This window comes from Herpailurus yagouaroundi, unplaced genomic scaffold (assembly GCF_014898765.1).
Source record: "Herpailurus yagouaroundi ecotype Mexico unplaced genomic scaffold, PumYag 165, whole genome shotgun sequence".
In the NCBI taxonomy this organism is placed as follows: domain Eukaryota; kingdom Metazoa; phylum Chordata; class Mammalia; order Carnivora; family Felidae; genus Herpailurus; species Herpailurus yagouaroundi.
The window spans coordinates 17,516,635-17,588,723 of NW_024412406.1; the positions used below are offsets into that span (position 1 = coordinate 17,516,635).

At 37.5% G+C, this 72,089-nt stretch overlaps 2 protein-coding genes and 1 long non-coding RNA gene across 5 annotated transcripts in view; 2 read left to right on the plus strand and 1 right to left on the minus strand.

Moving 5' to 3' along the window:
* Window positions 1-12,785: 12,785 nt before the first annotated feature.
* Window positions 12,786-23,539, minus strand: LOC121038170 (uncharacterized). The gene is made up of 2 exons (XR_005794199.1): window positions 23,392-23,539; window positions 12,786-13,014 (listed from the first exon to the last, which is right to left on the minus strand). It is a non-coding gene; the product is annotated as an uncharacterized LOC121038170 (long non-coding RNA).
* A 155-nt stretch (window positions 23,540-23,694) lies between these two features.
* Window positions 23,695-54,104, plus strand: VCPIP1 (valosin containing protein interacting protein 1). Its single transcript, XM_040487680.1, has 3 exons — window positions 23,695-26,856; window positions 35,235-35,321; window positions 47,333-54,104. Exons 1-3 carry the CDS (start codon window positions 24,144-24,146, stop codon window positions 48,202-48,204), a joined length of 3,672 nt encoding a protein of 1,223 aa, XP_040343614.1. The 5' UTR covers window positions 23,695-24,143; the 3' UTR covers window positions 48,205-54,104.
* Window positions 54,105-65,760: 11,656 nt separating this feature from the next.
* Window positions 65,761-72,089, plus strand: part of MYBL1 (MYB proto-oncogene like 1) — a 44,530-nt gene continuing 38,201 nt past the window's right edge. For 2 of the 3 annotated variants that reach the window (XM_040487681.1, XM_040487682.1), the window contains exon 1: window positions 65,762-66,041. In XM_040487681.1, coding sequence (XP_040343615.1) covers window positions 66,022-66,041 — 20 coding nt within the window. In that variant the 5' untranslated portion in view covers window positions 65,762-66,021. Of the gene's footprint in view, window positions 66,042-72,089 lie in introns of all 3 variants that reach the window. The other variant, XM_040487683.1, reaches the window with a different exon arrangement.

Below are 72,089 nucleotides of genomic sequence, written 5' to 3' on the forward strand. Positions count from 1 at the left end.
AAATTGGTATGGAAGATTTCTTTACGTTTATAAAGAGATTTTGTTTTCAAAGAGAGTTAACTTTATACTCTACATAATGGGGGGCCAGCAGTACTGTTATTAAGAACATGGACTTCAGCATAGACAGGACTTCCTTTTGTTAACTGTGTGTCCTTGGCCAAGCTGATAAATCTGAGCCTATTTCTTTTTCCTTTTTTAAGTTTATTTATTTATTTTGAGAGAGAGAGAGTGGGGAGGGGCAGAGAAAGGGAGAGACAGAATCCCAAGCAGGCTTCATGCTGTCAACACAGAGCCTGATACAGGATTCAAACCCACGAACCTCGAGATCATGACCTGAGCTGAGATCAAGAGTTGGATGCTTACTCACTTAACCCACTGAGCCACCCAGGATCTCCTGGGCCTATTTCTTCATCTGTAAAACAAAGGTAATATCTCATTGGATTATAGTGATAATTAAATGAGTTCATGTATGTAAGATCCTTAGCATTTGGTAAGCACTTAGTTTTTGAAAGCTGCTATCACTACCATTACTACTACTACTTCTACTAAGACTACCATTGTATGAATAAGATAAGAGTGTTAAGTACTACTTAATATACTATTCCCCATGCTGGTAATGGAATTTTCAGATAAGGAGAATTTACAGAAGGGGTGCCTGGGTGGACCCTGCATTGGGCTCTGTGCTGACAGCACAGCACAGAGCCTGCTTGGGATTCTCGCTCTCCCTCTCTGCCGCTCCCCATGCTCATGCTCACTCTCTCTCAAAATAAGTAAATAAACTTAAAAAAATTTATTAAAAAAAAGGAATTTACAGAAGACATAAATTAGAATAGAGGAAGAATCAATGGGCACTAAAACCTAAGAATATATGTAAACATATGGGAAAAAAATACAATCTTTTTTTTATAATCTCTATCCAATTTCTATCCAATTTAGAGGGCGTTGTTACAAATATCTAATTAACATCACCAGTCTATTGGATAAGTGGTCAAAGGAGATGAAAAAGAGGTTTAACAAGTATGTTATCTAACAACCTACTTCTTGGTTAAGAAATGCAAAGTAAAACAACTTTCAGCTCTTATATACCTTTTAAAGTCTCAAATATAAATGAAATATAAAAAGTATGGGTATTAGATGGGGCGCCTGGGTGGCTCAGTTGGTAAGCATCTGACTCTTGGTTTTGGCTCAGGTCATGATCTCATGGTTTGTGAGTTTGAGCCTTGAGTCGGGCTCAGAGCTACTGGTGTGGAGCCGGTTTGGGATTCTCTCTGCCCCTCCCCTGCTCTCCCTCTCTCTCTCTCTCAAAATAAATAAATAAAATTTTAAAAATGCTTTTAAGAAAAGTATGGGTATTTGAGAAGGCATTGACCATGGAACACAACACATCTGACTTCACCTCCTACCAGGTGTGAGTGCAGATGTTAATCTCTCTGTACCTCAGTTTCCTTATCTGTCCATATGAGACAGCAATAGCATATTATAGATTCATTGTGAGTATTAGATGAAAAGACATGGGAAGCCCAGAGCATAATATGGTTCTTACCAATAGTCTCATCATCCTCATCATCATTATCTTCATCATTATTACTTCATTTGCTGATATTATTATAGGCAGAATTGGAAAGGAGTCTAGCCCTTCAGGAGATTACTCAGAGCAATGTGTAATAAGAGCCATAAAGTTCCATATACTCTTTAAATCTGTTTTTCCATTTGTGGGAAGAAATTTAAAGAGAAAAAATTACCTGTTTAGAGATGTTTATAGCAAGGCTAATTATGATCCTCAAAGCTTGGGAACAACCTAATGCCCAGAAATGGGGGAGAGTTAAGTAAACAAAGTACAATAATACAAGATACTAAGTACAAAAGGAATATACAAAAATCATAATTTTACTATGTATTAAGAACCATTTCAAAAATATAATGGAAAAATGACACATAATAATCACAACTCTAAAATACCTACAAATTGGGGCCTCTGGGTGGTTCAGTCAGTTAAGCGCCCGACTTCAACTCGGGTCATGATCTCACAGTTCGTGAGCTCCAGTCCCGTGTCGGGCTCTATGCTGACAGCTCAGAGCCTGGGGCCTGCTTTGGATTCTGTGTCTCCCTCTCAAGATCTCTACCCCTTCCCCACTCATGCTCTGTCTTTCTCTCATTCTCTCTCTCAAAAATGAATAACATTGAAAAAAAATACCTAGAAATAAAATTAATAAAAAATATTCAAACTCCATTAAAATTATGTTTTACTGAAGGACATATCATTTTTTTGAAAATGGAGAGTCATATATGGATAAGAAATCTCAGTATTTCCTAAAAGTCAATTCTCTCCATATCGATCTATAAATTAAATGTAATTTTTATCAAAATCCCAATGGAGTTTTCTTTTTTTTTAATTTTTTTTTTCAACGTTTATTTATTTTTCGGACAGAGAGAGACAGAGCATGAACGGGGGAGGGGCAGAGAGAGAGGGAGACACAGAATCGGAAATAGGCTCCAGGCTCCAAGCCATCAGCCCAGAGCCCGACGCGGGGCTCGAACTCACGGACCGCGAGATCGTGACCTGGCTGAAGTCGGACGCTTAACCGACTGCGCCACCCAGGCGCCCCCCAATGGAGTTTTTTTAATTTAAAAATTGATTCTCTAGTTTCTCTGGAAGAGTAAATGTTTGAAAATAGCTAAGAAGGTTTTGAAAAACAACTGTAACAAAATAAAAATTGGCTTATAAGACACTAAAAGAACTATAAAACTATATAGTAAACAGGGTAGTATGGTACTGATCAGAAAAAAGACAACTAGATCAATGGAATGGAACAGAGTCCAGAAAGTAATCCAGGTTCATACTTACAGGATTTCACATGTGCTCAAGGTGGCATTTCTTAACTTCTCTTTTTTTTTTCTTTTTCTCTTTTCTTTCTTTCTTTTCTTTCTTTTCTTTCTTTCTTTCTTTCTTTCTTTCTTTCTTTCTTTCTTTCTTTCTTTCTTTCCATTTGATATCTTATTGTTAAGTAATCTCTACATGCAACATGGGGTTTGAACTCACAACCCCCAAGATCAAGAGTCGCATGCTCAACTGCCTGAGCCAGCCAGGTACTCCTCAGGGTGGCATTTCAAATCAGTGGGGGAAGACGAGATAATTCAACATAAACAGCAGAAGGATAATTGGCTTAATTACCCATAAACCATGGGTGATTTAAACATCTAAATGTAAAAAAACAAAACAAAACTATTTGTAAAAAATATATATAGAAAAATGTCTTTACAAACTTTGGGTAGGAAAGAACTTCCTTACTCTGACACAAAAACCTGGAAGCCATGCTGGACTGATGAGATTGTATGATGATTAAACACTTGTAAAGAGTGATGCCTTTCCTTATGGTCATCCTTCTCTCCTTGGAATCCCCAGGGGAGCAATAGCATGGGGTGAGAGATGGGAGTTGGGAGGCAAGTGGAGGGAGTCCAGGAAGGCCACCCAGGAGTCTTTTACTATGCTTTGCTTTGATCCTGAGCATTGCTCCCTGCTCAGATAAGCACAGTATTTCTAATTTGAAATGAATTTAAATGAAATGAAAACTCTCTTGTATCTTCTGCCAAACACCAACATAACTTTCAAATAGCAAAATAGCAAAAGAGACTATAAAGTTATGAGTGACGCACAGAAAACATTCACAACCTGGGCAACAAGGGGTTATTATTCACCAAATATCAAGTGTTCTTTTAAAATAAGAAAAAGAAAATAAAAAATAGAACTGACCAAGAAAGTGAATAGGCAATTCAGTGAGAAAGGAATACATGCTGTCAATAAACAAATAAGCATGCATTCAACCTCACTGCTAATTAGAGAAATGCAAATAAAGCAAGATGGTTTTTTTACCTAGCAACAGCAGCATATAGAGGGATGGATAGGTGGTGTGAACAGTCAGCAGAAAGGAGGGTTCAAAATAATTATGAAACATATCATCATGCTAATTCTAAAATATGTCATTGGCAAAATATTCTTCCCTATGGAGACAGGCCACTCACACTGTCTGTGTGTCAGCAGGCCCATATCAGAACAGCAAAAATGTAGAAGAGTGATAGCATCCCATGTTAGTATATGCCCACACACTGTTGGTAGAAGCATACAGCTGTTTTGGATGGCAAATTGGAAGGACTTAATATTTTATTTATTTTTTTTAATATATGAAATTTATTGTCAAATTGGTTCCATACAACACCCAGTGTTCATCCCAAAAGATGCCCTCTTCAATACCCATCACCCACCCTCCCCTTCCTCCCACCCCCCATCAGCCCTCAGTTTGTTCTCAGTTTTTAAGAGTCTCTTATGCTTTGGCTCTCTCCCACTCTAACCTCTCTTTTTTTTTTTTCCTTCCCCTCCCCCATGGGTTCCTGTTAAGTTTCTCAGGATCAATATTTTAAATCTGTATTTCCTTTGACCCAATAATTCCACTTTTTGAATCTAGAGTACTGAAATATCCCTAATATGTCTAAAGATATAAGTACAAAAAATTCACATAAACTTTGTAAAGGGGACAATTTGGGACACAACCCTAAGTACTAATCACTAGGGGGGTGGTAAATAAATTATGGTACATAGCAGAATTTTCCGGAATGGTTGGCAGACTGGACTAGATAACTCCTCAGATCTCTTACAATTTTCCAATTTTATGACCTTTAGGTTTTTGAGGACAGTTCCAAAAGAGGGGCTTCAAAAATAATTAAACCAATGACATCATTAACAGAATAACCATGCACTCCCCTAAGATAATCATTTAGAAGAGGAAATTAGTATTTTAAAATGTCTGACTGTGATATAATTGTATAGTTAGAGGCGTTGTAAAGATAGTACAGAGTTCCCACATACCTTTATCCAGTTTTTCCTAATGTCAACATTTTACATAACAATGGTATTGTTGTCAATAATGTTCATGCACTCACAACCTGTTGAATCAACAAAGCCAAAAGAACTAGTGATCTAATTCTATTTACTGCAAGTAATAAGACTCTGCTCCATTGGCAACAGAGGCTAATTATAGCAAAGAAACCAAAGTCGTCCTTCTCAGAGAGACTGACATTGAGGTGAAGAAAACATGTAGTTTGGTCACTGCTGCTTCTGTGCATCCTCAGAGTGGAACCAAACGTGGCTTTTATTAATGCTACCTCCAGTTCAACTATTTTTAATTTTCTAATTTCTGAAGTGAAAAAGGCTGAGGTTAGCAAACTGAAGCATTATCTTAATTGCTTTTAAAAACATCTGAGAAACTGCTATTTTCAGATTCTGTTAATTTAATAACAGTAGGCAAATCACAGTGAGTAAGCAGGTCAAGAACCTGAGAAGACTGAATGATAAAATTAAAACCTTAAGCACAAGCACTCTTACTTAACAGCTTGCATTATGCGTGCCAAGTGTGGTGAGTGTTGATGGTTCACCAAATGTTTTGTATGCCAGACACTTCAAAGAACATTCCAGAGAGATGGTCTGACTTACTGGAAGTTTGAAGGCTCAAACCCCATATTTTATCCTGCTTTATAAAAATGGTTTTTATTATGAAATATTAGGCATTTTACAGGATTAACTAATCCAGTTTCTACAACAGGTCAATAATAGAAATTTTAAAAAAGGAAAAAAAGAAAAAAAAAAAAAAAGAACAAAGCAGTGCCGTGGATGAAGAGACTTAAAAGATTTAACAACCAAATGCATTGTGCAGATCTTATTTAGATTCTGATTTGAACAAACCAACTATAAACAGACATTTTTGAGACATCAGAGAAATTTTGTAATGGAATTGGCATTAGATGTTAGCAATAAATTGTTAATTTTGTGAATATGGCTTTGTGGTTTGTAAGAAACTGTTCATATTTTGGAGGTGGTTCCTTAATGTATGAAGGGACAAAATTATATATTTAGAATCTGCTTTTAAATAGTTCAGCAAAGGGGGGAACCTGGGTGTCTCAGTTGGTTAAGTGTCCGACTCTTGATTTCAGCTCAGGTCATGATCTCACGGCTCATGAGTTTGAGCCCCACGTGCGGCTCTGTGCTGACAGCACAGAGCCTGCCTGGGATTCTCTCTCTCCCTCTTTCTCTCTGCCCCTCCACCCCTGCTTGCACACACTCTCATTTTTCTCTCAAAATAAACAAATAAACAAACAAATAAACTTAAAAAAAAAAAAGTTCAGCAAAGGAAGAAAAAAAGTAACAGATGAAGTAAATGTCAGCAAACTTAACAATCATTAAGTAATTCCCAAGGTAATGGGATGGGAATTAATTGTATTTATTTATTTATTTATTTATTTATTTATTTATTTATTTAGAGAGCGCGTGCACAAGTGGGGTAGGGGCAGAGAGAAAGGGAGAGAGAGAGAATTCCAAGCAGGCTCCACACTGTCAGTGCAGAGTCCAGTGCGGGACTCGAACTCACAAATTGTGAGATCATGACCTGAGCAGAAATCAAGAGCCAGATGCTTAATAGACGGAGCCACCCAGGCACCCTTGTACTTTTTTTAAATGAAAGTTTAAAATTTTCAAATCAAAAGTTCTCACAAGATACCCACAAAATTTAAATTGGGGGTGGAGTTAGTTATAACTCTAGACCTTCCAGACCTGTGAAAAGTCTATGATGGTCATCACAAACTGCACAAATGATCCTTTACAGATGAAGTTAAAATCTGTTTCATTTGCCGTTGTGGTTTTAGCAAACTCTCTGACAAGAATGAAACACCCTTTGAGCTCACCAAAAACCCCCATTTGCTAAAGTTGCTGTGAATGGGATCCCTGCTTCTTCTCTTGATCTCCTGTAGTCATTTCTACCTTCTGGCTAGAGTTACATTTAAAATCATAAATCTAGTCACCTCATTCTCTGCTTAAAACCCTTCAATGGATTCTAGTTTCTGGAATAAAATCAAAAGCTCTAACGTGGCTCATACAGCCTTATGTGAGCTAGCCTGTGTCTCTCCTAAGACCTCTGGGCTACGCACTGATCCCTCCTCACTGGCTTCTTTCAGCTCTTCACTACCAAGTTCTGTTCTGCCCCACGACCTTCCCAGACCCGGTCACCCCTCTTGGAACATCCTCCCCCAGCACATCTTCACAGGACACGCCCCCTCCATTTTCTCTCTTCTAGAAACAGTTCTTTTCTCTTTTAGCATTTTTCACAATTTATTTGGTTTTATTTATTTCATGTCTGTTTTCCCACTCTTCATGTGTATTCTGTTTATCATAATACAGCCAACAATATTCAATTTTTAGTGAATCAGTTAAGAAACATTTCTTCCCAAGCTTCTAGTCCCAGAACTACAGGAATATGGAAATTTAGTTTTGAAATATTAGTGAGAGGGAATTTGGTGAATATTATCCAAAAAAATTGGCTTAAACTTCAGAGGAATTATGGTTGAGGGACTGGGGGAGGGGGTGGGGGTAGGGTAGGAATGGTGGTGGGCATTAGAGGGGAGAAATATCAGAGTGTAGCAAGCATCAGAGTGTAGCAAATGATGATCAGGCTGCAGAGCAGCCTTACAAAAGGGAAATGTCAAGGTCACTGTGATTTTTGATGGGTTTGGATTCATAAACTTCCATTTCCCTGTGATGCTTTTTCTGTTCAGTCAGGGCCCTGATTTCCATCCCAGTTCTCTGCGATGAAACACTAACAAGGGTGGGATTAGAGGTGGGATGCAGACAACAGACCAGGGTCTCACTCCTATGCCAGGGAGCGAAAGTTGGTGGAATACACACAAACATGTACAGATCCACAATCACAAGATTTTAGCAAATTTCTTTAAAAATTGAGAGCTCAAGGGGGTACCTGGGTGGCTCAGTTAAGCATCTTGATTTTGATTTTGACTCTTGATTTCGGCTGAGGTCATGACCTCATGATTTGTGAGTTCCAGCCCCATATCAGGCTCTGTGCTGACACTGAGGAGCCTGCTTGGGATTCTCTCTCTCCCCCTCTCCCCCACTCATGCTCACTCTCTCTGTCAAAATAAATAAGTAAAAACAAAATTTTTAAATAAAAATTGAGAGTTCAAGCATCCAAAATTTGAATAAGACAGTTAACAAATCTAAGCCAGTGGACTTCTATGTGACTGTACAGCATATGATTATTTAAAAAATGTTAACACTATTTAGTGCTGATAATGTGCCAGGCACTATTGCAAGGGGTTTACAGCTATTGGCTCATTTAAAAAGTACATATTCTTTCTCAGGTTCTATGGAAAAGTTGTAAAAGTGATCATGTACTGATCACAAAGCAAGCCTCAACAAATAATGAAAATTCAATATCTTTACATCTAATCATATGTAGTAAAAGCACAGAAACATGTAAGACAGCAGGTTCCCTGACAAGGGTAAGGAGAGGCAGAGAAGGAGAGAAGGGGATGGGTGAAGCAGGGAAATATTAGCTCTAATGTTTTATTTGAGACGAAGAAAGGAAAGAAGGAAGGAGGGAAAGAAGAAATGATTGAAGGAAGAGGAAGGGAAATTTCTCTTAAGTGGTCCAAAAATAATCTGCATATGTAATACAGAGAGACAAGGATACGCAAGTGTGGCAAAATATTGACATTTGGTAAACGGTGAAAGGTGTGTGGGAACACTTTGTAGTATTTTTTCTATTTTTCTAAAAGTCTGAAATTAAGTTATAATTTCAAAGATTTTATAACAATTATAGTAATGTCAATTTATGGGTAAAGGAGTATCACATTATCTTTTTTTAAGTTTATTTATTTATTTTGAGAGTGAGAGAGAGCGAGAGAGCAAGTGGGGAGGGGCAGAGAGAGAAAGAGAATCCTAAGCAGGCTCCGCACTGTCAGCACAGAGCCCTACTTGGGGCTCAAGCCCACGAAACCATGAGATCATGACCTGAGCCAAAACCAAGAGTTGGACATTTAACTGACTGAGCCACCCAGGCATCCCCATGGAAAGACATTTTGATTAAATGTGATAGATGTTAGAAAATATTAGGCAGAGGAATGAAGTGGTAAATTGTAGTGATTTTATAGAATCACTCCACTTTGGTTATTCTATGGAGACTAGAAACTAGTGGGGTGCCTGGGTGGCTCAGTTGCTTGGGCGTCTGACTTCGGCTCAGGTCATGATCTCATGGTTCATAGGTTCAGGCCCTGCATCAGGCTCTCTGCTACCAGCACAGAGCCTGCTTGGGATCCTGTCACTCTCTCTCTCTTTCTCTCTCTCAAAATAAATAAATAAACTTGAAAAAAAAAAAAAAGAAAATAGACAACTAAGTAAAAGCAGGAAAACCAATTAGGAGGTTATTGCAGTATTCCAGATAACAAATAATAATAATGGTAATGTGGTGAGAGCATCTGGGATTTTTTTGTTTTTGCTTTTTTTTAGAGACAGAGTGAGTGGGGAGGGACAGAGAGAGGGAGAGACAGAATCCCAAGCAGACTGTGCACTGTCAGCGCAGAGCCTGACTCAGGGCTTGAACTCACGAACCGTGAGTGACCTGAGCTGAAATCAAGAGTTGGAGGCGTAACCGACTGAGCCACCCAGGTGCCCCACATTATCTTTTTTACCTTTTAAGTATTTAATAATTAAAAGAGAAAAAGAAAACAATTAAAATCAAGCATAGCAAATTGTCTGTAAGAGGAACCCCTGATGTCAGAAGAGACAAGTCTGTCGTTCCCCCACAGAACACTGCCTTTGAGTGACCTGAAATAGGGAGTTGTCAGGGGGCTCTGCGAGCAGAAGGGGCTGAGGGCTTGGTCCCCACTCTCCTCTGCAGCTGCTGGCCCTATGCAGGGAACAACCTGCCTGACTCTTCAGCCCTGGCTCCACATCCTGTTTATCTACATTTGGCAGTTTTTCTCTATGACGGGATAAATAGATTAATAAACATTAAGACACACCTAAAATTGTTGACCCATCATTCAATTTCTGTGCATGTATGCCAATGATGTTGTTACTATTTATAGGATGCTCACTGTAAACAAAGCACGGCCCTGGATATAGTAGAAAAGTATAAAAATAAATACAAGATGTAGCCAAATGCTCACTCCAAACCCACAACGTGACAGAGAAAGGAAAGGCACGGGTGCCTACATGTGCCAGAGGTTATACCTTCATTTTTGCTGCCTCACTTAATTTCCATACCAATTCCGTGAAATAGATTTTATTATTCCTATTTTATGCATAAGAACGTTGAGAGAAGTCATTAAATAGCCCAAATTACACAAGCACTAAGTAACAAAGTTTAGGCCTGTCCGATTCCAAAGTCCATGCTCTTTCCACATCACCATGTTTATAAAAGTCACAGAAACATACATACTGTAAAATTTCACTTACTCAACAGTCTTGGGGATGAGTCATGCTGGATGGATGAGTAAGTAAAAGGCCATTCTCTAGGCAACACCGTTCAAAGCCTTCTAAGGTTAGAGCAGAGAACACTGTAGAAGCCTCTGGGGAAGAGGATTTTCTTCCTTGCATTTCTTTTCTGTCTTGGGCTTCTGGCATTTGAAGCCCAGGACACCTGATGTCTGACATGTAGCTCCTGCAGAAGATGCCCGAAAATTCTTTTTTCCTTTTGGCTCTCTCAAAGTACAAATGAGACAGACTGGCAATTCAGAAATAATTTTAGGACGTACAACAGGAGAACAAAACAAGAAATATTTACAGAAAATACAACTAGTGTATAAACAGTTGAATTTCCAAAGCACAGTTTTCTGATACAGATTGGGTTGGGCACCCACTCAGTCCTGAAAATTACAACACTGTCCCTTGGTCCCGAAGGGTGGTGTGGCTCTACAGGTCTGTTTCTCATCTCCTTTCTCAGTGTTTTGCTATCTCCTGGTCAGTCACCTTTCAGTATTTATCTTGTCCTTAGTCCTAGAAATGGGTCTAATAATTCATTCTATTCCTTCCATATATAACCACCCTGAATTTTAAGTTCCTCACCTTTATAATAAAAGGGAATACAAATAAATATCTGAGATCAAATGGAGAGATCATGTAGGTATGTGGTACATAATGAACACTCCTAAGTAATTTTTCTTCTCTTCCCCATCTCTGCACATGTGCATCATCATCATCCTGACAATAATAGCTGATGGTTGAGCATTTACTATGTCACAGGCACTGTTCTAAGCATTTTTCATGTCAATTAGTTTAATCCTCACCACAATCTTATGAGGTAGCTACAATGACCACTTCATTTTAATGAAAACACTTTCATTTAAAAGCTGGGACTCAGTCTAACCAGTTGAGTTCCAGAACTAGGACTAACTACCGCACTACACCACACACAAGGGACTCCTGTGTTGAAAGTTAGCCATATGGACCTTCAGATCCCTCCCCTCACTTTGCCTACAAGTTGACGCCAGAGCAAGAAGAAATAGAATACAGGGGACATAAAAAAGAGCCTACAAGTGTATCCACTCATATATAGTGATATAATTTACGAATAAAGGTGCAGCAACTTTATAATCATGGGTACTGTTTGAATTCTTAGACCAGGCATTTAAGACTTCCAAAATCAACTTAAAAAACATGTGTAAAGGTAGATTCATTTGGGGAGAAACATTACCAAGCATAAGTAACTTTGGAAAGGAAGGAATTTCATGTAGGAGGAAGTTGTGTTTTTTTTTTTTTTAAGTTTTTATTTATTTATTTTGAGAGAGACAGAGAAAGAGTGAGTGGAGGAGGGGCAGAGAGAAAAGGAGAGAGAATCCCAAGCAGGCTCTGCCCTGTCAGCGCAGAGCCCAACACAGGGTTTGAATTCACAAACCATGAGATCATGACCCTACCCGAAATCAAGAGTCAGGCGTCCAACCGACTGAGTCATCCAGGCACCCCAGGCAGAAGTTTTCTGCTTGTTGTTTATTTCAATGTCAGTTAAACTACATTAAAACAATTGCTTATCAGCAAATAGTGAATATTTTCCCATATCATTAGGATAGTGATTAAGAACAAGGGTTAAGAGCAGACATGGGTTGAATTCCAACAATACTACTTCACTAGCTGTTTGAACTGTTTTCTCTTCTATGAATGGGAGTGATACCTATCACCTAGGGATATTGTGAGACTTAAGACAATACAATTAAGGCGACTGGTACAGTGCCAGATTTGTAACAAGTACTCAATAAGGTAGTTTTCTTTTTATAACATCACTATAATGGCTAATGAGTATTCCATCTTATGGCTGTGCCAGGGTCCATTTAACCAGTCCCACACTGTTAAAAATCTGGAACATCTTCGATACTATTAATAAACAACAGCAAAATTTTCCCATACATTTCTGGTTATTTCTTTAGGATTAAATCTTACAAGTGATTTAGTCAATCAAAGAATATCCACATTGTAAACTTGTGACACACATTATCATATTATCAACCAGTATATAGTTTTACCAAGTTATTCAGAAATAATTTTAGTTCAGGGCACCTGGGTGGCTCAGTCGGTTGAGCGTCCAACTTCAGCTCAGGTCACGATCTCGCGATCCGTGAGTTTGAGCCCCGCGTCGGGCTGATGGCTCAGAGCCTGGAGCCTGCTTCCGATTCTGTGTCTCCCTCTCTCTGCCCCTCCCTCGTTCATGCTCTGTCTGTCTCTCAAAAATAAATAAACGTTAAAAAAAAATTTTAAAGAAATAATTTTAGTTCAAATATATATTGAAGGGACTTAATCAACTCTTGCCAACAACAGACATTTAAAAGAAATATCCTAATTTTATGGGTCTCCCCAAATCTCATGTTGTTATTTATTAGATGTTTCAATTTCTTTTGTTAAATTATAAAGGTCCTAGGCTCCATAAATTAAAGTATGAGACTGGCAGAAAAATAACTGAGATAGGCAAACGTTTTAATGTAGCATGTTACAGATGGGGTATTTCAAGCCATTCATGAGGGGGTGAGTTTTTCCAATGGTTTTCAAAGTACACCCTTTGGGGAGGGTGGAAAAGGGGGTAAGTACTGCTGGCAAGTTGGAATAATTCTCATTCGTTCCCATTTCAATCACATTGGTCTGTTTTACATATTGAACTTATTGGTAAATTGATCTGGAGGATTCTGGACCTGAAAACAAAACCAAAAACATATTTAATGCAAGGTTTTGGGACAACCGGTATTTTGCAATATAAAATAAGTAAATAAAATCATTTGAATCTTTCCCTCACATCCTATGCAAAAATACATGTCAGCTGGACTAAAACACTAAATGGAAAACACCTCCATAATTACCAGAGAATATGGGAGAGCATTAACTCCTTTTTAAGCATACTGATGAAAGTAGAGGCCATAATGAGGGGCACTATTTCTCTGTGTTGGTTTTTCCTAAAAATATGTGCCTCTGACAGATTCAAATGTTTTTGTGGCTAACAAAGTGCAGAAATGCTACATATCAATAATACTGCCAGGGTGGCTTAGGGTATTAACATCCCTGTTATCTCTATCAGCACACCCAGATTACCCCAAAATGTACACTGTAAACAAAATAATGTCCAAAATGAAAAATGTAATACATTCTAGTATCTTAAGCTGCTAGCAGACTCTTGCCATTAAACCCTTCCTCTCCCTAGACATTTTGGAGGCATCACTGCTTTTTCTCTGGAGTCACAGTATCATCAGCATAGAATGGCTCTGAAAGTCCTCAGTAGAAAAACTAACTTTATTTACTCATTGTTTACTAAACTTACTTCACTGTAGAAGCCTCCACTCAACATGATACCCATTAATATCCATAGAATTTGTGGACACACTTAGCAAATGCCAGGCTGAAAATTAATATATGAATGGGAAAATGCTAGGCAAGAGGTGTCATGAAAGACACTCTGTCCATTTATTGCTATTTTACCAATGTCCAAATTGAGGCACTCTCCAATGTTGTGATCTGCTGACACCTAGTGCTGATGCTTTAATTTAGTACATGCATACATAATCTTCAATAATTTCCTGTCCACCTAAATAAAAACCCCTGCTTGCAGACTGCCTTGGATTTATATTCTTGTACATCATAATTATAACACACTTATATACTGGAATATTATGCAAGGATTTATGTAAATAATCTAAAGGACTAAGAAAGTATGTCACCTTGTACTTTTGCTCTTCTCTTACCCATTCACATATGTCTTATGAGACTATACATATAAAAAAATGTAATGCTTATTCTGACTCTTTATGTCATACCCACGAAAGGAACTGAATTAGACCATGTTTAGGAGATAGAGCCGGAAGGTTCAGACAGAGAGATCAGGCCATTCTACAAAAACTCAAGAATGTTACCGGGATGAGGATAAAGTGTTTCTTTCAGTAAACCCTTGAACTTTACTTTCTTTTACCCCCAAAGTACCCTTTGAGTTCTAAGTAAAGGGAAAAGAAAAGGAAGAAGGAAAAGTAATAAAACTGCAGTGATAAGTATTCTCCTGCTGCACAGACATTGGTTATTTGGTCCAGCCATTTAAAATTAATGTTAGTTTGAATTGCAAGCTGTTAGGCTTACGAAGATTAAGATGCAACTTCTGATCTTTATTAACTGTGTCTCTGTATGTTTACTTTAATAATGTCAATGCAAATGACACCTGTTTGTACAAATACACTGTATTAATATCTTCCAGGTTTCCTGCCGCTAGTTTGAGAAGATTAGATCACATATTTCAATAAAAATTCTAGTGCTACAAAATCCTGGAATGCCAATTTTGAGGATCACCTGATAACTGTAAAGTGGTCACTCATAAGATAGGGTTAGTATTTTTGAGTATTTGACATTCTCTTTTTTTTAAGTAAGCTCTATACCCAACATGGGGTGTGAACTCCGGACCTCAAGATCAAGAGTCACATGCTCTACCAACTGAGCCAATCAGGCATCCCCCCTTTAAGTATGACATCTTAGTTAAGTAGTATCAAATCTGAGTATTGCTGGAAACCATAAAGCAATTCCTTACTGTGGGAGGGGCTCCTGGGTGGCTCAATTGGTTGGGTGTCCGACTTTGGCTTAGGTCAAGATCTCGCCGTCCATGGGGTTGAGCTCCATGTCATGGAGCTGTTAGCTCAGAGCCTGGAGAGGTGTTAGTCTGAGCTGTTAGCTCACAGCCTGGAGCCTGCTTCAGATTGTCTCCCTCTCTCTCTGCCCCTCCCCCACTCTCACTCTGTCTCTCTCTCAAAAATAAAATAAAAACATAAAAAAAATTCCTTACAGTGTATTTGCTAGTTCACTTACAGCTACTAAGTTCAGAATATATGAGAGTGTGTGTGTTTGTGTGTGCACACATGCATGCATGCTTTGTGCAATTTCTGTTTCTAACTGAATGTAGCACTGGCAGTTAAAGGCCTAGTTCTTTTGAGTTTGGCAAGTCTAGGCTACCGTGTGACATGTGATGACCTAACTCTATCAAAATTACCGTGAAATCTTTATCTATATGTTTTGTCATGATGTTCTTTGGTTTTTACCTGATACAAACAAAATCCTAAACTCTACATGAATTCAGGCATTCAAAACTTCATGTTTTAAGGTGCTCATTTAGGAAATCATAAATATTGTTTTCGATTAGTATCAAAATTACAACACAAAAATTTTTAAAAGTTTTTAGAGAATTTGTGGATTTTCAATGAATGCATGCTTCGATCTCAGGCTGAGAAACACTACCATGGATGACAGCCATTCATTCATTCAACAATATTTATTGAGGCTACTGTGTGCCTGGCACAGGGAATCTAACAATCAACAAACTGCCTGCCCTTATGAACAGCCTTACAGTCTAATGCGGAAGAAGGACAATAGACAAGTAACTATATAATTTCAGATAGTGATTAGTGCTATAAAGTGAGCAGGATAAGGAAATGGAGAGAGAAAAGGACAGAGGTTGGCAGGAATGGCATCTTGCTGGAGCTGACATTTGAGCAGACACCTAAAATGATTACCTGGGAAAAATTTTCCAATCAGAAGAAGAGCAAGTGCAAAGGCCCTGAGACAGGAATGTATTGGAGTGTTTGAGGACTAACAAGGTGGTCAGTGTGCCAAAGCATCCAGCCAAGGAAATGTCTGAAGTACCCAGGCGCCAGATCACAAAGGGTCCTATGATGTTGTAGTAATGACTTTGGTGGTTCCTAAGGAAAAAATGGGATTGCAGAAGGCATGCTTTAGATAGACTAGAGGTGGAACTTCTGTCCCTGGAACTCAGCCCTTTTTTTTTCTTTTACTTTTCATTTTTATTTATTTATTTATTTTAATTTTTTTTCAACGTTTTTTATTTATTTTTGGGACAGAGAGAGACAGAGCATGAACGGGCGAGGGGCAGAGAGAGAGGGAGACACAGAATCGGAAACAGGCTCCAGGCTCTGAGCCATCAGCCCAGAGCCCTACGCAGGGCTCGAACTCACGGACCGCGAGATCGTGACCTGGCTGAAGTCGGACGCTTAACCGACTGCGCCACCCAGGTGCCCCTCTTTTACTTTTTAAAATCAACTTTATTGAGGTATAATTTACACACACAAATGCACCCCTTTTAAGAATTCAGTTGGATGAGTTTTGGCAAATGTATATATCCATATCCTCATCACCATAATCAAAATAAAGAATATTTCCATCATCCTAAAAAAGCTCCCTTGTTCCCTTTTTCAGTCTGCATCCCTTGACCCAGCACCAGAACCAGGAACTCCCTGGAATCTGGGGAATCATTATTTTTAATGAAGACTTAGAGCTGTAAGGACCTAGATCTGTGCTGACAATTGAGAGCCACTAGCCACATGTGGTTACTTAAATTTAATTAAAATTGAATAAAGTTGGGGCACCTGGGTGGCGCAGTCGGTTAAGCGTCCGACTTCAGCCAGGTCACGATCTCGCGGTCCGTGAGTTCGAGCCCCGCGTAGGGCTCTGGGCTGATGGCTCAGAGCCTGGAGCCTGTTTCCGATTCTGTGTCTCCCTCTCTCTCTGCCCCTCCCCCGTTCATGCTCTGTCTCTCTCTGTCCCAAAAAAATAAATAAACGTTGAAAAAAAAAATTTAAAATTGAATAAAGTTAACAATTCAGTTTCTGGGCGCCTGGGTGGCTCAGTCATTAAGCATCTGACTTCAGCTCAGGTCATGATCTCATGGTTCGTGAGCACAAGCCCCACATCTGGTGAGCATGTGCCCACGCTGCAGGTGAGCTAACGCTCCACTGGGTGTGTTCCAATTTTTTCTCTCTCTCTCCCCCCCCCCCCCCCCGGGATTTTCTCTTTCTCTGCCCCTTGCTCACTTGTGCATGCTCTCTCTCTCAAAAACAAAACAAAACAAAACAACAACAACAACAACAAAAACCCAATTCAGTTCCTAAGTTGTACTAGCCACATTTCAAGGGCTACGCTAGTGGCTGCCATATTGGACAGGACAGGCATAGGACTTTTCCATCATTGCAGATAGTTCTATTTGGCAACGCACAGTTGTTACCCAGGTGGAATCTGACCTTTGCCACGTGAAAGTAGGCTAAGCATCCTGAAAACTGAGTAAACCATACAAGTCACATTACCTAGTTTTATGTTACTATCTGTGTTTATTACCTTTATCACCAAATAATTTTAAAAGCCCACGTATGGGCCAGAGTGTTGAAGGAGGAGAAGTGTTCACTGGGATGGCATAACAACAGTAATTATGAGGTTGTTTACTACATAGAAATTCTTCCTCCTTTATAAGTTTAAAGGAGGTCCTATTTTTTTTTTACGTTTATTTATTTATTTTGAGAGAGAGAGCAAGCGAGGCAGGGCAGAGAGAGAGGGGAGAGAAAGAATCTAAACCAGGCTCTGAACCATCAGCACAGATCCATGGGCTCAGAACATGACCCGAGCTGAAACCAAGTATCAGACACTTAACCGACTGAGCTACCCAGGCACCCCAGGATCCTACTTTTATTAAGGGAAAGGGTGATTTCTTTTATAACTCATAAGGCACCATTTTAAGTAAAATTAAATCTTAAAATCATGGTCTTACTAAATTACATTTTTTTTTCTTTTTTGAAAGGGGGGGGTTCAAAGCAAATATGCTGAAATATTAACATATGTTCAACCTGGTAGTCGGTGCATGAGTATTTTTATATAATTTTTCTGTACACTTAAAATGTTTGAAATATTTTAAAAGAAAAAAATGTAGGCTTTCATTTTAAATGTTGGACAAGAATATTTAATGTTATCAAAATTGTTCATGATTTGATTAAACAATTCAGGTTAAAAGTAGTTTACCACACTAGTACAGCATAATGGTCAGTATGACAGAAGACTCATTATAGTAAACATAATGATTAAGCATACAGGCTCTGGAGCCAGACTGCTTGGGTTTTAATCCTAAGTATGCCACTTACTAGCAATGAAACACTGAACAAATTAAATAACCTCTCTGTGCCTCAGTCCTCATCAGTAAAATAAAAATAATAATAATAGTACCTGGCTCAAAAAATATTATAAGGATTAAGTAAATATATGTAAAGACCCTGGCACATAATAGATCCCTAATTAGTGTTAATTTAATAGCTACTATTATGGTGATGATAACGATGATACAATTTTGGTTTCCTAATACTTTTAGAAAAAAGTAAATTGAACAGTCCATTAAAAATGTTAATTGTAGGGGCGCCTGGGTGGCGCAGTCGGTTAAGCGTCCGACTTCAGCCAGGTCACGATCTCGTGGTCCGTGAGTTCGAGCCCCGCGTCGGGCTCTGGGCTGATGGCTCAGAGCCTGGAGCCTGTTTCCGATTCTGTGTCTCCCACTCTCTGCCCCTCCCCCGTTCATGCTCTGTCTGTCTCTGTCCCAAAAATAAATAAACGTTGAAAAAGAAAAAAAAATGTTAATTGTAACCTTCTAATTGATAAGACTAATTTTAATTTTTTTACTTATTTTCTAAACATTCTATGTAAATTCCTGTTGTACTTAAAACAACAGAAACCAAAGTCTGGGTTTTAAGTCCTTCCCCAGATATGACCCAGAGTCTGATAAACACTAATTTCCCATGTATGATCCTTGGACCAGCAGTATCAGCAATACCAAAGAACTTGGTAGAAATGCAAATTCTCAGGCTCCATCCCAAATGCACTCATTCTGGGGTGGAGCCCAGCAACCCACTGTTACATTCGATTCTGATGATCACTAAAGTTTGAAAACTATAGTGCTAAAGCATAACCTTTAACTCTACTTGACCTCTTTCACCTTTACATAATAAGAAATACTGCCAATCATTCTTCTTCAAATACTCTCTGCAAATACTCTCTGCAACTCTTGTTCACAAAGTCCTTCTTCCACCCTTTGAAATACCTTTCATGAGCCTTTTGAGAATATCTCCTCTCTGTCGCCAGTTACTGCCTGACACAGAAAACGCAAATGCTTTCTGGAGCCAAGCAGGTAATATGTCTCAAGGGACCTGGTATATGACCTTAGAGAGAGAACTGCTGGCCACTGCACAAAGATGTTCACATTAAAAAAAAAAAAAAAAAAAGTTAAACTGCTGCTGGCCAAACAAAAACACATGTAAGCCAAGTTTGGCCACTGGCCACCAGTTTGCACTCACTTCTTGGCTAATTCTCTCTCAAATCACTAAGCAGCTGTGATGTAGTGGAAAGAGTGAGTACTAAACATGGAAGAAAACCTTGATTTGAAGCCCAGCTCTGCTACTTGCTAGCTGGGTGGTAATAATGATGATGATAATGTTAACCTTCCAGAGTTAAACCTATCTCACAGGACTGTTTTAAAGACTAAGATAATATTCTGAAAAACACTCCCCCTACAACAAGCCCTCAATTTTTCATAGCATTTGTGATATTTATTTTCTTATACTGTTTTGATTGATTACATACTTTATTCTACCTATATTTATGAACAATTGAGTTTAGCCTATTTCTTCTATTAGACTTGGAGTTCCTCGGCATCAGGGATGGCATTCTGCATCCTTTCAAGTTCTCACGATACCTACTTCAGTAATTAAGTCTCTCTCACATATCCACCCTCAGCTTCAACAAAAGCTGATGACTCAAAGTCTGATTATCTGGAGTAGAGATCTGGAGGAACACAGTCAACTCTTAGTACAGATGTATATTTCATATAAGAAAGTATGTGGCTGACTTATAACAATCCCCAAAGTTATGATTCCCTTCCTTTTCCAATATAAAAGAAAAACAATAATGGTTATGCTCTTGTTAAGCGGATGCCTCTTGCTTTTACATTTACTAGGTTTATTAAAAGCAATATAGGAATTTTAGGGGCGCCTGGGTGGCTCAGTTGATTAAGTGTCCAACATTGGCTCAGGTCACGATCTCACAGTTTGTGAGTTCAAGCCCTGCATCAGGCTCTCTGTTGTCAGTGCAGGGCCCACTTTGAATCCTGTCTTCCTCTCTCTCCACCTCTCCTTCTCAAAAATAAATACACATTGAAGAAAAAAAAAAAAAAGTAATACAGGAATTTTAGAAGTGCCATACTAGAAATTTACGGGGAAAAAGAGGGTTTCAGTTTTAACTGCATTTTGTCAATTCAGATAGAGGTGATGCTGGGGTAATGGTGATAGAAGAGGTATATATCAGAGCAGCTAACATTAGGGGCTCAGCTCATTTTCCCGTAGGGAATACTGAGATGAGAATAAGAACTATTAGTGGGGCACCTGGTGGCTCAGTCGGTTAAGCATCTGACTTTGGCTCAGGTCATGATCTCACGGTGTATGAGTCTGAGCCCTGCATCAGGCTCTCTGCTGTCTGCTTCAGATTCTGTCTCCCTCTCCCTCTGCCCCTCCCCTGCCACATTCTCTCTCTCTCTGTCAAAAATAAATAAACTTTAAAAAAAGAAAAACTATTAGAAATCTCATCAAGATCTTTTAAAAGTTATTAGGCAATTAAGATCACGGATTTGGGGAAGAAGAGGAAGGAAGCATGTATATCTCACATAAGCAAGTTAGAAGCTTGCTGCACTCCTATGGCCTTATAAGAAACAGCATGTCATATTTTGTCCTAACAAAATTTTCTTACTTTACAGGTACCCATGCCTTCTAAATGCCTGTAAAAAAATAATTCACATATTGAACGTGGCATGGTTAATGCCCCTTTATTTGTTAGCCTTCTTACTTTCTGAACTTTGCATCTATAGACTCATTAAGTGACTTGAAGGTTAAATGACCCAATTTAATTCTAGAATTGATCGAAAACTTAACTCCTTTCCCTCCTCCTATGAACTGTGCTTTATATCAGGGTATTTTATTTTTTTCCTTTCAAAAGTATCATTCTTATAATTAGAACTATAGTAACAAATGGGTTTAAATGTCAGATTTAGTTTTGGAAGAGTATTTCTAACTAATCAAAGTTCCACATGGGGAAATGAACATTGGATGAGTCAAATGGATTGTGCTTGACAAACCAGCAAAAGGCTACCCATTTTTTCAGTAAGGTGGGAAGTGGTTATTTTGTCAAGTGTGATTTAGAATGACATATTCAAATGTGATTTAAAAAATCTATTTCACTATTCATATGTATTATCAGTAAAGAAAATTTAGCTTGGTGATGTCAAAACATAAAAGTGCATGCCCATGTGCACACTGCTGTCATTTTTCATGTGTTTTGAGGCTTTCATAATTCAATTCTTTGGATTCTGTATGACGAAAATAAAATTTCACTGAAGGTGTAACTTCTCAGTAACAGTAGACAATAATTTCCACCTACTAGGCATATTCAATTTCTCAACTTAAAAACACTCAATTAAAAACCAGTTCCAAGACCATGTATGTAGTTACCACCAAACTATTGTCAGAATAGAAATAAACAACTTTTTCTGCATGAATTAAGAAAAACTTTATTTAAAAAAATTATTTTTTCAATGTTTATTTAATTTTGAGAGACAGAGAGTGAGAGTGTGAGTAGGGAAAGGGCAGAGAGAGAGGGAGACACAGAATTCAAAGCAGGCTCCAGGCTCTGAGCTGTCAGCACATAGTCAGACACAGGGCTTGAACCCACGAATCATGAGATCATTACCAGAGCCAAAGTCGGACGCCCAACCGATTGAGCCACCCAGGAGCCCCAAAAAACTTTATTGAAAATTATCCCTTTCAAGATAAGTAACATTACCTATCTTGTATTACGGTAACATCATTTGCGCTGTGGGCCAGGAGAATTGGATAAGAGAATAATGTTTAAATAATTTCTCTTTCAAACATGTCATTTCTTTTGAAGAAAACTGTAGACAATAATTAAGGTGGAAGTCAGTAGTAATACCTTTTAGGAGTGTCTCACAGATGGTTCATTTCAAAGCATCAAATTCTATTTACCCAAAAAACCTAGTAAGGTAAACAATTCCCTTAGCAGCTACAGAAGACTCAAATGGCCTCATGGACTGCACTGATGTATCTATTTTGTCCCAGACGTTTCAGAAATTTTGAGATAGTTCACTTATCTAAGGTTTCAAAAAGCAAGACTTTCCAGAATAAGTGAAAGGGGCTCACTGTACAATAATAATTAAAACAATACTAGCTTTCAATTAACATATCAATGTGTTGTGCATGAAGAGGCAATTTCCAAGCACACAATAAAATAAAGCTCTGTTGCCTCCTTAAGGGTAAACATCCTTATCACTCCTTCCCCCTAAGAGATCCAGAGGCCTAACAAAAGGTGTGAGCTTAACAGCTCTTTTCTTTTGTAGAAAATAGTATAAAAAACACTCTCTGGGTCTGAGATACACTGGTGGTTTGACCTTGGACGAGTCACTTAATTCCTAGTCTGTTTCCATAACTGTAAATGGAGTCGACAATACCTGGTATCGTATTACAGGATTGGTGCCAGAATGAAATGATATATGTGAACGTATTATGTAAACTATAAAGCAACAGTAACCGGAAGTTAGTTATTATTTTATATAATACTGGCCTAAACTTTCCTGCTATGTCCCGTCTGCAATATGGGTACATATCTAGATCTGAATGCCTAACCGTCGCTTGCTGGCTGTGTGAACCTAAGGAAGTCACTTCCTTTTGGGCATGTTTTCTAACAAGGTTTTTATGAAGAGCAAATATAATGTGTACGTAAAGATTGAGGCAGAAATATATTAAGAACTTAATAAATGATAGCTATTATTAGTTTTGAAGAGAGGATCGTAAGTAAATTATATCTAATTAAAAGCCTTTGCATGTATATACAACTCTACACGCATCCAAAGTACTGTTATTTGTTCTGTAAACTGCAAAGACGTACAAGGAACTAGGAAACAAATGGCGCCTCAGTGACCCTCAATACAGAAGGGGAATAAGGCAGAGAAGGGGACTTAGGCGCCTCAGTAGCTTGCAATAGCGGTAGGAATGAGAGGAGAAGTATGGCAGAAAAAAAGACCTTAAGAAATACTCCGAGAATCAATTCATTGTTTACCCCCCGCCCCCCTCCCTTCTCTCTTACGACCTCCGGCCTAGATTAGGCCATTTCATTCAACTTCCCAGCCCGCTATGCCGCTGGACATTTATTTACTGTACCTTCTTCACTGAGAGCCTTTCAATTCCCCTCCCCTTCTATGAGTCGTGAACTTCAGACCCTCGGCTTCCAACACCCATTCCCTTTAATTCTGTTTTTTACCAAGCTTCCCTGTATCCTTCTCTCCGCCTAAGGGGGAAGTGAGGCTGAACGCACCGCAGGGCATCCTAGGAAATGTGGTCTCTCATTCTCTTTTGCTTGAGCCCCAGAGTGAGGAAGACGACAAAGAAGATCCAGTTAAAACTACAACTCCCGGCAAGCAACACGAATGACGATCTCCTTTCTGCCCCCCCTTCCTATTGCCTTCCTCTTCCTCCTCTCCGCCGGTGCTGAACCGCATGGCCTCACGGTATTGTAGTTCTTTGCGGATCCAAAATCCTAGCATTCAATGGCCCGGAGAGAGGCTGCAAGACTCTAATTCCCAGAGGGCAGAGCGGTAGCTGCGCCTGCGCACTCCCAGTGAGGGCGTGTATGTCTGTGTGTCTGAGGGAGAGAGAGAGCGAGAGTGAGTGAGTGTGAGTGCTGGGTAGGGTGGTGGCCGTTACGTTCGGGGCAACGGCTACGGCAGTGGAGAAGTAAGAAGAGAAACAACGTCCGGCGCTTCCGCCTTCGCTTAGGAGGAGGAGGAGCTGGTAGGGAAAGGAAAGTGATTCGTCCTGGGCCTGGACTAGACAGAGTCGGGCCGGTGGGTGTCTGGGCTATGAGCCTTTGAGGGTCGCTTGGGACGCGGAGCGAGACACGAGAGCCGAGAGGTATGTCTCAGCCGCCCCCGCCGCCTCCGCTGCCGCCGCCACCTCCTCCCCCTGAGGCTCCGCAGACTCCGCCGTCCCTGGCGGCGGCGGCGGCGGCGGCTCCTTCGGGGGGGCTCTCGAAACGGAGAGACCGGAGAATCCTCTCTGGGAGCTGCCCGGATCCGAAGTGCCAGGCGCGTCTGTTCTTCCCGGCCTCCGGTTCTGTCAGCATCGAGTGTACCGAGTGCGGACAGCGGCACGAGCAGCAACAGCTGCTGGGGGTGGAGGAGGTGACCGACCCGGACGTAGTGCTACACAACCTGCTGCGGAACGCGCTGCTTGGGGTGACAGGGGCACCCAAGAAGAACACGGAACTGGTAAAGGTGATGGGCCTTTCTAACTACCACTGCAAATTGTTGTCGCCCATATTAGCTCGCTATGGAATGGATAAACAGACAGGCAGGGCTAAGCTTCTCCGGGACATGAACCAGGGCGAACTGTTCGATTGCGCTTTGCTAGGTGACCGCGCCTTCCTCATCGAACCAGAGCATGTTAACACAGTGGGCTATGGCAAGGACCGCTCCGGAAGCCTCCTGTATTTGCATGACACACTTGAGGACATCAAGCGGGCCAATAAAAGCCAGGAATGCCTCATTCCAGTTCATGTGGACGGGGATGGACACTGCTTGGTGCATGCTGTGTCCCGTGCTCTAGTAGGCCGGGAGCTCTTCTGGCATGCCTTGAGAGAGAATCTTAAACAGCACTTTCAGCAGCACCTGGCCCAATATCAAGCCCTGTTCCATGACTTCATTGATGCCGCTGAATGGGAGGATATTATCAATGAGTGTGACCCTCTGTTTGTACCACCTGAGGGTGTTCCCTTGGGCCTGAGGAACATCCACATATTTGGCCTTGCCAATGTATTACATCGCCCTATTATTCTGCTAGATTCTCTCAGTGGCATGAGAAGCTCTGGTGATTATTCAGCCACCTTTCTGCCTGGGCTCATCCCTGCAGAGAAGTGCACAGGGAGAGATGGTCATTTGAACAAACCAATCTGTATTGCATGGAGTAGCTCTGGTAGAAACCATTATATCCCCTTGGTAGGCATAAAAGGGGCTGCTTTGCCCAAATTGCCTATGAATTTGTTGCCTAAAGCGTGGGGTGTGCCTCAGGACCTTATTAAAAAGTACATTAAACTTGAGGAGGATGGTGGTTGTGTTATTGGAGGAGACAGAAGTTTGCAGGATAAATACTTACTTAGGCTTGTGGCTGCTATGGAAGAAGTCTTTATGGACAAACACGGTATCCATCCTAGTTTGGTTGCTGATGTCCATCAGTATTTCTACAGGAGGACTGGGGTGATAGGAGTTCAGCCTGAAGAAGTTACAGCAGCTGCTAAAAAAGCAGTAATGGATAATCGCCTTCACAAATGTTTGCTCTGTGGTGCCCTTTCTGAACTTCATGTTCCTCCAGAGTGGTTGGCTCCAGGAGGGAAACTGTATAACCTGGCAAAAAGTACTCATGGACAGCTGAGGCCTGACAAAAATTATAGCTTTCCCTTGAACAATTTAGTTTGCTCATATGATTCAGTGAAAGATGTTCTGGTACCAGACTATGGATTGAGTAACCTGACAGCCTGTAATTGGTGCCATGGCACATCTGTGCGAAGGGTCAGAGGAGATGGGTCTATTGTGTATTTGGATGGGGACAGAACTAATTCTAGGTCCACTGGTGGCAAATGTGGTTGTGGATTCAAACATTTTTGGGATGGTAAAGAGTATGACAATCTACCAGAAGCTTTTCCTATTACTTTGGAATGGGGTGGAAGAGTGGTCAGAGAAACAGTATATTGGTTCCAGTATGAAAGTGATTCATCTTTGAATAGTAATGTTTATGATGTTGCAATGAAACTTGTTACCAAGCACTTTCCAGGTGAATTTGGGAGTGAAATCCTAGTTCAGAAAGTTGTCCATACTATACTGCATCAGACTGCCAAAAAGAATCCCGATGATTATACTCCTGTAAATATAGATGGTGCTCACGCCCAAAGAGTTGGAGATGTACAAGGACAAGAGTCAGAGTCTCAGCTCCCAACTAAAATTATTCTTACTGGACAGAAAACAAAAACTTTGCACAAGGAGGAGTTAAACATGAGTAAAACTGAAAGAACTATTCAACAGAATATTACGGAACAGGCTGCTGTAATGCAGAAACGGAAAACAGAGAAGTTAAAACAAGAACAAAAAGGGCAACCCAGGACTGTTTCTCCTAGTACCATTCGTGATGGTCCGTCCTCTGCACCTGCTACCCCTACCAAGGCTCCATATTCACCAACAACTTCAAAGGAAAAGAAGATCCGAATAACAACTAATGATGGACGACAGTCCATGGTTACACTTAAATCTTCAACAACCTTTTTTGAACTTCAAGAAAGCATAGCCAGAGAATTTAACATTCCTCCATATTTACAGTGTATTCGATATGGCTTTCCTCCTAAAGAGTTAATGCCACCCCAGGCAGGAATGGAAAAGGAGCCGGTTCCTTTACAGCATGGTGACAGAATTACAATAGAGATTCTAAAAAGTAAAGCGGAAGGTGGTCAGTCTGCTGCAGCACACTCTGCCCACACTGTGAAACAAGAAGAGATTGCTGTTACTGGTAAACTATCCAAGGAACTTCAGGAGCAAGCTGACAAAGAAATGTACTCCTTGTGTCTTTTAGCAACATTAATGGGTAAGATCATTTTAACTCAGATGGTATTTCTTAATTGTGAATATTTTTCTGTTGTCTTCATGAAAAACAATCTGTGATCATTACAAAAACGATTTGATTATATAAATATTTTAGGAAGAGATTATTTTCTTCCTCCTAAATAGATGGATGTTAGCATGATTCTCCATTGAGTAAGCATTAGGACAACTAAGAAAGTGAAAGTAGTCCATTAACTGTCACCAGATTATTTAAATATAACTTATTCTCATATTTTTTTAATAGCTTATAATGTAGCTATTTAAAGTCTTTTAAAATATTTTCCCCCCAGGGCTGTATTGAGCCTGGTCACTTTGTCCCTTTTCATTTATTTTAAAATTTTCTTTTCCTGCATGTCATGTGATTTCAGGACTTCCTGTTTGATGAATTGCAGTTTCTGGTGTTTATATTCTCACCGCACTCCCACCTAATAGTCTCTGTCCTCCATTTCCTGTTCTTCCTTTCCTAGTTCATCACATTTTTATTTGTACATTAGGATTTGTGTTTAAGTAATTTCCTTGCTCAGTGACTCTTTGCTTTCAAACATATTGTACTATTATAACTCCTGAGAAATACAAGAAACAGAGGTGGATGTTAATGTGTTTCTTAAGAAGCATTTCTTTTTAATAATTCAGCATAAATTAAAAATATCAACCAAATATGTAAACTAAAGCTTTAGATGATTTGGGATATGATCCAATGGTGCACTTTTTACATTGTTTTTATTTGCTTACTCTTTGTTTTTAAATCACTGTTAATATGCTTTACTAAGGCTTAAAGTAGAGTTAAAATTTATATTACATATTAGAAGAGCCTTATTTTTGCTGAGATTAGAGTTTTTAACTAGAAAAGTGATCTGGGTTTTGATTCTGTTTTCTAAGAGTACTAAGTATCAGTGAGTTGGGCCTTGACCTACCAAAATAAAGATTATTCCTGGCTTGTTAAATTTGGGGGCCTAGAAGTTAATAGGAGATCTAAAAGCCCTGTACACATTAATAACTTGATATTGATATTGTAGATTTTATTTTGGCAGACATAGCCATCAAATCGGGGGATATGTCAAGAAATGTACTAGGCACTGTGTGTATTTCTATCTCTTAGAGTTTTTAGTTTCTTAGAGACTGCATGAAATATAGGAAAGATTGTGTGATCTTTGGAGTCCGAAAGACCTCGAATTTGAATCTTGGCTCCACTACTTATTAACTTAGTGATTCAGGCAAGCTGCTTAACTCCCCGATACTTCAGTTGCCTCTTTACAAAATGCCTTTTGTGGTTGATACACAGGGCAACAGTAAAATCCTCCTAGAACTGTGAAAATCAAATAACATCAGCAAAGAATGGATAAAATTAGATACATGCAGAAGGTAGTTTAAAAACTGGCAATCTCCCAGGTCAAAAACAGGAAAAGAAAAGATCTTCCTCAGTAGAAGATGAACTCTTGAGGATGTGGCTCATTTCTTTTCTAACCTTGGATGCTCAGTACCTAGTATAGTGCCCAGCAGGTTGTAGGCACTCTGAATGTTTTTGATTGGATTAAATAGATGACATTAACATGTCTAAAGAAAGGCTGTGTCAGCAGAAATGGAATGGATGGTCAGCATTGAACATTGAAAAAGAGTTGAAAAGCAGAATTTGGCACTGTTTATACACTACTGTACAAAGGGAAAAGATACATCATCTGGGGTTCATGAAAATTCTAGTAACTAGAAAGATAATCTCTAGGGGCTGGAATATTTGATCAGTCCTCACCATGGCCTGGCTGAAAGAACTGTATCCGTTTAGGGATTCTGTATTCATCAAGTATTCTGATCATTCATTTAACTTCCTAAGTATTGATGTACCGGTGAGAGCATACCTGTAGTCTTCACTTAGAAGACTGTGTTCTCCATTGTAGATAAATAAATTGGCAAGGGTGAGATTATGATCAGTACTGTAAAAGTCTGATTAGCATAATAATATATTTTATAATGAAAATTAGTAAAATGTAGTTCTGGTTTATAATTGGTCACTTTTTGAGTTTAGTTTGAGGTTTCTCAACCTGAATATCTGAGTACTAGACTGTTGACTGCAATGAGTTCAGTAAGGTAGTGTCTTCTTGTTATGATCTCTTTCCTCTTTACCTCCAACATTTATGTTGCTTCCCTTCTCAATACACAAATCTCTTTAAATCTTCTATTCCCAACACAAATTTGAGCATAAAAAGAGTGTTTTGCTGATTTCATAGTGTAGCACTTGAGAGACTTTCTGCTGTAGTGTACTAAGACACTGCGTGGCCTGTATTAGTCCCTGTATTAAACATTAGTTTTTTTTACCTCTAATTTTCTTATAACTGTATTTGAATTATGCAGAAGACATTCTTAATAAAAACTGATGTGTTGGTAAAAATGTCAGTTTGGGGATAGTTATATATACACACAACCTTATGTAAAGAGTGCTGGAGAACTATTGATGTTTAGTTTGGAGAGGACTGGAAAATGGAAAATGACAGGGCTTATTTATAAAATTGCAAATTTCAAAATGCAGAAATTACTTTGTGAATTACCAGATGTGAACTGAGCTGTTATGAAAAGTTATGAAAATAGTTCATCAAGCATTATGCTGTTTGAATTGTTGCCTCCTTCTCGTTTAGGTGTAGGCTTAAATACCACCTTAGAGAGGCTTTCTCCTGACTACCTTTTCTAAGGGTTTGAGAGACCTTTGCTAACCACTCTAAGTAGGCCCCCTCTCTCATGGTACCCAGTTCATTTCTCTTATAGCACCTATTACAGGTTTCCATTATCTTATTTGTTGGTTTACTTATTCATTTGCTTACCCCACCGTATTTATTATAAACTACTCAAAGGCAGAGATAGTAGTCTATACATGAATTTATACTATCATACTTTGAAGATTAAGTTAAACATTGATTCTGTTCCTTTCTGCGCTTAGCTACTTTGATATTTTTTATTTTCCTTCATATTTTTCAGTTATAAGATATTTTTAAAAATTCAAAGAATTTAAGTGTGTATAAAGTAAAATATGATAGTTGCCTGTAACATTTTTACTCCCCAGAGACTGTGTGTGTGTGTGTGTGTGTGTGTGTGTGTGTGTGTGTGATAAATACATGATTTAATGCTAATGATGCTGCTAAAAGTTGTATGGGCTGGATATACTTCAGGGATTCAGTATAAGGATAAAAACAGGCATGCCTTTCTTAGAAATGGTTTTGACTACTGATAAAGTAGATACATTTTTAGATGGGAGGATCTGCAAGAAGGGTGGAGTGATGGCAATGGTTCTTTCAGCTAGTGAATACCCTTAGGAGTATTTCTAGTAGAAACAGTTCCATGTTCCTAGTTTAAATTTACATTTTGGCCAGTTTATTTTATGGTCATAGATATGGGAGTTCAGAGTTAATGTTTAGTACCTTTGGGCATCTTTAAAAATATAAAGGGGGGGCATTTAAAAATATATTTCATTTCATTACTCAGCCATAAAAAAAGAACGAGATCGGGGCACCTGGGTGGCTCAGTTGACTAAGCGTCCGACTTCGGCTCAGGTCACGATCTCACAGCCCGTGAGTTCGAGCCCCGCGTCAGGCTCTGGGCTGATGGCTCAGAGCCTGGAGCCTGCTTCCGATTCTGTGTCTCCCTCTCTCTCTGCCCCTCCCCCGTTCATGCTCTGTCTCTCTCTGTCTCAAAAATAAATAAACGTTAAAAAAAAAAAAAATTAAAAAAAAAAAAAGAACGAGATCTTGCCATTTGCAACAATATGGATGGACCTAGAGGGTATTATGCTAAGTAAAATAAGACAGAGTAAGACAAATACTATATTATTTTACATGTATGCAGAATCTAAAAAACAAAACAAAAAAGCAGAAACAGACCCATAAATACAGAAAACAAACTGATGGTTGTGGGGATGGGAAGTGGGCCAAATGGGTGAAGGGGCATGGGAGGTACAGTCTTCTAGTTGCAGAATGAAAAAGTCATGGGGATGAAAGTTAAAGCCTAGGGACTATAGTCAGCGGTATTGTAATAGTGTATGGTGGTAGCTACACTTATGTTGAGTGTAGCATAACCTATAGAGTTGTCAAATCACGGTGTTATACACCTGAAACTAATGTAACATTGTGTGTCAATTATGCCTCAATAAAAACACATAAATAAATTTCATATAGGTGTTAGATTTTAAAATTTGCTCACTTTATACATTGCAAAGTAGAAACTTCAAATTGCCTTTTTAAAAATCTAGTTAGAAAATTAGAATGACGGGGGTGCCTGTGTGGCTCAGTCTGTTGAGCGTCTGACTCTTTATTTCAACTCAGGTCATGATCCTGGGGTTGTAGGATTGAACCCCACATTGTTTAGTGTGGAGCCTGCTTGGGGTTCTCTCTCTCTGTCCCTCTGCCCCTCTTCCCCAAATAAAAAAAAGATTGGAATGATGAGCTTAAAGCCCACTTTTAACCCTATGATTTTATTAGTAGTAAAAGTTAGAAAAATGAAAAATTTTAAAATGTTTCATTTTAACATGCTTTTTAAAAATTAAATATTGCTTCTTAAGGAGGAAAAAAGTCAGATAAACCAAAAGAAAAACCATCTGTAATATCACTGCCATATATAACTTAGATAGGAGAACTGAAGATTTTTAGGAGGAAGACAAAGTTTGGACAGAGATTATTGATGGTGATACAGACTTTTTTCTACATTTATACATACACACAATATGTTGAATATAAATATTTTACTGTTCACTGTGGAGAAACAAATGAATTATAAAGTAAAATTGGGGCACCTGGGTGGCTCAGTTGGTTAAGCATCCGGCTCTTCGGACTTCAGATAAGGTCATGATCTCACAGTTTGTGAGTTCGAGCCCCACATTGGGCTCTGCACTGACAGCATGGAGCCTGCTTGGGATTCTCTCTCTGTCCCTCTTTCTCTGCCCCTCCCTTGCTTGTGTGCTCTGTTTCTCTTTCTCTTAAAATAAATAAGTTAAAAAAAATTTTTTAATAAAATAAAAGTAAAATTAATTGAGGACTAACAATATGAATTAATACAATATTTGTTCAATGTTTTACCAAGCTTTTCCTATTCTCCAAGAGTTTGCTTTCTAATGAAATGGTAGAAAAATAATTCTTTCCCTTTTTTGTAAGATTACTCTTAGTAACTTTCAAATAGACAATACAGTATTAACTATAGTCACCATGTTGTACTTTACATTCCCATGACTTATTTATTTGATAACTGGAAGTTTGTACCTAAAAGTCTTTTCCTTTGTTTTTGCTGTGATTTTTTTTTTATCAGATTCATGAAGAGGTATAGATGGTTCCATTAGTTATATTTTATCAGTATTGACACTGAAGAACAGTTATCATGGTGCTGCTTCAGTTAAGTTTTTCTGAACTTATTTGAGGCAGTGTTAAAAGGAAAAACATCATTTATACTGTTCATTCATGTACATTCATTCAATGAATGTTAAGAATGATACTGTCTACCTAGCACCGTGCCAGGCCCTGGAAATAGAAAGTCAGATAGACCAGTGACCTTTTCCTGACTTTGAAAGGCTAGTCTAGAAGGGGAAACAGAAAAATACACTAAATTACCCTGTAGTGTGATGAGGGCTGTGGTACTCATATGCATAGGAGTAGCAAGGAAGGTACCTACCTATCCACCACTCTGAAGAATGCTAGAGAAAGTGACACCTAAATTGAGTTTTAAAGAATATATAGCCATTATTGGCCACTGGGAACCAGAGAGCATTTTGGTGGTGTTGCTTTGTAAAACTCAAGTTAGGGTATGATGTGAGATGTGGGATAGGAGAGAATGCAAGGATTACTCTTATCTGCCATGAAAAAGGAGCTTGGACTTTACCTTATGTTTTTTGGGGAGCCATTAAAGGTGCAACTCTGAAGGTATTATGGAGGAGGTATTTGAGAACAAGATTGGAGGGGAAACCAGTTAAGGAGATGGTGGCCTGAACCAGGGCAATTGTAGAATTGATGGAGACAAATGCAGTGGAGAGCCGTATGATGCTAATGGGGCTCTTGTGCAGAATGTCACAATCCATTTTTCCTGACCTCTAATTTCTTTTTTTGGTTCTATTGCCAACAAATGGAAGTATCTGTATACCAAAGGAAATAATTTGCCTACTTTTTCCTCCTAACCAGTTGTTGATGCCATGGATTTCTGTAAGAAAAGACTGCGGATAGTTCTGTCAAATTTGTAGTAACACAATTTGACCTCTGGTAGAGGTTTAATATCAATGGAAAGGGTAGGTCTAAGCTTTGGAATGATACACAGGATTCAAATCCTGGCTCTGCCACTTACTAGCTGTTTGATCTTGGGAGAATTGCTTAAACTCTGAGCTTGTTTCTTTTTCTGTAAAATAGGACTTAGTTGTGATGAGAAAATGAAACTGTAAAGTTCCAGCTCAAAGCTGGGTAGATAATAGAGGTTTTGATTTATTTATCCTTCCCTTAAGCAACAGAGCATGCATACTCAGTGGGGCCACATATTGCTCTCAAAGGGGGTGAATTTGGTTCTTGGGAGATGGAGAGAGTAAAAAAAACTTTAATGAATACAATTCTGATGTAGTACATAGACAAACAGTATATCTGTATATCTGTAGTATTCAAATGTAATGAGGGAGGCAGCATAGGAATATAGTGTCTTAAAAGGGTCCTTAGGAACAATTAAAAAAAAAGAAGGATCCTTAGAGGGACAGAATGAAAACAAGATTAATAACCACTCCAATAGAGTTCTAATTGGTGAGAGTTCCAGAATAGTTAAGGAATAGGAATAGTTAAGTTATGTAAAGCACTAAGAAATGTCATTTTTTTTTTACTAGTATTTAATGGTGGTCAATTCTGAAGAGTTCCCTAATTTGAGACCTGTTCAGACTTTTAACAAAAAAACTTAAGTGCTACCATTATAATTTTTTACGTTTTCCAAATAAATTGTATTCTGATATTTTATAAAATAGTACAAAGTAATATTGATAAGTAAATGAAAGGTTATCATAGAAATAATTCATCCAAATGAAGTCTAATGATAAATTCAGCAACCAGAACTTCTACTAGAAGTTATTAACATTCTGTATTTGGGGATTTTATTAATATTAAAATTTTTAATTTGTATGCCCACCGTTAAATTTAGCCATTTTCTGGTAATACTGTATCATTAATGAATGAAGTGTTTGTGTGTAAGTAAATGTTCTATTCAACCGAAACTTTAAGTGCCTGGCCTTTTAAAATTTGCATACTTTAAACTGATGTACTGAATAACTTTAGCCAACTGCCATGCAAATTCCTATTCTTGTTTATAAATGTGGGAAGGGGTTAGAGCTCTGAGAGATTGCATGTACATAGTGATTAAGCCTCATCATCAGTAACCTCCATTCAAAACTCAGACCCAGTATAATCTTCTAGTAGGAAAAATAAAAACCTTTCTTTGTTAAGATTAACTTAAAAAATTCTGATCGTACATTATCAGATGTACATTATCAGATGAGAAAATAGTGAAAGTATAAGGAAACAAAAACAACATTCCTGTAGTTACCAGAAGTAACTATTACGTTCTTTCCATTCTTTATTACCTTTTTGAACAGTGATTATCATTCTTAACTTTTTATTTGAAACTTCTTATTGAATAGTCACTGTCAAAGGATGTTCTTGAAAAAATATTTTTGTGAAATGGTGATTTGCTTGGGGACATTTTGTGGACTTCTAAAGGTTATTCTAAATCTCTTCAACAAGTCATTTCCCCTCTAAATTTCTATTTAAAAAAGTCAACTTTGGAACAACACAATACAACATCAATTACTTATCTTCAGTCTACCTATAGACTTTTCTCCCTAGCCTCTTTCATCTATTTTTGTTTAGTTTTAACATAAATATAGAATGTTCTGTATTCTACTTGTTAAAAATAAATATCTTCCTATCACTCTCTCTGTTGGTTTAGTTCAGTGTTGAGAAATACTTTCCTTTGAGTTGGATTGAGTCTTCAGATATATTTTGTTTCATATGCCCAGTATTGACTCATGCAGTTTTAAAGACATTTTTGAATTAGTTTCTACATTTAAAAATAGGGAGAATTCACATGAAAAACCTAGCTTTCTGGCTTCTGAAAAGCCAGATGGTCTTAAAGCATTGGGCTTACACTCTGCTATGATAGCACTTGGCAGTCAGTGGCTGCCACCTTTAGATAGGTCATGGGTTTTCTAGTTTACCGCAGTCCCATCACTCCATATCATCTCCTTATGTTATACCAAGCTGCATCACTTATTTAGGAGATCTACCTTGCAATCTCTGTTCAAGGTTAATCATTAAGCAACCCTGGGTGGAATTCTTTTGTTTGTTGCTAATGCTGTTTGTTTTTATTTTACAGGAGAAGATGTATGGTCTTATGCAAAGGGGCTTCCTCACATGTTCCAGCAGGGTGGAGTGTTCTACAATATTATGAAGAAAACCATGGGTATAGTTAATATATGATTTTATTCTTAGATAATATCTCCATTTAAGCTATTATAAGATTAAGAAAGATCAGATAGTATTCTTCTAAAAGCTATTTCCAGGGCACCTGGGTGGCTCAGTTGGTTGAGCATCCGACTCTTGATTTTGGCTCAGGTCATGATCCCAGGGTCATGGGATCAAGCCTTTTGTTGAGCTATGTGACAGACGCTGAGCCTACTTAAGATTCTCTCTCTTTCTCTCTTCTCTGCCCCTCTCCCCTGCTCATGCTTGCTTTCTCTCTGAAACAAAAAAATTAAATAAAAATAAGGCTATTTCAACATTTATTTTAGGTATATATTCTTCAGCAGTCTGCCTAATTAAAGTGGATTATTCTCTTGATATGGTCAGCTATATTTTCTGCTATAATATTACAAAAAGTCTCCTATCACTTTCTTGCTCCTATTTTCTCATTAAATTATGTATATGATTCTAAGGACAAATTGTGAAATTAGAAGCAGAATTGATTGTAATGCTAGTGACTTCCAGAACCAGATAATACAGTATTTTTGTTGTTGTTGTTGTTGTTGTTGTTGTTGTTGTTGTTGTGTTTTGGCTATTCTTATTATATACCTCAGTGTTTTCTGGATTTTAAGAAATAGTTCATTTTATATATTTAACTTCTCATATTGTATATGCATTGTTTGTAAAGATATATGCAAGTATGCAACTTCAGAGTTTTAAGGTCTTAAGAGAAATGTTGGCAATGTGTGTGTGTGTGTTTGGATCTCACATGTTTTTTCAAAGATTTGATGTGAATAATTTTGGCCCCAGACTTTATCACTCTGGCTTTTCTCATTTTTCCACCTACCGGACCTCTGTAGACATTAAGTGCACAGTCACTATTTATGGATTTTATCTTTTACACACTTTTTTTCCTTCTTACAAACACAACCCAACTTGGCTGTTGTAGAAATGTTCAAACATATGTAAAAGTAGCAAGAATAATATAATGAACCCCTGTTAACCCACCACTTGTCTTCAGCAATTCTCAGTACATTTCTATTTACATCAACTGGACTATTTTAAAAGAAATCCAGACATAATATAATTTCATCTGTAAGAACTTTAGTATGTATCTCTAAAAGTAAGAACTTTCCTTAAAAAATTACAATATATTATCACATATTAAAAATATGAAAAATAATTTTTAAAAATCACCAAATATCCAGTGAGTGTTTAAATTTCCTTGATTTTTGATTGTCTCCATTTTTTTTTTTTCTTTTCTTTTATTTGAATCAGGGACCAAAGAATGGCTGGCTTCCTTCCTTTCTCCCTTGATCTTACTTCTTTCATTCCTTTCTTTCTAAGACAGGATTGTTGAAGCATATTTGCATATAATAAAATTCACCCTTTGTAGGTATTCAGTGTAATATGAATTTTGACAAACATATACAGCCCAGTAGCCACGACCACAGTCAAGATACAGAACATTTCCATCATTCCAAAAAAGTTGCCTTGTGCTCCATTCTAATGAATCCCTTACCCCTACCCCTAGCCCCTGACAACCACTGATTTTATTTCTGTCTCTTTATGTTTGCTTTTTTCATTATTGCCATATAAATGGATTAATTTAATACAACCCTTTGTGTCTGGCTTCTTTGATTTAGCACAGGGGTTGGCAAACTACTGCTTGTGGGCCATATCAGGTCTGCTGCCCGTTGTGTATAAAGTTTTATCAGAACACAGCCAAAAAGAACACAGCCATACTCACATTGTCTATGGCTGCTTTCACACTACAATGGCAGAGTTGAATAGTTGTAACAGAGACTATATAGTCTGAAAACAAAGTATTTACAGTGTTGTTCCATTATAGGAAAAATTTGCCAATTTCTGTTTAGCTTAATGCTTTTGAGATTCATCTATCTGGTTGCATATATTAGTAGTTCATTGTTTTTTATGCTGAGTAATACTCCATTGGACATGAATATGTCACATTTTTAAAAATCCATAACCAATTGAAGGACATTTGGATTATTTTCAGTTTTGGTCTACTATGGATAAGGCCACCATAAACATTTGTGAACAGGTCTTTGTGTGTGGACATATGTTTCACTTCCCTTTTGTAAATACCTATGATTGGGATTGCTGAGTCATATGGTAAGTGTATGTTTATCTTTATAAGAAGCTTCCAAACCATTTTCCAAAGTAGCGGGATCATTTTTTATTCCTACTAGCGCTGCATTGGAGTTCCAGTTGCTCTGTATCTTTCTTTACCAACACTTGGTAGTATCAGTTTTTGTTTTTAAAATGAATAGGTTTATAGTACTATCTCATAGTGGTTTTAATTTGCATTTCCGTAATATCCAATGACGTTGACCATCTTCTCATATGCTTATTTGCTTCCTACTTCTTCCTTTGCTCATTTGTTTAAAATGTTTTATTTATTTTTAAGAGAGTGTGATTAGGGTAGGGGCAGAGAGAGTGGGACAGAGGATCGGAAGTGAGCTCTGCTCTGACACCAGTGGGCCCTATGTGGGGCTCAAACTCATGAAATGTGAGATCATGACCTGAACCAAAGCCGGACGCTCAACTGACAGCCATCCAGGCACCCCATCCTTTGCTCATCTTTAAATTGGCTTGAATCTTTATTTTAAGTTGAGTTTTGAGAGTTCTTTGTATATTCTAGGCACACATCATTTATCAGGTAAGTGTTCTGCAAATATTTTCTCCCAGTTTGTAATTGGTGTTTTCATTCTCTTAACAGTATCTTTTGAAGATCAGAGATTTCAATTTTGATAACCAATTTAACAATTTTTTTCTTTCATGATTTATACTTTTTGTGCCCTATCCAAACAATCCTTACCTAATCAAAGGTCACAAAATTTTTCTTCTATGTTTTCTTCTAGGGGTTTTTATAGTTTTAGGTTTTATATTTAGGTTTATGATCTATTTCAAGTTGATTTTTTTATATGTCACAAGGTATGAGTTGAGGTTCATTTTTTTATGTATGGACATCCAATTGTGCCGGCACTGTTTGTTGAAAACAGTATGCCTTGTCCATTGAATTACTTTGGTAGCTTCATCAAAAATCAACTGACCATGGGTTATACACTTGAAAAGGGTATATGCAAAATATAGCATCAGTAAAATTATTTTTAAAAGTCAATTGACCATGTATATGTGGGTCTGTTTTTAGATACTATTTTCTGATTTGTTGATCTATATGTCTCTCCTTTAACAAATACTGTAGTCTTGATTACAGTATCATTATAGTAATTCTTGAAATCAGTTGGTATGAGTGTTCCATTTTTATTCTTTTTTTTTTCTATTTTCTAAAAGTTTTAATTTAAATTCCAGTTGACATACAGTGTAATAATTAGTTTCAGGTATACAATATAGTGATTCAACACTTCCATACAACACTTAGTGCTCATCACAACAAGTGCACTCCTTAATGCCCAAACCTATTTAACTCATCCCCCACCCACCTCCCCTCTGGTAACCATTAGTTTGTTCTCTGTAGTTAAGAGTCTGTTTCTTGATTTATCTCTCCCTTACCCCCCTTTTTTCCCCTTTGCTCATTTGTTTCTTAAATTCCACATGAGTGAAATCACATGGTATTTGTCTTTCTCTGACTTATTTTACTTAGCATAATACTTTTTAGCTCTGTCTAGGTCATTGCAAACATCTTTATTCTTTATCAAAAAATTTTTTTGGATATTTTAGGTGCTTTGCTTATCCATATAAATTTTAGAATCAACCTGTCAGTTTCTATAAAAAAAATCTGGGATTTTTACTGTGATTTGTTGACTATATAGATCAAATTGAGGATAATTGATATTTTTACATCAATTCTTCTCATTTCATGAAAACTTTGTATTTCTCCATTTATTTAAGTGCTCTTTAATTTCTGTCATCAAAATTTTGTAATTTTCAGTATACAATTCTTGGAAATCCTAAATATTTCATGTTTTGGGAATGCTTGTAAAAGATGCTTTTTAAAAATTCCAGTTTCCTTTTGTTCTTTGCTAGTGCATAGAAAATTGATTTTTATGCATTGACCTTGTATCCTGTGACTTGCTAAATTCACATATTCTAGTAGCTTTTGATCAGATTCTATGGGATTGTCTATGTAGGTTATCATATCTTTTGCAAGTAAAAAAGTTATTTTTTTTCCTTTTCAGTAAGTATGCCTTGTATTTCTTTCTCTTGCCTTATTGCACTGGCTATAAGTTCATTGTGGAATAGGAGTGGTGACAGCAGACATCCTTGCCTTGTTCCTGATCTTTGGGGGCAGGCATTAGCATTCAGCCTCTAGGTTTTTCAGGTTGAAGACATTCCTTTCAATTGGTAGTTTACTGAGAATTTATATTTTGAATGGATGTTGAATTTTATTAGGTGCTCTCTTCCTGCATCTATTGAGATGATCTTATGGTTTTTCTCTTTAGTTTATCGATAGGGTGAATTATATTGATTTTTGGATGTTGAGTCAACTTTGCGGCTGGATTCAAATCACTTATTTTGTTGAGTGTTTTGTGACTTATGTGGGTATGATGGCATGTAATTTTTTTTAATGTTTATTTATTTTGAGAGAGAGAGAGAAAGAGACAGAGAGCATAAGTTGGGGAGAGGCAGAGAGAATGGGAGAGAGATTCCCAAGCAGGCTCCACACTATCAGAGCAGAACCCAACACAGGGCTCGATCCCATGAACCGAGAGATCGTGACCTGAGCCAAAATCAAGAGAGACATTTGACCAACTGAGCCATCCAGATACCCCAGAATGTAGTTGTCTTGTAATGACCGTTTAATCAGGGTAATATTGGCTTCATAAAATAGAGTTGAGAAGTGTTTGTTTCTCTTTTGTTTTCAGGTAGATTTTGTAATAACTGATATTATTTCTTTTTTTTTCCCTTCAAATTTTTATTTAAATTCTAGTCAGTTTACGTACAGTGCAGTATTGCTTTCAGGAGTAGAATTCAATGACTTATCACTTATGTACAACACCCAGTGCTTATCATAACAAGTGCCCTCCTTAATACCCATCACTCATCTCTTTTCATTCCTCCCCCACCTTCCTCCATCAGCCCTCAGTTCTTTATTAGGAGTCTCTTACAGTTTGTTTCCCTCTCTCTTTTTTTCTCTCCCTCCCATCCTTTCATCTCTTTTGTTCCTTAAATTCCATGTATGAGTTAAATCATAATGGTATTTGTCTTTCTCTCCCTGACTTACTTCACACTCTGGCTCCATCCATGTCATTGCAAATGGCAAGATTTCATTCTTTTTTATGACTGGATAATATTCCAGTGTGTGTGTGTGTGTGTGTGTGTGTGTGTGTGTGTGTGTGTGTGTGTTTACCACATTTTCTTCATCCATTCATCAGTTGATGGACATTTGGGCTCTTTCCATAGTTTGGCTGTTGTTGATAATGCTGGTATAAACATTGGGGTGCCTGTACCCCTTTGAGTCTGTTTTTTTGTATCCTATAGATAAATACCTAGTAGTGCAATTACTGGATTGTAGGGTAGTTCTGTTTTTAACTTTTTGAGGAACCTCCATACTGTTTTCTAGAGGATATTATTTCTTTCTTAACTATTTGGTAGAATCCATCAATGAAGCCATCTGTGCTTGGAATTTTCTTTGCTGGACATTTTAAACTATGAATTTAATTTCTTTAATAGAGTCCTCTTAAGGTTATGTCTTTTTTCTTGAGTAAGCTTTGTTAGTTTTATTTTTCAATAAATCTATCCATTTCATCCAAGTTATCAATTTTATTGGCATAAAATTATTTATAATCTTCCCTTACTATCTATTTAATATCTGTACAGTCTCTAGCTCTTTCATTTTGATATAGGTAAATCTGTGCCTCTCTTGTTTTGCTGGCCAATCCAGCTAATGGTTTATCAGTTTTATTGATCTTTTCAAAGAAACAGGTTTTGGTTTCACAGGTTTTCTCTATTTTTATTTTCTAATAAAGGTAGATTTAAATTTTAAGCTATAAATTTCTCTCTTAACATCCTCCCTTCTTTTTTTAATCCTTTTCTTTTTAACTTTCCATTTTCACTTTATTCTACATCCTGAACTATATTGATACCAGCTAATAGTTTTTTTAAAAGTTAGTATTTAATTAGGATTGATTATGGTGTTTTCAGTAATTAGGGTAAGTATGCAGTGTCTTTCATGCAACTGAAAGTAACTTCCCTCAGTTTTTTGTGTGTGGGAGGGAGGAGGTGGGTGATTGTGGGGATGACTCTTGATTATTTTCTGAATACTTATATGTTTCTGGTTTGAAATTATTTTTAAACTGTTAGCTGTAATCCTAAGACAATTTAATAAAGAAAGAATAATTTTTTCAACAAATGGTGCTGGGATAACTGGATAGTTACACACAAAAGAATGAAATTTGACCTCTACCTCACACCAAATGTATCCACCACCAGAGTATAGGAAGTAAAACTGGAAAACTCTTAGAAAAAAACATAGGCCTAAAACTTCCTGACTTTGGATTTGGCAAAACCTTAGATATGACACCAAAAGTACAAGCAACGAAAGAAAAAAGTAGGAAAATAAAAAGCAAACTTTTGTGCTACAAAGGACACCATCAAGAAAGTGAAAAGACAGCCCACAGAATGGGAGAAAATTTTTGCAAATTATGTACCTGATAATAGATTTCCATCTAGAATATAAAGAACTCATCAGTAAAAAGGCAAATAACTCAATTAAAAGATGGGCAAAATCTGAATAGATGTTTCTCCAAAGAAAATATATAAACAGCCAGTAAGTACATGAACTGATGTTCGGATGCTCAGCATCATTAACCAGAGAAATGCAAATCAAAACCACAACGAGGTAGTACTTCACACTCACTAGTATGGCTATAATTAAAGAGGCAGATAATAAGAACTATTGGCAAGGAGATGTAGAGAAACTGGAACCCTCGTACTGCTGGTAGGAATGTAAAATGGTACAGTGAGTTGGGAAAACAGTCTGACAGTTCCTCAAAAGATTTAACATGGTTACAACCCAGCAATTCTACTCTTAGGTGTATAACCAAGAGAAATGAAACTTGTCCACACAAAACTTGTACACAGATGGTCATAATAACACTATTCATAACTGTCAAAAGTGGAAACAACCCAGTATTTCCATCAACTGATGAACGGATAAGTGAGATTTAGTATATTCATACAATGGAATATTATTTAGAAATAAAAAGGAATGAAGTACTGGTATGTACTATATCATGGATGAACCTTGAGAATATTATGTTACATGAAACAAGCCAGTCACAGTAGACCACACATTCTATTATTCCATTTATATGAAATGTCAAGAATAGGCACACCTAGAGAGACAAATCAGTGTTGCCTAGGGCTGGGAGTTAGGGAAAGGGGAGAAAATGAGAATGATTGCTAATGGGTTTGGGTTTCTTTTTAGTGTGATGAAAATGTTCTAAAAGTGATTGTGGTAACAGTTGCACAGCTCTGTGAATATACAAAAAACCATTCAGTTGTACACTTAAAACGGGTGAATTGTATGTGAATTATTTCTCAATAGAGCCATTATAGTTTTTTAAATGTTACCGGTGTTACTTATCCTTATTAGAAAGTAGTTTAGAGCTCTGAAGTAAGAACATCTGATAGCAAATTTTGGTTCTACCATTTACTCCCATTACTACTATTTTTAAAAAGTTTTTTTAAACTTTTTTTCTTAACTTTATTTATTAAGAGAGACAGGGAGGGAGGGAGAGAGACAGAGAGAGAGAGAGAGAGAGAGAGAGAATGAGAGAGAATGAGAATCCCAAGCAGGCTTCGCGCTGTCAGTGCATAGGGCTGGAACTCACAAACCGTGAGATCATGATCGGAGCTGAAATAAAGAGTCTGAAACTTAACCTGCCGAGCCACCCAGGTGCCCCTACCTGTGTGACTTCTAAATCTCAGTTTCTTCATTTGTAAGTGGATATTATAATCTAGAGATTGTTAGGATCAAATGAGATCCTGCACATGAAACAGCAAAGGGCCTGGCACCTAATAAATAATTAGCTAATGTTTGTTATTATTATTAGAATTTCAGCTGGCATTTGCAGAATAATTAAAATTCTTTTGACTACAGCAGCCATTTGAAATGGGTCATTGTCAGAAAATTATTTTACTGTTCAAAATACAATTCTAATATTTGTGGCAAAGTTTTACCTCTTTTTTTTTTAAATTAATTTATTTAAGTTATCTCTACACCCCACGTGGGGTTTGAACTCACGATCCTGAGATCAAGAGTCGCATGCTCCTCCAACCAAGCCAGCTAGGTGCCCCTGATCTCTCCTTTTTTTAGGACAGATTTATGTGGCAAATCATTGTTATTATCTGGTGGTCAAAGAATCAAAGTATATCAAGCCCTCCTCACCCCCAAATTTACAACCATATCCTCCAAAAATTGGAACATACTTCTCTTACTTTTTTCAAATTCACTCTAACAAATAGATGGTTATATCTACATTTGAACAGGAATATTTCCCAATTTAATTAACCAGACTGTTAATGTTCCTAGTCTTTATATTTGGATAGATATTTTAAAACTCATTTGTTTAAGGGGTGCCTGGATGGCTCAGTCGGTTGAACATCTGACTCTTGGTTTAAGTTCAGGTCATGATCTCACGGTTCGTGGGTTTGAACTCTCCATTGGGCTCCATGCTGACAGTGAGGAGACTACTTGGGATTCTTCTCTGCCTCTCTCAGCCCCTCCCTCTCTCTCTTTCTCCCTCTCTCAAAATAAATGAATTAAAAAAAAATTAAAGTTAATTTGCTTAAAGTACAGTAATTTTCCATGCAGGTCTTTATATAGAGATAAATGCAGACATGAACGAAAAATTTAGTTTTAAAACTTGTACAGGTATCTTTATAATGTGTTTGAACTTTGTGAAAATGGACATTGAAAATTGTGCTGTATACATTCTCTGTGATTTGCTTCTTTTATGCAACACTTTTTCAGATTCGTTCATGTTGATGGATTCAACTACATTCATGTTCACTGCCACATAGTATTCTATTGTGTCATTTTAATATTATTCATCTACTTTTTTGACGCATTTTGGGTTTTTTGATATAAGGAAGAATGTAGCTATAAACATTAGTATACACATTTTTGGTGTATCCAGTATGATAGAATTGTTGATATGTGATATAGGAACTTTAATACACTTTGATTCTTAAAATTCAAAGGACTATATAAGTTATATAAAATGTAAATGATTATGCTTAAAGGGGTCACAACCCTTAACATATTTGCAGTGATTTTTTAATACATTTTAAATTTTTTTAATAATATAAAGGTTTAGAAAATATAGAAATGGGAAACATCACCTATAATTTTTAAATATTTATCTTATACATATATGTTTTGGCCAGATTGTAGTTATAGTACTTAGATTTGTTTCCTGCTATTCATGCACATTTAACTATATATATGAAACATCATAGGTTTCTTATTTATGTCAGTTATTAATAGCTGGATATTACTTCCATTAGGGAGATAGACCATAATTTTCTTTTTTTTTTTTATTTTTTTTTCAACGTTTATTTATTTTTGGGACAGAGAGAGACAGAGCATGAACGGGGGAGGGGCAGAGAGAGAGGGAGACACAGAATCGGAAACAGGCTCCAGGCTCTGAGCCATCAGCCCAGAGCCCGACGCGGGGCTCGAACTCATGGACCGCAAGATCGTGACCTGGCTGAAGTCGGACGCTTAACCGACTGCGCCACCCAGGCGCCCCTGACCATAATTTTCTTAGCCATTCTCTTCTTGTTGAAAGCTTATTTAGATTGTTTCTGGTATTTTGTTATAAAAAATACTGTGATGAACATGTGTGGGGCTATGATTCTTTCCAGGGAGGGTCAAGGAAAAGCATCACAATAGCAGCCTGGAAACAATTACAAAACCTTTTTCGATCTAACAGAGGAATTAAAACTTTGACTGATTAATATTAGGCAGTCTGTGGTATATGCTTTACATGTTTTTTCACTTAATCCTCAAATCAGTGAAATGAGTAGTATGCCCATCATATATTTACCTGATTGTATTATAATGATCTGTTTGTATCTGTCTCCTAAGAATTACATTTTATTTGAATCTTCAGGGTCTGTTTTAGTTCCTGGCACATAGTGAGACTCAATAGATGTTATCTACTGAAATGAATGTTTGAAAAATTTTGCCTAGGGTCATCCCTGGACTTAACCATTCAAAATTCTCTTCTCTGCTACCTTTGTTTCTTGTGCCAAGTTTTACAGATCTTTGAGGGAGGGGATTGGTAATAAACTGACTCCAGGGTTGTGGCCTGAAAGGCACTTTTTAGACCACATCTCTGATTTTAAACTTTGTCTCTTTTTGTCAGTTATCTCTGTCAAAAATGTTCTGTCAAGAGGAAATTCTAGTTGGATTTGTATTAATGGATACTTCTGCTGAAATGAGTGTTTAAAATTACTATATGTTATTTATTCATTTGCAGTTTCGTTCTTTTCTCTGGTTGTTTGGAATATTCAGTGAGATACATTAGAACCACTCTGTAGCTTTTTTTCAGTGGAGGGAGGAAGAACTATATATTTTTTTAAACAACTTTTTTTTTTTATGTTTATTGATTTTTGACAGAGAGAGAGAGAGAGAGAGAGAGCTTGAGCTGGGGAGAGGCAGAGAGAGAGGGAGACACAGAATCCGAAGCAGCTCTAGGCTCCGAGCTGTCAGCACACAGAGCCTGACGCTGGGCTCAAACTCACTGTGAGATCATGACCTGAGCCGAAGTCGGACGCTCAACCGACTGAGCCACCCAGGCGCCCCAGGAAGAACTATTCTTAACAACCGACAAAACTGGAGACTACCTAAATGCCCACTAAGCATTCTTGAATTCATTTACCCTACACCTCTGTGTTTCTACAGCACTTACTAATAGTTTCATTCATTTTAAACTAGTTTGCTTTTGCTTTTATAGTTTGCCATAAACATACCATTTTCATCACATGTTGTTGAGAGTTCTATACTTCATCTTTCTTTTATTGTTGCTAACATGGAAAATTTTTGGTTTTATACCCCTATTTTTGTATACTTGGAGTATACTCTGAGTAACAAATTTAAAATGTAGGAATATTAGATAGTTTAAAACACACATATTTCTTACACGTACGCTGGAAAGAATATACAGTTTTGGAATGCCATATAGTGAGGTCAGGATCCTCAACTAGAAAAGAAAGAGAAGCTGCTTTCAAGTTCTTCTGTTGCTGTATTAGTTGACGATCAGAAGTAAATCGCAGGAGCATCTATAAGTCAGGCTTATTTTGGTGATTGTGACTTACCAGAGAAGAATAAGAGAAGTAACATGAAATATAATTCCTTTTTTAAAGGAATTGAATTAAGATCTTTTAGCTCTTTTTTAGCTTTCCTGAATGTGCTCTCATAATTACTACTTTAACTAGGGGATATCTTATTGTGAAAGTACATATTTTTTTGTATTTGTGAAAAGTATGTACCTAAGGTATGCTGAGAAAACTACTTTTATTCTGGTATTCTGTAATTCAGTAGAATTACTTATGATTTTTTAATTGTAATTCACAATGTGCAGCTTATTTGTGCAACACTTTGCCCTTATAAGTATTTTTGCTGAGTTTTAAATTTGAGTTTTAGTAAATAAAAATATATTTTCTAACTGCTTTACTGTAAGCAGTTGTTTTACTAATTTTGCTAGTATTTTCCCATAACTCAGTTGTTTGTTGCAAGCCCTTTTCCTAACTTTGTAATAGGTTAATGATGGTCTTTAAAAAAAAGAAAAAAAAAAGTCCCCTGGGGAACTACAGTAAGGTCTGTTATATTTCTTTTTGTTTAGTAGTGTCAAATTCTATTAATAAATATAATGAGTTATTTTTAAATTAGTTTTGTTTTTCAAAACTGATCTGGCTATTATTGTTGCAAATTCACTATTTCAACTATAATGGTCTTTACTACACTTTTTAAGTAAGATTTTAATATGTTAAACACCTTTTTCTCCCCTTCTTTAGGTATGGCTGATGGCAAGCATTGTACTTTTCCACATCTGCCTGGCAAAACCTTTGTCTATAATGCTTCTGAAGATAGACTGGAGTTGTGTGTGGATGCTGCAGGACATTTCCCCATCGGTCCTGATGTTGAAGATTTAGTTAAAGAGGCTGTAAGTCAGGTTCGAGCAGAGGCTACTACAAGAAGTAGAGAATCCAGTCCCTCACATGGGCTATTAAAACTAGGTAGTGGTGGAGTAGTGAAAAAGAAATCTGAGCAGCTTCATAACGTAACTGCCTTTCAGGGAAAAGGGCATTCTCTAGGAACTGCATCCAGTAACCCACACCTTGATTCAAGAGCTAGGGAAGCCCCAGTTGTACGGAAGCATAACACAGGGACAGACTTTAGTACTAGTTCCATTAAAATAGAGCCTTCTGTATTCACAACTGCTCCTAGTAATAGTGAGCTTATTCGAATAGCTCCTGGAGTAGTTACAATGAGAGACAGCAGGCAGCTTGATCCTGATTTGGTTGAGGCCCAGCGAAAAAAATTGCAGGAAATGGTTTCTTCTATCCAGGCTTCAATGGACAAGCACTTGCGGGATCAAAGTACAGAGCAGCCACCATCTGATCTTCCTCAAAGGAAAGCAGAAGTTGTGAGTTCTTCTGTGAAGTCTGGGAGTCTTCAGACTGGCTTACCTGAATCTTTTTCCTTAACTGGTGGCACTGAAAATTTGAATATAGAAACAACTGATAGCTGTGTGGCAGAGGCACTGGGAGCAGCATTTGCCACAAGGTCAAAAGCACAAAAGGGAAATTCAGTGGAGGAGCCTGAAGAGATGGATAGCCAAGATGCTGAAATGACAAACACAACTGAGCCAATGGATCACTCTTGATTTATTTAGAGGCTAATAATAAAGGCAGAATGTTTATTGTGAATATGTAACATTTGTTGGCTGGGCCACATAACTCAATTAGTCATAAAAAATCTTGTACGTATATAATTCAAAGATTATATCTTGTTATTCAGTGCATGACAGCAAGTGTGTGATTGGCAATAGCTTTTAATATACTGCTGCCCAGGCTGGCTCTGAATTCCTATAAATTAGTTATTAGATCTGCTGAGATGAGTTTCTTCCATACATGTGGTTCATTGGAAGTTTTTGTAACTTTAATTCCATGAAAGTCTTAATGTTTCAAACATGAAAATTCTCTTGCTAATGTTTGATTTCTGAAAAGGATAGAACTAGGGGGAAATGAGATTTTGCTAATGTTGATGTCATCAAGATAACCATTCCACATATTTATTAGAGTGTCAAAAGATTTATGTAAATTTGAAGGTTATCTGAACTAAATTGTATCTTAAAATTCATAGAAGGATTTATTAGATACTGGGATCCTGACATTTCCGTGAACGTAAACACATTCATAGAGATATGTATTCTTGGTGAAAAATATCTTGAGAATAGAGTGTAATGATATAACATTTTGCTGATTTAAGCAAGGCTAGGGGGAAAATATCTATTCTAGAATGATAAAGTCAATGTGATTCAGTAATGTTGCTGTCTGAGCCAACACAGCCAATTGTGTGCTCTGTTGTTGATAATATGTTACCATTATTTTTTTAATCCTGGCCTGGTCAAGTACCACTGAATTTTTTTCTTTAATCTTGCAGAAAAGTTGATTTCAAAGTGTGGTAGAAAATATGAAAATAATGGTAGCAGTAGTTAATCTCTAATTTTCAGAGTTTGTCAGATTCACAGAGAATTTATATATAAGAATTTATCTTTATGAATGAGTTACATTGTTCTACAATTTTGATCAATGGTATTTAAGCTTGTATATGCTAAATGTCTTTGAGCCCCTTTGAACCAAAAATGTTTCCTTTTTTCCCTTAGCATCCATAAAATTTTCTTTATTATTTGGCTTCACTTGGATTTGGATGCAAATTTTACTGCATCATACCCTGATCAACTGGGCATTTGCTTAAATAGTGTATTCATCAAATCTTTAGTGCCAGTTTCCTCAAGAAGCAGCTTTCATGCTTATTATACCTTAAAGACAAAGAATGTTTATCCTGAGATTGGTATTGCACTATTTTATCCTATTCTGCAAAGCTGTATTCTGAAATGTACATTTCAATCCATCTTTTTCCTTTGTTCACTGAAATTAAGTTGAATTTGAATGGATGAAAGACAAAATGTATGTTAATACAATCTCTTATCTAGAGCATTCAAAGCCTGGCTGTCTCTGTTTGCACATGTAACAGATACAGAACTGTGTTTTCAGTCTAAGAAAATGTTCATCAGAAAGTATATTATCAGGTGTTTCAAAATTTCAGCCTGTTGATTTATTAAGGAATATATATGCAGTACTTTGACTTGTGTTTCCAAAGAAGGGAGGTTTTAGATTTCTTTCTATGAAAGTATTTCGGACTTAATCCACCTACTAAATGAACTACTCCATTTTGAATCAGGAAAGAATGGAGAATCTAGACATTTTGCAAGTGATATCTGAGCAAGATATATATTTGGGTTTTATCACATCACATTTTAAACCATATTTTATCTCTTCTAAATTTAGTTTCAATTATCTTAATACCTAAAGAGCAGGAAAATTTAGGACTTTTATATTGTACACTCGTTTTGCATAAAGAACTGCAGCTACCAAATAATTATTTAGTTAGTATAGGTGGCTTCTGGGTATAAAACTAAAAATTAGAACTACCACTAACCACTATAATTATTTTTGGGCTCTTTCGCCCACTGAAACTGGCTTTTTCTTATTAGTTTAAATACAGGAAAACTGTTTAGCAAGCAGATGCACTGCTTCCAGGTAAATGATATAATCACCTTTTCTTTAACAAATATTTTCTTCACCTGTGGCTTGGCATGTTTAGTTAATAACTGAGAAATACACTCTCATAGCATAAAGTAAAAGTGTCAGGAATAAATTTTATCTTCCTATTAAATATTTGCATTTAGTCAAATTAGAATGCACCTGTGAACATTAGAAGAAGGGCTTTAAACTCTGATAACACTATTAATTTCTCTTGCCACAGCAATGCTATTTAGAAGCCAGTTAGGTATGAATATTATAATAGTTTGGGTTCTCCCTTGATAAAGAATAAAAGGCTTGATTTTGAGAGTGGTCAGATTTTCTGAAATTATTTTAAATTTGCTGAAATTTGGGTGGAGTAAGTAGTAGGTTTTGAGAAGTGGGCCAGGTATCATCTTCACAAGTTTTAGAAAGAATTTAAGTGCTTAATTTTCATCCTTTGTCCTTCCATATGGTTATCATAATCAAATACATGACCACAGACTTCTTATTTTTTAGTACTGCCATTTGTGGTCACCACAACTTTGAGTTCAAGCTAGAGATCATAAATCGTTAAAATATTTTTTTTAGCCCTAGATGTAACATAACCATAACTCAATCTTATAATTAAATTCTATTTGCGATGTTTCACTGAAACTTAAAGTAAAATTGTAAATTTTTCTCTTCAGTAATACATTTTATAAGTAGTCATACCAAGTTTGAAATGATGACCAAAAGTCCAAGTAGAGTTGAAGATGGTGTATGTTTAGAATAGTAGTAATGACAAACTGGTTGAAATTGAAGAAAACAAGACACTGCCATATATTATAAGTTAGAATATAATGAACTCCAAGAGAATGTTTACTCAGGAACTGGTTAAAAAGTAAGCCTAAGTTTCCCCTTTCACTATGTTTCAAGTATTTTATTGGAAAATGTTAGAATGAAGACCTGAGAGAAATTTAGCAAATGCTATTGACTGTGAAATTTGCTTTATATCTTCTGATGATTTTTAGTTTGGTTTTCACAGTCAAGCCTACTGCTTGCAATTAAGACATCAATCTGAAATGCATCTGTGAATCCCAGCCACAGGTCCCTATTGCCATTCTTTTTAAGTATCTAACTTGATTTGAAATGAGCAGACTTTTGTGTATGGTCTCTTACCTCAGGGAAGATCACTTGCTAGCAATTCATATATTGCTAATGACAGGTTTTTGAGAATTGTACTGACATCACATGTTAGCTACTAAATGCACAATTTATAACTATTACTTTATGGAGCTGCCTACTAATACTGACTGCTAGTGAACATTTTCTTAAAAATTTAGAACTCGCTAATTACTAATCTTTAGCTATGAAGTAAACTCATAACTTCTGTCATTAATTATGCTTTGATCAATATAGTGACAATATCTAATACTGTGTTTATTTCAGAATATCAGTACAATTTTATCTTCATTTTTCAATAGGAATTTCAGTTGGCCCACACTTAAAATACTGCAGAGTAGATATTGAGAGTTTCATGGTTCCCAAAACAAGATCTCCATATTAAGATTTTCCTAGAAGCCTTTGCAAAATTGAATTAAGCTGCATTTGATACGAATTTAAAATGACCTTTATCATAGCAGTAGTGAGATACATACTCTACATAAGTTGGGTAGATATATCCTACAGTTCAAGATTATATAATTTAACAAAATTGTACATTCTCAAGGCTCTTCACAATATAAGAAATTAATTTGCAAAAGAGAACTATTCACTTGAAAACATACCACAGTAGAATGTTTACTTAAGAAATAAAATAACAAAGCGGAGCTATTGTAAGATTTGTAGTTAACTGTAAGTTCTGCCATTCTTAATAATTCTTTGAGATACTGTGTTTCAATTCATATTTAATGATAATTAAATTGTGGGAATTTTAACGTTTGTTCCAAAATAGCAGAAATTGTAAAAAATTGTGAATTATTGGAGAAAATGCCATTACTTGTATATCTGACATTTAATTTTTTAAATTATGGAGTCTACATGCTTTTGTAGTATAATATTAATACAATGATTATTCTCTTGTAAAAGAAAAGGAAAATTAGTAAAAAAAAAAGTTTTAGTTGATATTATCTGCTTGTGAGTATCAATTACTTAGTATTTAAAATTTGAAGGTATTGCATATTTTTCTTTAGAATGCACAAGTCCCTGAGCCTTTTATGCCTATGATAGGGCAATAAAAGAGTGAAAAGGTTATCAATATTTCAGGTTTATTTGACTTTAAGAATTAGTGCCAAGAGCTGGAGAGTCTACTTTTTGGAGAGAAATACTCTTTAGAATATGTAAAAATAAGTGGTAATGTAAATATTTAGAAAAATCACATAGCTAGTGCTTTAATTGCTCAATTAAATAGTATAAATGTTCTATCATCCCTAAGGCACTGGCTGTTACCCATTATTTTCTGATTTTGTGGTTGCTGTATATATTACATTTGAGTAATAAATAATTGGTAATAGTGTATTATAACTATATAGTGTTCTACAGCACACCTCACACTGTACAGTATTTGAAGTTTTCTTTTATATTAATAAAACTATAAGTTAATACATACTGATTTTCCCCTCGACTTCTCCACAGTAGCTTTTTAAAATAATTTTTTATTCTTTAGTTTCCTGGAATTATACTTTAATAATATAATGCATGAAAATATAGTTCAGTTTTATAAAGGAATTCTTACTATAATAAAGTCTTTTCTAAACTTTTAGTGGGACATCATATAGGGACAGAAGTTTCCCCCTTAATGTGATCTCAATGAAAATGAAGTGGACTCAATTAGAAAAGAATGAGCAAAATTTCTTTAGGCATTTTACATAATTGGGTTATGGAATGCTTACTGAATATTTAAAGACAAAACAGACATGTTCCAATAAAGACAGAACTTAGTTTTGTGCTGTTTTTTTAAAAAATACTTGTTAGACATAATGAAATGAAGGGAAATAAAGAAAATAGTAACATTTGTATAGCTTAGCAATCAACATGACATACTTACTTTGAAGTTTTAATATGTATGTTTAATATCCAATTTGTTAGACCTGTTTAACTTAGTGAGAGCAGAGTCTCAGACACTAGACTTCTAGAACTGAGTCTGGGCATGCTGCTTATGGTATGATCGCTCTATGCTTCATTTTCCTGTCTAGGAGGATGATGAGGATATCTACTCCTGGGGTGGTTGTGAGGATTAAAAGAGTTAATACTTATCAGATGATTGGAATAGTGCCTGACATAAAGTAAACACTCAAATGTTTACTATTATTGTTATTTACATATCACAGTAATTCAGTAGAGTTCAGTTGCCATTTAAAAGGGATAAATCCTCATATACAGGACACATTATTTAAATAGTTCGTTTTGTTAGGTTAAAACCTGCTTTATTTGTGATAAACGGTTAATGGGCTAAAAACTGAATGGTTTGTATGTTCAAATATTTATGCAAGAGCTTTATGACCACATGCAATACTGAAAATCTGGAGAACTGACAGTCTTGTGCTTCTCACTAACTTGTTCTGTGACCTAAGGCAAGTCATGGAGCCTCTCAAGGCCTCCATTTCTACTATAATCTTTTGGTTCTACAGTTGTTACCTTCTTGTTCTGCTGACCATGTCATCATGGGCTCACTTGCTGATGATCTAGTGCTTATGGGACAAGTGACATTGGTGTGGGCTCCAAGTAAACTAAACAATTAGCTTTGCTTTATGCTTTGGCTGGCTACACTTGTCCCAAACTTGGACTTGAGGTCTTGTACATGCATCCCACTGGTCACATACCGTATAGTTTGAAGCTCTCAAAAACTTCAGTGAATAAAATGAGATAAACATCCTACTCATGACAGTTCAATATGGATTTTATTTTTATTGACTGGCTTTTTCAGACCCCAGTAACTGCAATTATGACTGCATAGTTGATTGTTTCTAATCATTAAAAATGTATACAGAAAAATGAAGTAAGTCTTTAATTGATTTCCTAAACTGTATATGGTATATTGAGATGAAAAACTTACAGGTTCTTTAAACCTGTACTCTTTCCTGGGGCACATGGGTGGCTGAGTCGGTTAAGCATCTGACTTCAGCTAAGGTCATGATCTCGTGTTCTGGGAGTTTGAGCCCTGCATCCAGCTCTGTGCTGACAGCTCAGAGCCTGGAGCCTGCTTCAGATTCTGTGTCTTCTCTCTGTCCCTCCCCTGTTCTCTCTCTCTCTCTCTCTTGCTCTCAAAATAATAAACATTAATTTTTTTTTTTTTAAACCTGTACTCTTCCCTTGTTGGAACTAAACCTGTCTTTGGTCCATTTGTCAGACCACATAAATCTTCATCTAAAAACAAACTGTGGGAATCTGGGGGGATTATTCCTGTTTGTCAGCTCCATGTATAGAAAGAAACACGTATAGTATGAGGTCTACCTGTAAAAATAATGACTTATTTTTATATTTGATTTATGGAATCAACATTATACTTGAATCATTCATTCATTTAATCTGTTTATTAAGCACTGATCAAAAGCCAAGCTTCTAGGAACTGGGGAAACAATTCTAAATGAGACAAAGCCCATGTAGAAGCTTACATCCCAATGATGGAGACAAGCAATAAACACATTCATAACTATCATTTAGTGACCATTTCCCTATATCCAGACAATAGGTGAACCACAACATGTAAAATTAGTTAAACCCTCAAAACAACTCTTTGTGGTTGGGTAACGCCATTGTCTTCATCTTTCAGGACACAGACTCAAGTAGGTTAGGTAGTTAACCCAAGGTCCTGGACTTAATAGGTGACCAAGTAAAATTTGGTGGTCACATAGGTCTATAAAAACGTCTATTGTTAAATCTAGCTCGTTTTCAGGTACACCAACCTGGTTTGAAATTATTTCAATGTGTGTACCACCTGGCTTTAATTTCACTTCCTACAATTTCCCTTCCTGAACCTCAATCCTCTACCCCAAGTTCTTGGATTTTCCTTCTCCAAATTGGGAGGTGCTTTAGAGAAGGATTTCCACATTTCTTAGATAATTGATCTGGGTAAATTTGAGAATCATTGGTTAGATGAAAGTCCAATTCCCTCATGGTTACTTGCATTTCCCCTAGAAAACATTTCTATGAAATCTATTATGTGCCAGGTACTTTGCTACACATAAGAAATAATAAAATGGTAAGAAAGACTTACTTCCTGCCATCATAATCTTTAGTGAAGGAGTCATTTAAACAAGCTCACTTGTAATCATGGGCATCCCTTGGTGGTGAGGGTTACACTACAGGAGGAACTAACCTGACCTACTAGTGGTTTAGAGAAGGCTTCCTTAGAAGTGATGTCATTCGAGATCAAAAGAATTAATATGATGTTTAAAAATCAAATTGGCAAGACTCAGTACTACCAAAAATATTTTTTAGGGCAGTGAATCAAACAAAATTAAGTGTGATGTTTATGTTTGCCACCCTTTAGACCCCAAATCCTTCCTGTAAGAGGGTGGTGATCCAGTTGAATGGATAGGGACGAAAAAGTTTGAGAAAGCTCGTGCAAATAGGGTTGCTAAGGAAAAGGAAACACACTGTAGCAGAATGAGATTCTAAATTCAGTGCATAAAACCAACTTGAGAATATGAGCCTATCCTTTGGAACTAAAAGGTATCTTTGCTACTGAATATGACCAGTATAAATAAGATGCATGGATGTATAACAAAAACTTTAGCAAAATATTTTGTAAAGAAAGAATCAAATTAGGAGCTAGAACCCTCAATTATTTGCTTTTTTCTCCAGCATTACCAGGATTATAGGAAGATTAGTTCCATTTCTTCCTCTAGCTTCTCATGGCCCTGTCATGGTATTTGTCATTTCCTCTGTTTCCATGTAGCAGTAGGACTGCCTAAGTGACTAGTAACCAATGTAAAAGTTGCACTTGGAATATTTCTTTCTTTTTTTTTTTTTTTAAGATTTTTAAAAGTGTTTTTTATTTATCTTGAGGGAGAGAGATAGAGAGTTGGGGGAAGGGGCAGATAGGGAAGAGCCTGACACGGGGCTCGAACTCACAAACCGTGAAATCATGACCTGGGCCAAAATCAAGAGTCTGATGCTTAACCAACTTAGCCACCAGGTGCCCCCAAGCTTGCTTTTCAAATTAAGACTATTTCATTTTGTGATCTTATGGCAAGTGATTTGGCTATGTCTTTAGTATAATAAACTTTACAATGTTATTAAATTTATTTTTTGGTACAGTGAAATAATTAGAGAAATTAAATCAATAGCTGAAAAGGTATTCTGTAAAAGTTTTCATTGAAATGGGCCTTAATTGTATTCCTTTTTAAAAAGTTATTCTCGGGGCGCCTGGGTGGCGCAGTCGGTTAAGCGTCCGACTTCAGCCAGGTCACGATCTCGCGGTCCGTGAGTTCGAGCCCCGCGTCAGGCTCTGGGCTGATGGCTCAGAGCCTGGAGCCTGTTTCCGATTCTGTGTCTCCCTCTCTCTCTGCCCCTCCCCCGTTCATGCTCTGTCTCTCTCTGTCCCAAAAATAAATAAACGTTGAAAAAAAAATTAAAAAAAAAAATAAAAAGTTATTCTCAAAGCAATGAATGTATTTGGCTAAAAAAAAATTCAAAACTAGATAGAAAGACACCCAGTTCCTTCATCTCAATTGCTAAATCAACTATTTCTATTTTGGTGGTTACCTCCATAACAGGTCTAATCTCTTGATTTATCAACGTTAGACAGTATTTGATTCCTCCATTATGAAAGATGAATTCCCTTGCCATTTTTAGGTCATCTTCTAACTTCATATAATATACTTAAGTCTTATTGAGCCATCAGTTTTATTTTATTTCATTTTTATTTTATTTTTTTAAAGTTTATTTTGAGAGGAGAAAGAAAGTGGGGGAGGGGCAGAGAGAGAGAGAGAGAGAGAGAGAGAGAGAGAGAATCTCAGGCAGGCTCCACACCATCAGCACAGAACCCCATGCAGAACTCGCACTCATAAATCGTGAGTTCCTCCCATGCTACTTCCTAACTTTTATGAGCTATACTATTACTGTTATGTTGCCAAGTCCTAATGTTATTCAAAATATGTTTTGTAGCCATAATTGCTTTAAAAGTAAATATAGTTCGAAAATAGGCAAGGTGATCCCAAATATCAAAATGAGGAGGGTTTTTTTTTTTTTTTCCAACGTTTATTTATTTTTGGGACAGAGAGAGACAGAGCATGAACGGGGGAGGGCAGAGAGAGAGGGAGATACAGAATCGGAAACAGGCTCCAGGCTCTGAGCCATCAGCCCAGAGCCCGAGGCAGGGCTCGAACTCACGGACCGCGAGATCGTGACCTGGCTGAAGTCGGACGCTTAACCGACTGCGCCACCCAGGCGCCCAGAAGGGTTTTTTGAGACTCCAGCTAGAAGTTGAAACTTTCCCAAGGCAGATATTAGAAGTTAAATAGATTTGTGTTTTAGGGGCACCTGGGTGGCTCAGTTGGTTAAGTATCCGACTTTGGCTCAGGTCATGATCTCATGGTTCGTGGGTTCTGGCCCTGAGTCTGGCTCTGTGCTGACAGCTCAGAGCCTGGAGCCTGCTTGGATTCTGTGTCTCCCTCTCCCTCTGCCCCTCCCCTGCTCATGCTCATGCTCTGTCTCTGTCTTTCCCAAAAATAAATCAACATTAGAAAAAAAATTTTTAACAGATTTGTGTTTTAAAAAATCCCTCAGGTGGCCAAGTAGAGAAGATACAGTGAATTGGACAAGCCTAGAGGATGAGAGATCAGTTAAAAGACTTGCTGTAATTGGGGTGACTGGGTTGGTTAAGTGTCCAACTTCAACTCAGGTCATGATCTCGGGACTCATGAATGTGAGCCCTGAATTGGGCTCTGAGGTCTTAAAGTGCAGAGCTGGCTTCAGATCCTCTGTCTCCCTCTCTCTCTGCCCCTTTCCGGCTCACATTCTCTCCCTCAAAAATAAATAAACATTAAAAAAAAAAAAAAAGAGTCTTGCTATAATTGGTGAGAGATGGAAGCCTGAACTGACCCACTGGCTGTGGGCATGTCAAGGAGAGGATATTGCAGAGACAGTAAAAAGTGAATCCAGACTCTCAGGTTAGGAGTTGAGAGGCTGGATGGTAGTCCTACTAATTTGGAATAGGATACTGGAGTAATTCCAGATTGGTAGAAAGGGAGTGAATTCCATTTGGGGCAGTGTGAATTTGGGGTGTTTAGTGCTTCTCAAGGGAGAGAGATGGAGTTCAGGAGAAGGGTTGGGATTGAAAGTGAAGACCTATAAATCATAGGATATGACTGAAGTCATAGAAGTGGATGAGATAGTCTAGGAAGAGAGTGTACAGTGAGAAGACAGCTAAATGCAATTTGGGAGAATGCCAACATTTAAGGAGCTGGCAGAAGAGAGACTTCTAAAACAGTCTGAGGTAAGGAAATCATGGAGGTGAAGTCATGGAAAACAAGGGTGAAAGTTTCAAATAAAAGGAAGTAATAAAGTCAAATGCTATAGTAAGTTCAAGTAAAATGAAATTGAATTTCTTTCTTCAAGTGTCCATTGGATTTAACAGGGTTTGGTGACTTTTACAGACACAATTCCACTGCATGGTGGTAAAGGTTAGATTACACTAGGACTGAAGACTGATGGGATAGCCACGTCAAGACACCTTTGAAGTTTGCCTGAAAGGAAAGAAGGGAAGATAGCAGACACCGGGTTATGGGAGGGAGGGACAGATGGATGAATGAATCGATTTAGATCAATATTTTCAAAACTACCAGAGCCTGTGTCCCCTTTTTATAACCATATACTTTACTCCTTATACCCTACTAAAGTGATATTCACAGATAACTTACAAATTTTTAAAAAATCAATTTAATGTTCTCCCTATAATACGGAGGAGAAACAGAAGAGATTTATAATAAAATCCAGCTGATATATACGTAGAATCACTATGAAAATAGCTAGAAACATAGATATTGGTGGGCTCCATTTCTGTCTTAAACCCTTAAGCTGAGTTACCCTCAGTGATGTGATTTTCTAAAATGGAGAAACAACTCTTGATTAAGTCTGAACAAAATAAAACACAACCTTCCTCTGGCTTACATAGTAGTTGTACTTCTGGAAATATTCAGTGTATTTTAAAACTGCAAAAAGACCCAAACACGTGTGCACTTGTGTTTATAAGTAAAAACACAAGTTGATTTAAGCCCAGTTGATTCTGGGCTTAAATATAATCAGGTTTATCATTTAGTGTGGGTTGAATGTTGAATGGAAGTCAGGATAATTCTTCCTTGTGCAGAACTGTTTCAAACATGAAAAGAGTTTTCTGTTAGTAGAACTGGCACACCAAATGCCAGTAATGATCTTCAATAACCACAAATTCCCTCCAAATCTTCCAAATTCATTGTTCCATTTGGGAGTTCCTGGATGTCCTAAGCCAGGAGAGCAGGGGAAGCTGAAAACAAAAACAAAAACAAAAGAAAAACAAGATATTGTCCCTGATAAAGTGGAAGTTAATAAAATTAAAAAGGTAGAAAGCTTAGAATTAAAGAGGAGAAGCACATAACCTTCGTATCTTGGCACATGTCATGTTTCCTATAGATAAGCAATAGTCCTGCTTTAAGGATTTTGGGGTATCTGGTAAATTATTTCTCTTGTTTAATGCTCTGAGTACTCTTAATTTGGAGTTCCTATTCTTCATTTTGAACCCTCAGTTATTAGGCTCACTTGTTGTAAATAAGTGCTAAATTTTGAATGCCATGAAAGATTACCTTTTGAAAAGAAAGCACTACTTTTATTACCACAGGCTAAAAATGTTGAAAATTCAGAGGTGTAGTTTCCTATTGTTGCTATAACTAGTTACCACAAACTCAGTGGCTTAAAATAGTAAAAACTTAATATCCTAAAATTCTGGAAGTCAGAAGTTCCAAAAGAATCTGCCTGGGCTAAAATCAAGGTGTCAGCATGGTTGTGTGCCTTTCTGGAGGCTCTAGAGGAGAATCCATTTCCTTGATTTATTTAATAGCTCCTACAGGCTGCTTACATTCCTTGGTTCATGACCCTGTTCTCCATTTTCAAAGCTAACACATAACATCTCCAAATCTCTCTCTTTCTCCTGCTTCTTTCTTCCTTTTTTTTTTTTTTAACGTTTATTTTTGAGAGAGAGCAAGCAGGGGAGGGGCAGAGAGAGAGGGAGACAAAGAATCTGAAGCAGGCTCCATGCTGTCAGCACAAAGCTGGACATGACACTGGGCCACGAATTGTGAGGTCATCACCTGAGCTGAAGTCAGATGCTCAACTGACTGAGCCACCCAGGTGTCCCTCCTTCTTCTACTCTTAAGGACCCTTGTGATTACACTGGATCCACCTGGATAATCCAAACTGAATTCCCCAGGTCAAGACTCTTATTTTAATCACACCTGCAAAGTCCCTTTTGCCATGAAGGTATTATATTCACAGGTTCTGGGAATTAGGACACGGATATCTTTGGGTGGCCATTTATCACAAAAGAGTAGAGCAAAGGATATTGGTTTGAAATAGGGACACTTATTTTTTTTTTAATTTTTGTTTAAATTCCAGTTAGTTAACATAGAGTGTAATATTAGTTTCAGGTATACAATATGGTGATTCAACACTTCATACAACACCCGGTGCTCATCACAAATGCACTCCTTAATCTCCATCACCTGTTTAATCCATCCCCCCTACCCATCTCCGGAAATAAGGACACTTTAAAACATTTTTTCTCTTAGTTTTTTTTTTCTTGCAGATCAACGACTTTTATTTTTACCTTTAAAAGCCAAACTAAGAATTCTATAGCTGCTTATAACAGTATGATTTCTACTTATAATTTCCATCAAACTTAAAATAGCATCCTAAATGTAAAGTACAGATTACCAAAATATATTGGTGGTGGGGAGAGAGAGGTTGGAGCAGACAATTATATATTCAAGATGTAGGGTTTTTTTGTTTTGTTTTTTAGAGAGAGAGCATGTGAACAGGAGAGAGGGGCAAAGGGAGAGAGAGAGAATCTCAAGCAGGTTCCATGTTCAATGCACAGCCCAATGCAAGGCTCAATCCCACAACCCTGGGATCATGACCTGAGCAGAAATCAAGAGTCCAACACTTAACTGACTGAACCACCCAGGTGTCCCTACAAGATATCTGAATCTGAGTTTTGTTTTCAGATGGAGCACATAATATTTTGTTTCATCATTTCTGCCAAAGCATACTTATTTAGCATTATCAATATTGTTTTATATACCATAGTTACACTATTTACTTCTATTGGCAGCTCATTTTTTAAAATTAAAAAATAAGAGTTTATGCTTTAAAAAGTCAGATAATATAAAAGTACATTCACTTTACATATAAAATGAAAAAGTTAAAGCCCATCCTGCTCCCATCTCATCCTTTTCTCTAAAGTGATACACTGTTAAACAGTTTGTGGTGTGTAGTCCATAGACCATTTTCTATAATGTTAGACACATACCCACATACACACATACCCTGAGTTCTTATGTATACGAATAACATATTAATCATACGGTTCTGCTACTAGCTCTTTGCTCTACATCATACTATGTCTATAGTATATACTATACTGATAGTTGGAATGCTCATGGATAGTAGGGTAGTAGAGTGACTGGAAGCTTGGTTTCTAATTCCAATCTTGGTTCTGCCATTATATGCCCTTGGACAAGTTAATCTTTTGGTGCACTATTTTTCCCATTTATAAAGTGGATGAAAATAATAGTACCTACCTCAAAGGATTGTTACAATTATACAAGTTGTGAATATTGCCTAAGATGAATGTATGCTCAACACCTAGAAGGGCCCAGTAATGTAATAGTCATTTAATTGCATTGCCTTAATATTATACTATTTCTACTAGCTGTATAATTGTTCTTCTCTGATGATGAACAATTTAAACTAGTCTTAAAATCTGGGGCACTTGGGTGGCTCAGTCAGTTAAGTGTCTGACTTCAGCTCAGGTCATGATCTCACAGTTTGCAGGTTCAAGCCCCGTGTAGGGCTCTGTGCTGACAGCTCAGAGCCTGGAGCAAGCTTTGGATTCTGTGTCTCCCTCTCTCTTTACCCCTCCCTTGCTCATGCTCTGTCTGTCTCTCTCAAAAATAAACATTAGGGGCGCCTGGGTGGCGCAGTCGGTTAAGCGTCCGACTTCAGCCAGGTCACGATCTCGCGGTCCGTGAGTTCGAGCCCCGTGTCAGGCTCTGGGCTGATGGCTCAGACCCTGGAGCCTGTTTCCGATTCTGTGTCTCCCTCTCTCTCTGCCCCTCCCCCGTTCATGCTCTGTCTCTCTCTGTCCCAAAAATAAATAAACGTTGAAAAAAAAAATAAACATTAGACAAATTTTTTAAAATTAGTTTCAAAATGTGAAAACTTCCAAAGTGGGGTTTTAATGTAATATAATACTATAAGCACTAAATGACAACTTTTTTGCTTACATTGAATTACAGTATATCAAGATAAAATGTCTGTCATAGGCTATGCACATCTTTATGGCTTTTGCTCAGTATTGCTTTCCAAAAGGATTATACCAGCTTCAGTACTAATATCAAGGAATTATTCAAATTTAGTTGGCAGGATTTAGAAATATTTTGCAACCTTAGCACTCATGAAATGGTATTTCAAACTTAATTTGTACTTTTTATATTTATCCATGTGCTTATTATTTGCCTTTGTTTTGTTCATTGTATAGTGATTGTATTTGAGCATATTAACACATTACTATTCTAGGGACTGGGACTCTAGCAATAAATAAAAGACAAAACTCTATGAGAATCACAGATACAACTCTATTAAAAGTATAGCCTCTCAGTATATTAAGCTAGCAAAAACTTTTCAAACTAACATAAGCAAAGCTTGGGAGTATTTGGCCTTTGTGGGAGGATAAGAAGTTGGTATAACCATGGGAAGGATGAGTATGGTGCATCATACTGCTGATTTAATATTAATGAAGCAATTTAGCAATGTATTTAAAGACTTGGAGTAAGAAAGTAAATTAGTACATGCTTGAAAAATCATTTTTATAATTGAAAACAGGAATATATTTGTCATGGAGTAGAAAGAAAACTTCATGTGAGGTTTTTTTTGTTTTTTTGTTTTTTTTTTTTTTTTTGAGAGAAAGAGGGAGGCAGAGGGAGAGGGAGAATCTTAAGCAGGCTCCAGGCCCAGCATGGAGCAGATGTGGGGCTCAGTCTCATCACCATGAGATCATGACCTGAGGGGAAATCAAGAGTTGGACACTTAACCAACTGAGCCACCCAGGCACCCCTATATGAGTTTTAAAAGATAAAATAGTTTTCAAAGCAATTTCCAACACTTGTTCCCAATCTATCTTCCCTTGGTATACAATTCCCTATATCTTAGTGGAACAACTTGAGAAGCTTTAACAGACTATTCAAAACCAACTCTTGGTATTGAGAAGTGTGACAATGAGAAGATCCCTTTGAGTGTTTGCAGTTTTTGGTGATTACAAATAAAGCCACTGTAAACATTTGTTTTCCAAAGTGGCTTTTCCATTTGCATTTCTACCAGCAATGCATGAAAGCTGTATTTGCTCAGCATCTTCACCTTCACCAACACTTGCACAGTCCTTTCCCTCCCTCATTCTAGCTATGTGGTAGTATCTCACTGAGGTTTTAATTTGCATTTCTCTAATAATTAATGATGTGAAGCATCTTTTCAAGTGGTGTATTTCCCTTTCGTATATCTTTTTTGGTGGAGGGTCTGCTCTAATATTTTGCCCATTTTTCATTGCTTTTCCCCCTCCTAATTCTTTTGAAAACTCCTTATATACTCTGAAGAAGAACACTTTTAAAATGTTTCGCTAAAAAAAAAAAACCAAACCAATTCTCAACTACATTTGAGTATATGTATTCAAATGACTGTGAACCACTTTAACTGTACACTCTGTCCTTCTCTAAGTGATTTAAATGAATTTGCAATCTGATCTTTCTGAGGAATTACCTTTTTCTCCATCTCTAAAATGATGGGTATTTAGTTTATTGTCAAAATCTAAAATACCTGCCATCAAACTCTAAAAATGTATTTTGTATAAAAAAACTAAAATATAACAGAAATTCTGCTTCCTGTTAGAATATAAATAAACCGAGTAATGTATGACTCAGGAGTAAATCAGAGAACACTGTTTTCAAATGACATTACTTTCTAAATTAAGTTTTTAAAAAAGTGAAAGAACAACACAATAAGGAATGATTTAAAAGTGTTTTACCTTCCCCAAATCCGTACCTTGAGAAAAAGGAGCTAATACATAAAAAGGCGTTTTAAGTTTTGAAAGTAGTGCATGCACTCTCTTCAATTCACATTTGCACCTGCATCTCTGATTTGCAAAAATTGATGCGTAAAATTTCAAAATAGCAAAATGTAAGTTTGTTATAATATTAACATGTGGTTTAGTGCTCTATGCAGTAGAGCATGGTACCTTGCAAATCTGGATCTTTTACCATTTGTAGTGGTTACTGTAATCTACTTTAATGTTATTTGAACTATTTGAACCGAGCAGCTCCTAGTTTTCATACTTGAATCCTTTAGAATAGTTACAACTGCTGAAGCTCCTTCGGTGCAGTTCTACCCTCTTCCGTCTCTCCTGGAAAGACCGTCACTTTCCACAGTTGACTACCATACTCATTTATCCGGCCAAAACTCCCAGTCCGCTCCTGTCTTCCTGCATTATTCTCCTGGATCAGGGCTTCTTCATCGCGCATCAATTACTTCCCGGAGAGCGAGCTAAGGGCAGGCACTGCCAAGACCAGACGCAGACCTGGATTATTTCCTTTTTCCGTGCCAAGCATCTTTCCAGCTAAAACCTTTTTTCACCTGTCACTCCTGCTTATTCTTGATATTCAGTTTTCTGCCACAGCCTTCGCTACTCTAGTAGCTATGATGTCTGGGCAAAAATAGCTCACATTTTTGCTTAAGCAATAACGGCCGCGCAAATTTTATGGTTAGATTTGTCTCAAGTCCGAAGACCGCGCCTCCAAACTAATGAGGCGGGATACACCCGGAGGAGTTCGCAGTGGAGGAACTGTGGCTGAGAGAAGGCTGTGGGGACTTGCCTAGGCGGGGCCACCCAACCCCCAGAGACCCTGACAGCACACTCCGGGAAGTTTGGACTCTTACCGCAGCTTCCGGACCCGCCCCTCTGCGAGCACCGGAACTCGCTTTCCCAGAAGGCCCCGCGCGGTGCGGCGCTGGGCGCGCTCCGGGTCCTGTCAAAGCAGGACCGGCGAGCCCGGTCTGCGGCCCCACCCCCTGACTCCCAGCTCCTTCCCCGACTCCCGCGAGTTCCAGTCCCGACTTCCAGCTCCCCAGCCCCGCCCTCAGCCGCGCGCGCTCTCCCCACCACGCCCTCGTCCCCCCGCGTGCGGCCGCTACAGCCAATGAGGTTCGGGGCCGCGTGCGCAGATTCAAACGGCGGCTCTTGAGGGAGGCTGGGCGCGAGATTCGGCGGTGCGGACAAAACCCTGCAGGAGGCTGCGAGCCCTGCAGAGGTGCTCGCTGCGGGGTGAGGGTGGGGGTCGGCGCCAGCCGCGGAGCTGAGCTCGGACCGCAGCTAGGAGGCTGAGAGGCGGCGGGAGGGGTCGAGGGAGGGCGAGAGCGCGCCTGCTGACATGTTGGGGGCATCCCTGACCGGGCCGGGCCGGGGCTAGGAGTGGCGCTGCGGGCCGGGGGCGGGTCGCTGTCCGCCCCTCCGTCCCTCCGTCCTGCCCTGCCGGGGACGTGCGTTCCACTCTCGGTCGCCTCGGAGAGGGAGCGAGGGAAGCGGCTGGAGGGTCGGGGACAAGGAACATTCGCTTGAGGCTGGAGGAGGCTGAACTGCGTCCCCGCCCAGCCCGCGCCTATGCGGTACTTGAAGGATGGCGAAGAGGTCGCGCAGGTGGGTGACATCCCTTTTACGCAGGCCTGTTGGCACAGTCTCGGCTCAGATTCTCTTCCTTTTCCCAGTGCGTCCCCATCAGGCCCTCCCCAGCTAGGGCAGAGGTTTTGCTTCCCGCTGCTCCGCAGCCGCTTCGGCCCGGCTGGCTGGATCCCAGCCGTGACTTGTGGAGAGTTGGGGACCACTATGTTTAAGGCGCAGAAAGTGAGTAACAAATGGTCAGGTTGCTCTTTTGAGTTGATTCTCCCCACAGCGCACGTCCAGACTTCAATCTCGCACAGCCGCTTCTTGGTCGGAGTTTCTTGCCAGGTAAGTCTGTGCGCTTTTAGGGAGTACCCTGCGCACGTAGAAGTGCTAGTGTACAGCCCGGACTTGAAAATGGTATTCGGAGAGACTTTTTTCTGAACTACTGTACCAATTAAAATAGGAACTATGTGATAAACCTGCGCTGGGACTCCTCTGCCATCTTTGCTGCCTTGACAGGTATGGAAAATCCCCTTAGGAATAGCTGATGAGAGAGGACCGTTTTGACGTGTTCTGTAGTTACCATGACGGTGTCTCAACTTTATGTTTATCTTTTTAATATCTTCTGTTGGGAAGATGTCACACTGTTACCACCAGTAGCTTCATCTTAAAACAATGTTTGATTCACTGAATATTTTTAGTGCCCGTGTTTGGCTCTGACTGTAACTAAGTGTTGCCCAGAGGTAGGGCATATTTTTTTGTTGGAAACTTGCTAGGAGGAGTTTACTCATCTAATTTTTATTTATATGTTGCTATAGTAGCTACACCTAAACTGTGTGTAGTAACCACTTAGATGGCACAAAACTAGGGTGTCTTTTGTCACTATTATTAAATAAACCTTAAAAGATGTTTGGTAGGTTTTACAAATGGCTTTCTTTATCTAGGTCCACATCCTTAAAGTCTTAACGAGAGATGTATTTCCAAACTTGGAATTTAGCACTAGGATTCACTCATTGCAGATTTCTGTTAAAAACTGGCAATAGCGACACATAATATTTGCTGCCTTGTTCATTTATTAAGTATCTGCTGTATGTAGGGTATTTTCGCAGAAATCAACATGAAATATATGATTAAGTCCTTGTTAGACTGTTACTTTGTGGCAAGTACAGTATAGGTCAAACTCTTGAGGTGGAACAAATATACACATACACATGCATAAACCCACCTCTAGAATAGGATTTTCAGCCTTGTCACTATTGATATATTGGATTAGATGATTCTTTGGGGGTGGGGGGGCTGTCCTGTGCTTTGTAGTATGTTTAACAGCATCCCTGGCCTCTACCCAGTAGATGCCAATAACACCCTGTTTCCCCCAGTTGTGACAATCATATGTCTCCAGAGATTATCAAATGCGTTTTGAAGGCTGGGGGGCGAAATCACCCAGGTGAGAATTGCTGCTCTAATTAACTTCCTAATCTTCAAAAACAATCAATATTAAAAGCTCCTATAATTATAATTACTGAGGAACTCGTTTAGGCCTTTTCTTTTGGATTTTTAAATATACAGAATTTTAAAAATAAAGTAACTTCATTAAGCAAGGTGACACTTGACTATGTCAACTCAGTAATGGAAGTTTGTTTATATTTATTGTGTGGCATTATCTACCTATCACTATTGATGTTAATCTTATTTGAAAGAATGTCTTAGCTAATGCTATCATCAGCATTTAGTTATGGTTAGACAGGGATGCTTGAATGTCAGAACCCTGCCCTCTCTGGTTGATTTTGTCTGTTCTTTTCATAGTTTTTGTATGCTTAATAATAATAGACTAAGAAAGGAGAAGTGATTTAATGACTAATTTGCCTGTGTAGGTTATTTTCTTTTATTGGCGGTACTGTGAGCCCTGAAATCTAAACATTAATTGTACTGTTGACTTTTGTTCCTTGTCAGCTGTATGAATTGAAATGTATTGTAGAATGAGTTAAAACGTCATAAGGCTGGAGTAACTAAATGTGGTGGGGTGAAGCTGTGTTCCCTATGGGAGTGTAGAGGTAGAGGATGTGGTGAGAAGTTATCATCTCTGTGTGGTGTATTTCTTAGGGTCTTCATACTTGAATGTTTCATGCTCTAAATTATATTGCTTATTTATGAAAATATGTCTTTTTTATCTTAGAAGAGAATAGAATGTGAAATGTTTTGAAGGAGAAATTATTTGTTGAGCAAAGTGTAGTCTCATGTTTCTTGGCTAAATATCTCAATAATAAATATGAACTTAATTTATAGTTGAATGAGAAAGGAAATAATTTAGTCAATTTAAGATCTCCACTATACAACTATTTAAGTATTTGAGCAAAAACTGTACTTTGCTGTATAAGTGATTTACATAAGACTATGGGCATAAGTTCTGTAGTATACTTTTTCTGTATGATATGGGGAAAAAAAGTAAAAAAACTGTTACCTCAGGTTGAAACAACTGAAGGATGTTGGCTCTTTTGCTTTTTGTTTAAGATGGCTGTAGTGTCTCTGAACTAGATTTACATAAAGGAAAAGGCTCATTTAATGTGATTTTAAATAGTTTTAGATCCCACTGGGGGGTTTAATGATATATTTTACAGGCAATACCAATTGGCATATCTGTTACTAACATGTATTTGATTAAAAAAATTGTTTTTAATGTTTGTTTATTTTTGAGAGACAAAGAGACAGAGTGTGAGTGGGGTAGGGGAGAGAAAGAGGGAGACACAGAATCCGAAGCAGGCTCCAGGATCTGAACTGTCCGCACAGAGCCCTACGGGGGCTCAAACCTATTAACTGTGAGATCATGACCCGAACCGAAGTCGGAAGCTCAACAAACTGAGCTCCCACGCGCCTCAACACGTGTTTGATTTTTAAGCATCATTATGTATTAAGTAATTAATTTTAGTTTTTAAAATCCAGGGCTACCCTTAAATAAACTTTAAAAAATGTCATTTAGAACCTGGAAGAGCTATTTAAGTAGTAACAGATTCAGATATATACACTTGATAAAGGTAAAAGCCAGATTTTGCATTGGAAAATGTTTTTCAGTGGTTATGTATGTGTGTGAGGGGAAGCAATTTTGCTATGTTGTTTCCAGCAAAATGAGTATTATGGGTGAAAAGAATACTGAAGTATGAGAACTGATTTTTTAATCAGCTTTGTCATTAACTAGCAATATTGTTTTAGGAAAGCAAGTAAACTCTATATCCAGGTTTTTAAATCTGTTTTATAGGGGGTTGGATTTTATGGTCTGTATGGTAATTTCTAGATTTAATATATATCCTGCTTTGAACCCTTTTGTAATCATCCTTGCTCATTTAAAAATATATACACTAATGGAATAAAATAGAAAAATTCTCTCATTATTTTCATTTATGAATAGCTAGGTAAAATTCCCTTCAGTATTTATTTCAGTATTGCTATTAGTAATGGTCAAATGAAGTCAATTTTGTTTTACTATAATGATGCTAGCTTGCAGCCTATGTTTGGAAATAAAATATTCATGTATGCAGTACATAATATTAACCACTGGGTGGCCTGATTTCACTTTATTAAATCAACCTGGTAAATTTTCATACCTTGAATTCAATTGGACTTTAAAAAATACAGAATTACCCTGTTAAGACAGTATAATAAAGATATAATTTTGGATTTTGATAAAAATTTCAGATTTGATGCAGTTTATGACTTAAAATATGATCAAGTTGAAGTGATTTTATTAGAGCCAATTTTAAAGAACTTGATATATCTCTAATTTCAAACCAGTAGTTTCTTTTCATATAAAAGTAAATTTTTAAAAATTCTCAAGTTCTTCCTTTCAATACTTTTTATTACTCTTTTTGGGTGAGATAATTAATGTCCTTTAAAATTGAACTTCTCCCTAATGTTTTATCTTAATATTGTCAAGTATTTTGTGTTAATATTGTCAAGAATAGTTTGTGTATTATTTCACAGGGTAAGTTATGACTGTAATATCCTATTAGCTCATGCCTAGTGTAGAGTTATTCTTAGCCATTTTCCTGGCCTAATGAGTCATAGTATTTATGTGTGTATGTGTGCATGCATTTCATTTTGCTGTTTAATACTCATCCTAATCACTGTTCATTCATAATTTAAAAAAAAACCTTTTCATTTTAATGTAGTGCTTAGCTTATGTATTAGACAGTTATAGAATAAATATTTTCTCTGACTTAAAAAATAGAACTGGAAGAGTAATTTTGGAAACCAAGTCCTGGATGAAGATTCAGAAACCAAATTCCTCTTCTATTTTTGCTTTGTGATGGGACCAATAATTTCACCCATTTTGCTGTCTTCTAGATCAGTCACTCTAGATTAAAAATGGCTTATTTGTTTATAAGGTAGGGAGTTGATTTTATTTAGTTATTATCATTATCGATTGCTATAATATAGAAATGCTAAAGGAAGACAGTGAAAAGCAGAAAAATAGAACGGATTTGTTTTGATGGTATCTAACCATTATTAAGCAATGGAACTTTTTTACTGTTAAATGGTGAAAGTGGGATGTTGGTGAGATTATTTGTGGAGTTTTATCCCTTCTCTTTTTTCTTGGCAAATTGTAGGCATTCTCAGGCATCATTCTGTTGTAGCTAGTGATATTGATAATTTTCTAGGATCTTATTCTGTCACACTTATTTAAAAGTTACATCATCCTTTAACAATTACTTAACTAATATAGAAATAACTTTATGCTAAAACTAAGAAGTAACTGGGTGGATAGACTCTAGGAAAGTCCCAGTGGTAGAGAGATGATTCTAAGAATTCTACTTTAATCCTCCCTCACACTAACCCACTCAAAAAACCCAGCTTCCTGAACATTGGGCTGTATAACTCTGTCTGAAACTGATGACCATGCTGATGCAAAACAGAGAATGAAACCGCATGTAGAAATAGAAATTTCTCACAAATCAAGTATATGGTTAAAAAATGAGGCAGAATCTTAAAGTTGAACAAGTTTTCAGGAAAACTGCTGCTTGCACACTAGTCTTTTGACCCAAGTAACATCTTTAGACTCTTATCCTTAACTTAAAATATTTTGATAAGAACCCATGGTGAATTTTGTACAGATGTGATATAGATATTTTTTTGAATACTCAAGATTTATATAGGCAGGTCCCCAAATTAAATATTGTTTTGATCCAGAAATAACCCAATTTTAAAAAGCAGTCTCAAATATGCTATTGTGGAAGCTCTTGGGATCTGAGGGGAGGGAAGAAAGAGGGGAAGCTGTGAAAAGCATGACTGAGGGCTCTTTGGGATGGCAGGAAGTGTCAGTGTTGGTAGGGACAGTTTTAGGAAAGGTTAGGCAATATTAGTAGATACCCTAAAGAACCCATTCTGTACTGAATATTTTGTTTCAGCAAACAATTAAAATTCTACCACTTGGAGGTGCATTTGGATTTTGAAAGTCCTTTTTAATAAATGGGAATGCCTTTCACCTTCTCCTAAAGATATTTTCATTTGTTAAAAAAAGAAAAAAGTGTTCTTTCTCATATCCACTTGAGGTCAGTTGTACTGAGAGAGGTGGAAATTTTTTTTTTTTAAAATTTTTTTTTTCCTTTTTCAACGTTTTTATTTATTTTTGGGACAGAGAGAGACAGAGCATGAACGGGGGAAGGGCAGAGAGAGAGGGAGACACAGAATCGGAAACAGGCTCCAGGATCTGAGCCATCAGCCCAGAGCCCGACGCGGGGCTCGAACTCACGGACCGCGAGATCGTGACCTGGCTGAAGTCGGACGCTTAACCGACTGCGCCACCCAGGCGCCCCAGAGAGAGGTGGAAATTTTGATTGGATTGGAAGGGAGTGAGGTAATTTTGGGATACAGAGTACTTGGAGGAGGTAAAAGTAAGGAAGATCATTCAATAATCATTAATTTTACAAATATTATAGGTACTGTGTTTGTGCAGAGAGGTCAATGTATCAGATATGGTCTTTGCACTCCTGAACTTATTATTTGGTTGGGAAGGTTGGCATATGTGATGAGCATTAAAAAGGAAGGGTAGATGCCATGAATATATACAAATGGGACAGAAAGCCTCAATATGGT

Bases quoted from the DNA above. Each gene is read 5' to 3' on its own strand.
- VCPIP1 (XM_040487680.1), top strand. From the start codon at position 24,144: ATGTCTCAGCCGCCCCCGCCGCCTCCGCTGCCGCCGCCACCTCCTCCC. The intron at 26,857-35,234 runs GTAAGATCATTT...TTTATTTTACAG, and splicing joins TCTTTTAGCAACATTAATGG to GAGAAGATGTATGGTCTTAT. The intron at 35,322-47,332 runs GTATAGTTAATA...CCCCTTCTTTAG, and splicing joins TATTATGAAGAAAACCATGG to GTATGGCTGATGGCAAGCAT.